This window comes from Nicotiana tabacum, chromosome 14 (assembly GCF_000715075.1).
Source record: "Nicotiana tabacum cultivar K326 chromosome 14, ASM71507v2, whole genome shotgun sequence".
Lineage (NCBI taxonomy): Eukaryota > Viridiplantae > Streptophyta > Magnoliopsida > Solanales > Solanaceae > Nicotiana > Nicotiana tabacum.
The window spans coordinates 13,889,011-13,961,099 of record NC_134093.1 but is presented as its reverse complement, the minus strand read 5'-3'; the positions used below and the strand labels follow the sequence as shown (position 1 = coordinate 13,961,099).

The following is a 72,089-nucleotide window of genomic DNA, read 5'->3' as shown; positions in this document are numbered from 1 at the left end:
ATTTGCTATTAACTGTGATTGCTGCTATTGAAATGGCTAGACATAGCTTCTGCTTTGGGTTCCATTTGTATTGCGTCAGGGTCTTTTGGAAACTTTTAACAGTAGAGGCAGTCTAACACACTAATTAGTTTTGCCGACCTTTAAAGTTAGAAGAGATCTAACTATATTTGCAAACCTCAAATTTGGAAGCAGCTGCATTGTCAACTGCATTTTCTGCATTGATGTGAGATGATGTTGTACCTAATATTGTGTAATGAGCGGCAAAGCTCGTCCATTTTGTCTAATTTGTGGGTAGTTGTCATACTGCACTTTTTGATGGTTAACAATTTTTTGTTTTTGTTTTTTTGAAATGGAACAATGATTTGAATATACTGATTAAAAAAATGACTTGGTTATTTACCTTCTGTAGTAAAATAGAGGTCGCATATCAGGAAGCTGTTGCTTTAAAGAGGCAAGAGGAGCTCATCCGTGAAGAGGAGGCTTCTTGGCTGGCTGAAACTGAGCTGAAAGCTAAAAAAGCGTCTGACAAGGAAAAGAAGTCAAAGAAAAAGCAGGTATTGTCCTTGCATATGTTTATGGTATTTGATTACACAGTTAAGATATCTGACATATTTTTTATTTACAATTTACTGGAACATCTGTTTAACTGAGGCTACAGATCATTGTTTTTAAAAAAAGCTCCTGCAGCGTTGGTATTAGAGTTTGAGTCTCTGCTATCAGCTATTTAACTTTAGGGGTCGAGGGGCAAAGTTAGCCTTTGCTTGAAATTCTTTTTATGCGCAAATTGTGGTTATAGCCTTGTAGGAATTAGGAAATGCTGAAGCAAGGAGCTTTATGTCAGCTCAATTGAAAACCATGTCCTGGTTTCAATTATTGGCATCACTAATGTAGTTTCTATGCTGTATATCAGATAATTGTATATTCTGCCATTGCACCACCTAAATTTTTTTTATTCAAGATATGCTCATTAAAGCTTGGCTGATAAAAGTTGCTTACACAAATGTGTAAAAAAGCATGTGATATAGTAGTAGAACTGAATGTTCTGGGATCCCCAACAGAGGAAAAAAAAGAAAAAGAAAAAGAGAAAAGAACGAAAGAGGGTTAATTTTATTTTGACTAGAATCTGTGTTGAGACAGTTTCAAAGTTGTAGACTTTGTCAACTAGTTGGTGTGCAAGCTCTTAACTGTCCGTTGAGGGTTAGTGAAAGTATTTATCCTTTTAACCTCCTGAAGAAAGTGCTTTTTTGGGGATATTGTGTAAATACATTTTATCATTCTTACCTTGTATTTCAGGGAAAACAGAAAAAGAATAATCGCAAAACAAAGGACAAGGGGAGGGATGAGAAAATTTGTATTACTGAGCAAGAGAAGGCTGAACGAGATGGGTGTATCGGTGATGGAAATGACTACGAGATTGAGGAGCCAGAGGCAGCATTGGGAAAAACAGATATACTGGAAGATGTTTCGGACATTTCTGATTCAGTCGATTGTGTCCCAGAAGCAAACCATCCTGATTTTGAGGACAGAGGCGCAAGTCCTGTCAACTGGGATACTGACACCTCTGAAATGCATCCTATAACAGAAACTAGCTGCAGTGGATTGAGTGGCCTTTCATCTGTACAGAATGGAATTTCAGGAAAAAGTCTTTCTGTTATGGATGATAGTTCATCAACGTGTTCTACTGACTCAGTCCCTTCAGCGGCTACGAATGCGCCTTACAGAGGGACTTCGAACCATAAAAACCAGAAATCACCTAGCAGGTGACCTTCTATAATTTATTTTTTTGGCATCCATTTGCTTATCTTTCATGATGTCTGTTGTTGTTCTAATTCCTGGTGCGTGACTTTTTAGAGTGGCTAACCACAGAAGCAAGTCAACCAGTAATGCAGCTGACTGCGCTAGTGAAACACATAGTCAGCCAGTAGATGCTCTTCCAGATGCAGGGCGGCTAAGTAATACACCTGTAAGTTGTGGAGCAACTAGATCGGAGTCTCAGGCTATTGCGCATTCGCACGAGCAAGAAGTGGTGAAGAAGGTTTGTCTTCTTCTCCCATTATGCATTATAGCCTGTTTGCCCAAGCTTCTCCAAGTTGAAAAGCACTTTTTATGTTTTTTTTTCAAAGTTGAAGTGTTTGGCCGAGCTTTTAGAAGAAAAAAAAGTGCTTTTGAGTAGAAGCAGAAAAAAGTAGCTTCTTCCTCGATGCACTTTTTTGAGAAGTGCTTTTGAGATAAATACACTTAGAAGCGCTTTTTAAAAGCTTGGCCAACCACTAATTGCTGCTTTGAAGTATTTTTCAAATTAATTAGCCAAACACAAACTGCTTCTCACCAAAAGTACTTTTAAAAAAAACACTTTTAAACAGGCTATTAATCTTTTACCCGTTGACTCGATTTCATCCTAGAAAAAAATCAAAAAATCTTTTACTGAGAATTGTGAGTCATAACACTCAAAAGCATATTTGTTTTTCCTTTTCGGGGTTTTAACTCCTTCACTCCCTTTTCAGCATTTCGTTCATGTTTATATAGTTAATAGAAAGGAGGTGAAAAAAAATCTTGCAAGCTGAGTGTCCTGTTCTTCTTTCTATTCGTGCAAAACACAATGTATTCCTGAAATATTGGTAAACTACCATGTTTTTTTTTTGGGTATCCTTGCTTGTTATTCGTTTGTTTTTTTGTTAAGCAAGTTCCTTTTTTTTGTTTTTTGAGGGCAATTTCTTTACTGTGGATGCCATGATTCTGTTTATGTTCTTGTCAGCGAGTTCCAACTTTCATTGCCATGTTTTCTTGTTGTATGCAGAAAATAGTAGTTTCACAGCAGAGAAAGCTGACAGAGGCTGATACAGAGAGACCTCCCTTGGAGAAGCCGCATGTCATGTCTCCTCCTAGAAGCCCTCCAAAAAGTGCAGCATCTGCCGTTCAGTCGAAGTCAGAACTTAAGGTCTCGGCCACAAGTGATCCAACTTCTGTTAAAAGATTGTCTTTGGAAAGTCCTAAGCTGACTCATAAATCGACAACGTTGGCTAATTCAGCTGAAACTGCTGTGTTGTCGAAGGCTGATCCTCATAAAGTTTTAGAACGACACGCGGCAGAGAAGCCCTCGGTGCATTCAGTATCTATTATACCTCAGAACTTCCAATCTCGTCAAGTGACTTCCTCTGCGACAACTGAAAAGCCCAAATCACAAGTTCCTGCCCTGTCCAGACCCTTGAGTGCTCCTGTAGTACCTGGGCCTAGGCCTGCTACCCCTGTTGTTTCCATGGTTCCGGCATCGCCAGTACTTGCCCGTTCAGTGAGTGCAGCTGGTCAACTGGGCTCTGACCCGTCACCAGCAACACACAGTTATGTTCCTCAGTCCTATCGAAATGCAATTGTGGGCAATCCTGTTTCTGGAAGTTCGGCTGGTTTTAGTCAACCCTATTCTCAAAGTCCAGTGGTTAACAGTTCACAGTCATATCCTCAATCACCTTCACTGATTTCTGGGCCGTCATTTTTACCACAAGGCTCAGAAAGAATAGAACCTAGTTGTATCAGACCAAGTTTTTCATATGGAATGATGAATCATGATACCCTGCAGAATGGACTGCAATGGGAGAGTTCCCAGAGGGACAGCAGGAGTATGTCCCGGGACCATGTTTCTATGATAAACGAGTTTCAAAACTTTGATTTGTTCAAGCCTGTAAACAGCAGAACCCATGATCATATCCCATCCGAGTTTCCAGCCTGCACGTCTGGACGCCAGTCTCAAAGTGCACTGGCCGATGAATTTCCACATCTTGATATCATCAACGACTTACTTGATGATGAGCATGGAATTGGAAGGACTTCGATGCCCAACACAGGCTTTCATCAAAGTTACAACAATGGGTCACACCATCTGAATCGGCATTTCTCTTTCCCTGGTGATATTGGGATGCCTGCCGCTGACCTAGGTCCCTCAACAAGTTCCTGTAGATTTGAGCGAACACGAAGTTATCATGATGAGATCCAGTATAATTTTTCTGGAGGCCCTTTTGATAGTGTTAGTAGGGATATGATTCGGCAGCCTAATCCACGGTTTATAAGTGGGCAGATTGATGGTTTAGTTCCTAACCAGTGGCAAATGATGGGTTCTGATCCATCATTTCTTGGAATGAGGAATGTGGAAAATGATCCTAGTTACCCATATCACGTTCCTGACTACTCGAACGTGGCTTGTGGAGTAAATGGCTATGGAGTATATAGGCCTCCAAATGGTCTTTGACTAGCTCAGCTCCATCGATGGGGCGGATAATAGGCCGTTAGTGTTTAGGCTGTATTCCTTATAATAATGTACTGGAGGAGAGTGTGGTCTTTGGAGTTGGGAAGGAGGTTATAACCCTCTAGTGGCAAGGAGACATTTTGTAAAGAGTGATTCTGCCTTTCTTGGTTTCCCTTTTTATTAGCTTTGAAAAATGTGTTTTTTTTATCACCCCAATTGGGGAGTTGATGTCTAAAAAGTTTGGCCTTCTCTTTTATGGAGTCTGATAATATGGTTATTCTTTTTTCTTTCTCAAATCTTGATTGGGAACTGTTAGTCGCTGAAAAAATTATAGCCGGAAAAATATATAAAATTTGTATATTTTTTGTACATATATATGTATGTTATATATAAAAATTATACAAATTTTATGCATTTTTTCGGCTATCAAATATAAATAGTATCTGACGGGCTAGAATTGATAATACCCCTAAATCCGACCCTTAGTTCAGAAAAGAAACTCAAAACTTTATCTCTTTGATTGTGTAAAATATGCATAAGAGCAGTATTCTAGGATCAGATGGAGGAGGCCTTTTTATTTTTTATTTTTTTTGGTGGCCAGAAATTCAAACCAGACCTAATCCTTTTCACTTTAATTTCCACGTATGCAGTACGGTAATCAAGCCTTATTATTTTCCAAAATCAGCAGATAATACCTACTTTAATACATTTTTCAACCTAACTTTCTTTAAGAGAGGCTGTTTTGTGCCCAAATATTTGCGTCTTTGGATTGGAAACAAAAAGGAATAACAATTCAACCTTATTACTAATTACTACGTACCACTGCCAAGTCAACACTTGATAACAAATTTTGCCAAATTAAAGTAATAAAATAGAATAATAGAAAAACAAAAGTAACTTATTAGTCATTGGAACACGTCCTGATATAGAATTACCGTGACTATATATACACTCAGTTACATCTCATTATGTTAATTCTCATAATCCCAACAACCTCAAAATCGGGAGAAGGGTAACCCCTCACACGAGGTAACAGTCATTGATGGACGTAATTATGTAAATAAAAATATTTTTTTTGATTAATTTAAGTTTTTAAATTAGATGATCACATAGCTAATTAAATAATAATGACCAAGTTCTATGATGGTTTACCAAAAATACAGTTTCTCGCAAAGTCATAAGACCGTGTAAAGGCACTGCTCAACTAATTGTATATTGTTGTAAATAAGGATATATAGATATATAGAGGGGCGGATCTAGCCATTTGCTACCGGGTTCAGCGGAATATAAATTTAGTATAAAATTATAATAAATATTAGATACGAACCCATAACCTTAAAAATATAATGACTTCAATGTTAAAAACCTTAAAGGTTGAAGCCATAAAGTTTAAATCCTTGATACGGCTCTGAATTTATATATTAAATGCATAATATTCATTTATTATTTCTCTAGGAATTAATCATGGTTAATTAATGCATATTTTTATTTTATTAAATCACGTAACCATGGTAATTTTGATTGGTTCGGCGTAACGACTGTGTGCAGGTAAGTATTTAGCGTATCTTGAAGAGACTTTTAAATTTAACAAGAAAAACATTATTTAAAAATACTAAATTTTTCCCTATTAAGGGTGTGTTTGGTATAACGAAAAATATTTTCCAAGAAAATATTTTTCGTGAAAAACAAGTAGTAATTTTATTCATTTTTCGGTGTTTGGTATGCAAATTAAGGAAAATAACTTCTCAAGAGTATTCATAAATAATTTAGATACAATAAACATGAAGTCATAAACTTTCGAAAAAACAGAAATTTGAAATTACAAAAAAAGTAAATTTTTTTTGCCGGGGGGGGGGGGGGGATAGGGGGTGACGGAAAAAAAAACTAAAATTTAAAAAAAGGAAGCCTTTTTGGAGAGAGGGGTGGGGTTAGTGGGTGAGTGTGGGGAAGGTTGAAAAAGAGTTTTGGAAAATGTTTTCCCTTCTCTTGATAAGGAAAACATTTTCCTCCAATTGGAGGAAAAAGAGTTCATAAGGAAAATGACTTCATAAGGAAAATGTTTTCCAAAATATTTAAGCCAACCAAACATGGAAAAATTGAAAAATATTTTCCTTCATACCAAACACACCCTAAATCTTGATTTTTTCGTTCTTTTTTTAAATTTGGCCTTGCCTTTTTATTCTTAGGTATCTTTGTGATGTTCAGTGTTCTCTCTCATCTCTTGCTTTGTATCTCTCATTTCCTCATCCCCAATTCTGTATCTGGTTTTCTCATCCCTTTTCTTCTTAGCTTTCTGTTAGAATATCTTTACTATAGTTAGTATTTGCTTTGTCATTTCAATTAGTATTGAGTTAATATAATTAGTTGATTTGATATACTATTTGGGTCGTTTCACCCCTCCCCTCTCTCTATCTCTCTTGTCTTTTATGTTATTCACATGACAATCTCTTAAACTATTGAGATTATATTGAGATTATTTTTTATATTTATGCACACTTGTATACTTATTGCTGAGTCAACAGAGCATTAGTCTGTTCTACTGAAGTTTCAGCTGTCAGCTTAATTAATTTAGTTATTACATTTTCGTTTATCCTTTCTTTGTTGCTTATGTGTATAAAGTGTACAGTACTCAGTAATAGATATTTTGAGTTTCACTTTTCCCAAATCAGAGACTCCTCATTGTTCATTTCTCTCTCTCTCTCTTCGAACTGCACATTTTAGAGAGTTCTGAATCCTCCATTGGAGGATGAGTATAGCTCATTCTGATCTTGCAATCTTCACATGATATCAGAGCGGAGGTTTTCTTCATCAATCACGCTGTTGAATCTCTTCTTTGTTCTTTCGTTTTCAATCAGAGAATAAGCTAGGGTTTTTCTTTTGCAAACAAATAATTTGGAGAAAACTTCAAATCGACATATCCACCAACGATTCGTTAGTGAATAGAAGTTTTTGAGCTTAATTCCGGCTACGCGAGCAATGATCTACCTGATTTGTCCCAAAATAATTGGTGACCAACAATATTCTCATGGCGGTTCTGGATCAAACTGATGAGGCGGCGACGGCGGCGATCACACAAACGATAATTGGTGCAACTAGCTCTTTTTATATTCATCCATATGATAGTCCGGGTTCTGCTTTAGTACCTGTCCCTTTTGATGATAGTCCAAGTTCTGCTTTAGTACCTGTCCCTTTTGATGGAGTTGGTTATCGTTCCTGGAGAAGAGGAGTGCTAAGGTCTCTCTCGGTGAAAAATAAGATAGGGTTTATCAACGAAGAGTGTGTAAGGCCCGATATGACATCTCCACAGTTTCTCAAGTGGGAGAGGTATGATGACATGGTCACTTCATGGATTCTGAATTCCTTGGCAAAGGATATTGCTGACAGTGTTGAATATTTGAATAATTCCGTCAAATTGTGGAAGGAATTGGAGGATCGATATGATCAGACGAATGGAGCTAAGTTGTACCAAATCCAGAAAGAGATTAACGATTTGAGTCAAGGAGTGCTTGACATCATAGGTTACTACACGAAAATGAAGAAACTCTAGGAAGAGTTGAATACACTAAGTGCTAAAACTCACTGTAGTTGTGTGTGCACTTGTGGAGCAAAGGAAAGCATACACAAGGCACAGCAGGATAGAAGACTCATACAGTTCCTAATGGGACTTAACGAGGTTTACACAGTTGTTCGAGGGAGCATTCTCATGATGAATCCATTGACTTCCATGGCACATGTATTTGCTTTATTGATACATGAGGAGAAGCAGAGAGAATTCAAGACCATAAACCAATTGACCTTTGATTCTATTACGTTGAATGTCAATGTAGGGGGAAGAACTTTTAAGACAAATTACTCACCTGGTGGGAATCAGATTTCAAACAACAGGCCTAGGCCATTTTGTGACCACTGCAAACGACCAGGACATATCAAAGACAGATTCTACAAGCTGCATGGATACCCTCAAGGTTTTGGACAGGGTTCACAGCAGCATAAACATAATTCACAGGGCTATAACAACAGTAACAACAACATAAGGTTCAATAAGGGAAAAAGCACTGTGGCAAACGCAGTGGCAAGTGTACAGGGAATATCATCAGACATATTGTCAACCAAAGCAGATGAATCAGAGCATCAGGGAGACAATCAGAACATGGGCCTTTCAAAGGAACAATATGGATAAATTCTCAGTCTGCTGCAATATTTTCAAGTTGGGAATGGAGGAGAAAACAATACAAGTGTTTCTGGTGGAGTTTCTGTGAATTTTGCAGGTATGATTGCCTGCACTTCTTCCATTGATTTTGATAATCAATCATGCAAATGTTTTAATGCAAAAGATGACTTGTGGATATTAGATTCATAACCTTCACATCATATGAATTTCGATAAAACTCACCTACAAAATATTATAAGTCTACCATATCCCTTGCTTGTTAAACTACCAAATGGTTACAAAGTTAAAGTAACCCAAATTGGAGATGTACATCTAGCCCCTAAAATCACCTTACATTGGGTTTTGTTTATATCACCCTTCAAATTTAACCTAGTTTCCATTAGTTCATTAGCAGTGCATCTCAAGTGTATTGCTTCCTTTTCCGACACTTCCTGTTTACTACAGGCCCCTTCAATGAAAAGGCCTCTGGAGATTGGTAAGTTGTATGATGGACTTTACTTTCTCTATTCTCAATGTCTAAAGAAAGATAGTCTCATTTTTGTTTCAAAGTGTGCACTTCCTTGTTTTTACGGTTATGCTAGTGATATGTATGCAGTACAATGTATATCCCATACCCACCACCCTACTGTAAATAATTTTATTTGCAATAATAAAGACAATGCTTCTACTCGACTTTCCTTTACCTCTCTCAGAGATAGTGTGGATCTACTATGGCATTATAGACTTAGTCATATACCCTTCAATAAGATAAGAGAAATTTCCACTATACATGCATCCTTCTCTCCCAAACAACTATTTATTTGTTCTATCTGTCCCATGGCTAGACAATCGAGACTCCCTTTTCCTCAGAAAACAACCAGCACCACAAATATCTTTGAAATTCTTCATGTTGACCTGTGGGGCCCTTATCATGTGGTAACACATAATAATTTCAAGTATTTCCTCACCTTAGTGGATGACTACAGTAGGTCAACCTGGACACACCTTCTAAGTTGTAAAAGCAATGCACTTCATATCATAAAAACCTTTATGAGCATGGTAGAAAATCAATTCCAAATCAATATCCAGTGTGTAAGGACTGATAATGGCCTAGAATTAACTAGCAATGAAGCTTCTTATTTCTTTCAATCAAAGAGTATAAATCACCAGAAAATATGTCCTTATACACCCCAACAAAATGGGGTGGTAGGAAAAAAACATAAATATCTTCTTGAAGTGGCCAGGCCACTCCTTTTTCAGTCCAAATTACCACTAAAATACTGGGGAGAATGTGTCCTTACATCAACCTTTATAATCAACAAACTACCAACAGTTCCCTTAAAGTAAAAATATCCTTTTGAACTGTTGTATGACAAGAAACTAACCTACTCTTACTTGAGAAGCTTTGGCTATTTATGTTATCCTACTGTGCCCAAACCTCTCAAAGACAAGTTTGAACTAAGGGCCACTCCACATATATTTGTAGGGTATCTCTTTGGGACAAAGGGTTACAAAGTGCTAAGTCTAGCCACTAAAAAATATCTATCTCCAGGGATGTCTTGTTTCATGAAACCATTTTCCCTTTTACTTTCACTTCAGACGTACAAAGCTTACCCCCATTATTTCCTACAGCTTCTTCTACAGATCATCTACCTGATTACACTAATGTTTCTCATACAACTCCTACAACTGATCAAGGGGACACAAATCAGTCCCTCACCTTCCTTCCTCTAGCACCGCAACTCCTCTTCCTGATATGTCACATATCTCTCCTTCTAACACACCCTCTTACCCTGAGTTACAAACTCATACTCAACACTTCCATATTCCCATATCACCTCTAACTACTCAACCTTATCCTTCTATCATAGAGCCTATCGGCCAGAGAAGATCTAGCAGGGGGATTAAACTCCTCTCTTATTTGAGTGATTATATATGCAATCTACCCAATTTGAAGTGTAATTCCATCTTTTCCCTCCATGCTTTATTTTCACAAAATAATCGCATTGCTCCTGATGACTTGCACCCTAGTAGTTAGTATGTTGTAAGAAATATTTGTCATGATAGAGAACCAACTTTATATGAAGAGGCAGTCATGTATCCTGGTTGGAAGAGTGCTATGACTCAAGAGTTTGAGGCCTTGTATACCAACGATACTTGAGACTTAATCCCTTTGCCAAAGGGGAAGCACACTATTGGTTGTAGGTGGGTGTACAAGGTAAAACGTAAAGCAGATGGTAGCGTAGAAAGGTACAACACCAAATTAGTTGTGAAAGGGTATACACAACAAGCTGGAATAGATTACACAGAGACGTTTTCTCCCGTGGTCAAGATGACCACTGTCAGGTCCCTAATTGCCATTGCAGCTAAGAAAAGATGGCAGATTTACCAATTAGATGCAAATAATGCATTTCTTCATGGAGATCTACATGAGGAAGTCTACATTAAAGCTCTACCAGGGCTTGAGCTGCAGTTACCAAACTTAGTCTGCAAGTTGAACAAGTCCCTCTTTGGGCTGAAACAAGCTAGCAGGCAATGGTATGATAAGTTGACTGAGGCCTTGTACATAGAGGGATACACACATTCCATGCATGATTATTCCCTGTTCTACAAGAAGCAGGGTTCCTCCACTATTTTTGTAGCAGTTTATGTTGATGATGTTCTACTCACAAGGACTGATTTAGAGAAAATTAGTTAGCTCAAAGCTTTCTTACATGACAAATTCAAAATAAAAGATTTGGGACAGCTACACTATTTCCTAGGACTAGAGGTCCTTTACAAGGAAGATGGTATCATTATCTCACAGAGAAAATTTGTTTTGGATCTTTTGAAAGAATATGACTTCCTGCACTCAACCAGCCTGACCTCTCCTCTTGATCCCATAATGAAACTGAAGGCTAAGGAGGGCTCTCCCTTATATGATCCTACTTTTAGAGGAGATTGGTTGGGAAGTTGAATTTCCTTACGAACACCAGATTAGATATAGCTTATGGGGTCCAACAGTTGTGCTAGTTTATGCAAGATCCCAGGGAACCCCATCTACATCCAGCTTATCATATGTTGAGGTACCTCAAGAAAGATCCTACTTTGGGTTTATACTTCAACAATGCATCAGATCTTTTCATCACTGCTTACTGTGATTCTGACTGGGCAGCTTGCCCTGATTCTAGGAGGTCTGTGTCTGGTTACATTGTTCTTCTAGGAGACAGCCCTGTGAGCTAGAAGTCTAAGAAACAGAAAATCATTTCCTTGTCCTCTGCAGAAGCAGAGTACATAACACTTAGGAAGGTGGTAGGTGAACTAGTCTGGCTACACAGGTTATTTGAAGAACTCACTGTTCCAGTCTCCTTGCCCATACCTGTACATTGTGACTAGGGCGGTTCAAAACCAAACCGAAACTGTTAACCGAACCGAACCAATGGCTTATTGGTATCGAATTATCGGGGTAATGGATGGTGAACGGATTGATATTTTATAATTAACGGCTTAACGCTTTGGGGGCGGATTACTCAATTTTTTTATCGGGTAAACCGTTAACCTGTTAAATTTTTTTATATTTATACTTTTATCCCTATGTATATAAAGTACTATTGAAAGTAATTTGTTGAATTGTCTGCTGGTTTTATCCGTAATAGCTGGATTGTCTGGTTTTATATCCTTTTTTTAAAAGTATGATTTTTAGAATTTTTGATTTTACAATCTAGATTTCTTGTGAAGATCGAATGTTACTGAAAGTTTGATTGATTCATACGTGTATGAGTAGTCTTGAATATGAACTAGGTTGAAAATTGGAAGAAGACTCTTCAATTTAAAAATACTATTAGATCTTAGATGGTATTAAAAATTTGGTATTGATTTGAAATCGTTTGGTATTGATTGAATGATTTTTCAATTTTTTTTTATTTGGTTTAGCCGATAAACTGCCCGATAATCGTTAATCCGATACCAATCAGCCCGTTGTCTTATTGGATGTCTAGCGGATTACTATATTTATAATCCAATAACTGATAAACAGAACTGTTAAGCATAATTATCCGCCCGATAAGCACCCCTAATTGTGACAGCTAGTCTGCTATACACATTGCCAGAAATTCTGTATTTCACGAGAGAACAAAACACATTGAAGTGGATTGCCACTTTGTGCGCACCAAGCTTTAGGAGGGCCTTATTTCCTTGCATCATATTGGCACTGGAAAACAACTAGCAGATGTTCTCACTAAAGTTCTCACTGGAGTGAAGCATTCCTCTGTTCTTCGCAAGTTGGTTGTGATTGCCTGACCTCCAACTTGAGGGGGTATTGAGATTATATATTATATTTATACACACTTGTATACATATTGCTGAGTCAGCAGAGCATTAGTCTGTTTTAGTCTGTTCTAGTGAAGTTCCAGCTGTCAGCTTAGTTAGTTTAGTTGTTACATTTTCGTTTACCCTTTCTTAGTTGCTTATGTGTATAAAGTGTACCCTACTCAGTAATAGATATTTTGAGTCACTTTTTTCAAATCAGAGACTCCTCATTGTTCATTTCTCTCTTTCTTCGAACTGCACATTCTAGAGAGTTCTGAATCCTCCATTGGAGGAGGAGCATAGCTCATTCAGATCTTGTAATCTTGACATCAACCTTAAAAAGAAAGAGAAATTACGAATGCAGTGATAATGTCAAGAAATTAATGGTGGCTTACCTTAGCGTTCAAAACTAATTAGCATTTGTATTGTAATCATTAAGACATCTTATAAAAATTAACTAACATTTCTTTCTGGTCGCGTCTTAAAATATGACCCGTCTAATTAAGCAAGCTCCTATATTTGCTAAAGTCAGTATATAATATTATTTTAAATACCTTTTTCAACATAATCCTCTTAAATTAAACAATGCTGTTTTGTGCACAAGAATCCATGTCTTTGGATAGGAAACAGTTGGAAAATCAACGGAAAAAGGGCCAAAAATGTCCTTGAACTATTTGAAATAGTTCAAAAATATCCTCAGTTTGTTTTTGATACCAAAAATATCCTTACCGTCTATGTTTTCGACCACAAATACTCTTAATCCGTTAGTCTTACCATTGAAGGTGACATGACAGTCCAACTAGGTTAAATTTGCTTACATGGCCATCCACCTAAACAATCCAGCATGACAAAATTATTTTTTCGGAAAAATTATTTTTCCGATTTTTTTTATTAAAATACAAAATCAACACTTATTCCGAAAATATAAAAACATTCCAGAAAAATTATTTATTTCGAAATTTTTATTAATATACAAAATCAACACTTATTCCGAAAAAAATAAAAAAAAATCCGGAAAAATTATTTATTTCGAATTATTTTTATTAAAATACAAAATCAACACTTATTACGAAAAAAGTAAAAAAAATTCGGAAAAATAACCCCCAAATATTTAATTCGAGGTTGCCTAAACAAGTTCGACGTGCAATAAATCCTCAACTTAAGCATTTAAAATAGTAGAACATAAATCCTCTATCTCACTCATCATAACTAAATAATTTATTTTGTATATTATATATAATATTTTAATAAATAAATAATTTTTCCAAATTTTTTTACTATTTTCGGAATAAGTGTTGATTTTATATTTTAATAAAAAATTCTGAAATAAATAATTTTTCCGGAATTTTTTTACGTTTTTCGAAATAAGTGTTAATTTTGTATTTTAATAAAAATTTTCGGAAAAATAATTTTTCTGAAAAAATAATTTTGCCATGCTGGATTGCTTAGGTGGATGGCCATGTAAGCAAATCTAATCCAGTTGGACTGCCATGTCACCTTCAATGGCAAGACTAACTGATTAAAGGCATTTGTGGTCCAAAACATAGACGTCAAGGATATTTTTGGTAGCAAAAACAAACGGAGGGCATTTTTGAGCTATTTCAAATAGTTCAAGGGCAATTTTGGCCCTTTTTCGGAAAATCAATTCGACCTTCTTACTACCATTGCCCAGTCAACATCTAAAAGAGAAAATGACATTGTATGGCCATTGTAAAATAATAGCTGAAGAAATGTATAAAATCTGTATATTTTTTGTATATTTATATATTCTGTATGTTATATATAAAAATAATACAAATTTTATATATTTTTTCGGCTACCAAATGTAAATAGTTTCTGGCGCGGGCTAAAAGTGATAATACCCTCATCTAAAAACACATTTTGACTTAAGTAAAAAGTAAAATTTTAAAAGAAAAAACTGCTCAATACTCTTTGAAGCAGAGGCGGAGCCACATTTTGAAGCTTATAGGTTCGTAATTTTAGTTCATTTAAGTTACCAAATTCTAAATTAACAATTTGTGAATATTTAATAGATTTCGTAAGACAAATACATAGTTTGAACCTAAGTTATTGAGTTCAACCAAACCCGTAACTCGTGTGCTAGCTCTGCCCCTGCTTTGAAACAAGTCCTATTTTACATTCTTTGTGCCTCTAGATAAATACACTAAGCTAGATCTCATTATGATTCTCATATATTTCAATTTCAATTTTGGTCTTTTAAAGATCACAAGTACGAGGAAAAACAGTTAATTGCAAGTTTATATCCATAAAAAAGCAGTCGATGGATAAAACATCTCGTGTTCATACAGAGTTCGGGGAAGGGCCGCACCACAAGGGTGTGATGTAGGCAGTCTACCGTGATACAAGCATCAATGACTGATTATACGGTTCGAACTCGTGACCGATAAGTCACACGGAGACAACTTTCCTGCTGCTTCCAAACTCCTCTTCCAAGTTTATATCCAAAAACATATATAATTCGTAGGATACAATATAAGTTTAAGGTAATCAAGAAGATATTAATTAGATGATCATTATGGAATTCTGAGTTGTCTTTATAATGATCCCACTTTTTTTAACCAGCCATTTGAACAAAACAAATTTCCTTGAATGAAATTTTACCTACGATAACCATTTTAATATATGCACGCAAAGGCGATATGTTATAGCAATTAATAATATTATAATTAATCCTTCAATCCGTTACTAAATATCCTTCTTATATATGGTCAAATTTAGTTGCTTAGTATTAAACTATTAATTAAAATTTCATTTTATCATCAACTCCTTTTATCTCTTTAGTCAATTTAGGCAGCTGCAAAAATCATAAACTTGGCAAATTTAAGATAAGTATGCATATTTGCTTAACATACTAATTATTGAGTAATTAAATGATCATTAGTTAATTACTGAGTTTAAAATTGTTGATGGGTGTTTAGCACTGATCACTAAAAATATAAAGATTTGACCAGACACCAATTTTGCATTGTTAACACAACCCAGCTTCGACTTTTCCTCGTATCCAATTTAAAGAATTTCTTTAATATCAATACGCAATATGTTTGTTTCTTATTTTTATTTATTTTCATGCAATTAAATACTATGTCCTTTGTGTTGCACGCTTAGTCATCTTCCACTTAAAAAGTTAAAAGAGAGTTTCTCCAAATTTACGACTGTCTAAAATGGTTTTCCAAAGAACGACAAAGAGTTTAATTAGTTAGGTAAAATAGCATATGGTTCTTAATATAAATTCTAAAATTTTCAAATACCTTCGTAACTTAGTTTTGAATTCAATGTTCAAACTACATAGTTGACGCTGACGCTGCTACTAGTATCTCATAATGTTAAGGGCAGGACAGTACGGTGTACAAAGCATTCCGCCTTCAAACAGTTTGGCGAAGGGCCACACCTCAAGGGCGTAATATAAATAGCCTAGTGACTACTTTCACGGTTCGAATCCGTGACCTATAGGTTACACGAAGACAACTTTACCGTTGCTCTAAAACTCGTCTACCTTGTTAGAAACACAAAAGAAGTATATATATATGCCTTCGGCATGGATTTATATATCTTTATTTACATCAGTCACTTGGATTTACCACTAATTTGTTCAATGGTTTCTCCAAGTTAAAGAAAAATTACAAAGTAAAATATTCATAAATTGAAGAATGAGAAGACTCAAAACTATCAAAGAATTAATTTTCTAAACATTTCATCCATATGTCCATGATCATCAAAACGAAGGTTTTTTTTCTCCTCAGCTTTCTTGGACGCCACGGAAGCTTTACAAAGATCATATCACCCACGAAAAGCCAATCATGCACCGTTGGAAAATTGCTATTGCATCGAGTCCACCCACAAGGGTACTAATTAGCCTGTTAACTAATTAGCTAGTCCTTCTCCTAAAACTCTAGTACTAGCCTATATAAGTACTACTATGGGTGTTGAAAAACGAGGGTTTTTTCAGACGACAAGAGATGACTAGGGTTAGATATATTCTCTGCATTCTTCGAAGGGAATTTTAGGCGGTGGAATTCATTGAAGTGATTTTTAGGCTGTGGAAATAAGAGATTTCATCCTGTCTTGTAAGGATTCTCAACGACCAGTAATTCAAGTCGTGGTTGCTACATACCATCCGCTTCCGTAAGAAGAAACCCGTAAATCTCCTTACTAGTACATGCATGGTGATAGACATGCCCGGCGATCGTATGAAAAGTTGATCATACACTGATTGAAGAACAAGAAGAAAGACATGACAATTGAATTTTGGACTCGTCCTGATTAGGCAGAGCAAAGATTTGAAGTTTATGGACACGAGCCGTTGCCACCTTGATCAGGAATGTTGGTGCAAGAAGAAGAACCAGATGATGGAACTTGACCTCTTGGCAACGATGTCAACAATTCAGACACACCCATAGGCCTAGATGCTTTTGCTAATAATAAGGTATTTTGAGTGAAAATAATGGAGACAATAATAAGAAATAATGAAATGAATCTTCTAACTGAATCCATTATTTTTGGAGGCAGATAATATTTGGAGGTTGTTGTGATAATGAGAATCATAACGAAATGTAACAGGGTATATTTATAGGCACGGAAATTCTATGAAACAGTACTTGATTCAAACAAGAACGAGTTAAGTTTTTATTATTAATCCTATTAATTTTGACTTTGACAAAATGTGTTTCTAACTGTTGACTTGGCAATGGTAGCAAGAAGTAAGAAGGTTGAATTGATTTTCCTTTAGTTTCCTATCCAAAGACATGGATTCCTTGGGCACAAAACAACATTAGTTTAGGAGGGTTAGGTTGAGAAATGTACTAAAATAATAAGTATTATCTACTGACTTTGGCAAATATAGGAGACTGCGTGATTACCGTACTGCATACGTACTGGAAACGAAAGCGTATTTGGTTGAATTCCAGACCACCCAAAAAATTAAAAAGAAGGTTATAATCCTCTTGCTCTTGATCGATTTGAATAATATTTTACAATATTTAACTTAAACTTTAAGTCTTATGGGTAGCAGGCAAGTTCCCTTGTTAACAAAAGAAAAAAAACACAAACACGTCCAACCTGTGTTCCTGCTGACCAATTCGGCCGTCTACACCATCTTTTGACAATGTTTCACGTTCATTAAGGGTGTGTTTGGAAAGTCACAAGGTAATTAAAATTGAAGTAGTCACTAGGGTAATAATTATACTGCCTAGTAATTGCACTGTATTGTAATTACAACGACCACTTTGTTTGTCATAATGTAATTACAAGTGTACTATTTTATTGAACAAGTGTGACTACACATTTAAGATTAAATTTTAAATATAAAGTTAATTATCAAAAATTAAAAGTTAAAATTTAATAAATATATGCCTTTATAAATAATATTAAATTTGATATTTAAGATAGATATTGTTTCTTGAAACTATATTAATTACTAATCATATATTTGTAACTAATATTATAAAAATAATTAATATATATATATTTCAAATTAATAATATTTAACTTTAATCAATTATAAAAACTAAGAGTACATATTTGTAAGAATATCATGGACGGCATGCTTGATAAAATAATTAATATTTTTAAATATAATGCCATAACATTACTCAAATATTTTACTAAAAAATAATGCATCAATTTTAACTGAAAAATAAATGAAATGCAATCTGAATTAATAAGAGAATACTACTAAAGCAAATAAAATTCATGGAAGCGAAAATATAACATAAATTCAAAATCCAAAAAAAATTAACATAATACTCTTAACATTACAACATAACATGAAATAAGTTTCAATATAATTTAAGTAACTATAATTCAAAAGGAAAGAAAAACATAAGTCTATAACCTCATTCAACAATGAGATTCTACTTTAATGATATCACTCATTATGCTAAGTTTATTAATGATTCATTATTTCTAATTAGGAGGAGTAGTTTCAAAACTAGAATATTAGCACAATTATGCTAAATGAAGAGAAAAAAAATGAGCAACTATATCGAATCACAAAAATAAAGCTTGAAAAATAAAAATATTTTTTAAATATTAAAAAGTAATCTCTCATTTTGACATAGTTGTCACGATCCGATTTCTAACCAAGTCGTAACCGGCACTCGGTGCCTTAACTTGACCGAGCAAACCATATAGGCTTTTCTATTCTGTTCTATTTCTATTGTGCAATGCACCTTGACACAATTTAACATAATCTAAAATAAATTTTTTTCTGTATCTTTAAATAAAATAATATTATAAAAATAAATTCATGTTGTTATCTTAAATACATTGAAAAACAAATGTAATGCAAGTAGACACCCATGACTCTGTTCCGACTCTGTCTATGAAGCCCCTAAGAAATACTGAATTTTAATACAAAATTTTGGAATCAACGAACTCCATGAACAAAAATGGAGCTCACCAAGTCTACTGATAATGGGTGAAGGATATCCTGGCTCGTAGCCTACTTACCTGCAAAATATGTGCTTACATTGACATATAGGTTCTCATGAAGAGAACGTCAGTACACCACGACGGTACTCAGTAAGTAAAGCAATCCTCTCACTAAAGCTGGAACGAGACTCTCAAAAGAAGTATGTATGCATGATAAAAGAAATATTCTAAAAGCTTCTGATGAAGAGTTGAAACAAACAACTCTTATATCTATTATAAAATTTTTCTTGATGTCATTCATGAAAATTCTCTTTCTTTTCTTTTCTATTCTTTTCTGAAAAAATATAAAATTCAAATAGATAAATATATAAACTTTCTCGAAACAATCCTTGTAAATTTTCTAAGCATTTTCTTTTCTTTTCTTTCCTTTTCTTTTATTTGATGGGGAGTTCCATTGATTCTGATTCTGATTCTGAAAATATCACCATATGATCAGTATGGTTGACGATCCCAGCCCGATCGCCTGGACCCCATTCCTGTGGTGCCTCACAGTTCAAGGTTCTAGTATGCTCGCGTTTGTATTGATGAAAGAAAGGCATGAACGTGGACCAACAGGGAGGTGACAAGTGGCACTTATAAATGGGTCAATAAAGAAAGACAGAAAGGCGCGTATAAAATACCCACAATGTTTTATCAGAGAAGGTACCAGATCTGACAGCTGAAAAAGAGGAAATAGGCACGAGATGCATGAAGACCATAAAAGGGGAAGATTCATGAATCGGTTGTAAATATGAAAAGAAAATCAGCATTAGCTTTGATTATGCGCGATCCTCTATTATTATCATAACAGTTACATGCGAATTTAGTAATGGGTAATTAAGGCAGTTAATGCCAATAATGAGTAAGAATTAAGTCAGGAAATCGTTACAGTTGTGTATCCTTATATAAGGACTCTTACCTCATTTTGTACGGTCATCCGAATATCTCTAAATATATGCAATCAGCATTTTATTTAACTTGATTCAAGATTTCAATCCGCAATTCTGGGAGAAATTAGCAATCAACAATAAACTTTCTTTCTTTTACTTATTATTACAATTATTTATTTTATTTATGTATTTCTAAGAAAGTGAAGTAAATTTGGTTATCAGTAACCCGCTTTTCTTTAATATTAGCTTTGACCATAAAAAACTATTTTTGGGTTAAACAAATTAGTTTCGTTACCGGGAATCTGATAATCTGTTCACTTTCTAAATTTTATTTCTTAGCAACAAAATATGTCTACTGCTAATGAAATTGATCAGGTGGGTGAGAGAGGTCAACAAGGCGGAACTCCACCATATCACACACCTACATCTACTCCACAACATTCACGAGAAAGTTCGCCTGAAAGGTCTGCTACTCGTACTGATGGGCAACAAGTAGGCGAACAGGCTAACGAGAAATATACTTTGAAGCAGTTGATTGCACAACACGTGAATGAAGCACTGCAGGATTTTGCGAGTGGATTGCCCAATATTGTGCAGACTCCTCCACTAGTAAATACCGCCCTGGAAAATCCGCGTTCAGGACTCGACAATTCAAGAAGTGGATAAATACCAAATGAATTCATAGATGGAGGATCAGGTACTCCGAATAATTTTAATTTACAAAGTTTAGTACTAACTTTGCAAAAACAACTCAAGGAGAAAAATGGGCAGATAGAGCAAATACCTGGTGTGCCACCAATAATCAAGGGTGTGGATATTGATAAATATTCACAACAGCCCTAGAAGCCAAGTGCAACACCTTTACCAATTCCCAAAAAGTTTAAAATATCCCTAAGTATGATGGGACATCCGGCCCACGAGATCATGATACTGCATTCACTACGGGGGTCAAAGGCAACAGTTTAACCAAGCAGGAAATTGAATCGGTCTAGGTCAAAAAGTTTGGCGAAACTCTCACGAAAGGGGTGTTAACATGGTATTCACTCTTACTTGAAAACTCTATTGACTCTTTTGCTGAGCTTGCAAATTCCTTTATAAAAGCACATCCGGGAGCCCAAAAAGTAGAGAAAAGGATGGAAGATATCTTCAAAGTAAAACAGAAAAGCACGGATTTGCTCAGAGAATTCGTGGATAGGTTCTAACGAGAAAGGATGATGTTGCCACGAGTACTTGATGATTGGACGGCTATGGCATTTACAAGTAATTTGAATGAAAAGAGTTCAGAAGCCATGAGAAGGTTGAAAGAGAGTTTGCGGGAGTTTCCTGCAACTACTTGGATTGATGTCTACAATAGATACAATATGAAGATGCGAATAGAAGAAGACACGGTTACCCAGCCAAGGGCAGAAGAGAGGTCAGGATCTAGGCATTCGAAAATGAAAAAGAGGTCCGGTAAGAACAAGTACGAACCTTACATGGGACATGCGAGACGAGATTCCCGAACTAAATAAGAATATGCTAGGTTTGATTCAAGATCAAGGCAAAAGGATACAAGTTCCTTTTCCTGATTCAAAAGGAGCGAGACACAACCAAAAGTAATGATTCAAACTCTCAAGCCAGAATAGGAGATTACAGTTTCAATGTCTATACATTAGAGTTAGTAGCCGTTCTAAGAGGAATAGGTGACAAGGTACGGTGGCCGAAATAGATGAGGCCAGATCGTAACAAAAGGGGTCATGAATTTTGGTGCGAGTTTTACAATGATCATGACCATAGAGCAGCAGATTGTAGGCTCTTACAGGGAGAAGTTGAATATTTATTAAAGCAAGGCTATCTCACTGATTTGTTTAGTGAAAAAGGAAAACAATCTTACATGAAAAACATGCAAGAACCACCGAAGTCCTCGTCGCCAAAGAGAACGGTAAACGTTATAATTGGGGGAGAAGAATGTAACGGGGCAACATATATGACTGCAAGAACGACATCCAAGGTTACCGTTACCAATGGGAAACGGGTTTGCCAAGTTTTGGAAGGTGACATCATAGTGTTGGATGATGAAGACGTGGATGGCCTGATAATTTCTCATAGTGATGCACTGGTAATATCTCTGCTTGTACATTATACTAATGTTAAACGAGTATTCATTGACCCATGTATCTCAGTAAATATCATCCTACTGAGGGTGGGGAACGAGATGCAAGCGAATGATCGAATCATACCAAAAGCACGGTCACTGTCCGGGTTCGACAATTCAAGTGTCATCACAAAAGGATAAGTTGTATTAGCTACGTTTGCAGAAGGTGTAATCAAAGACACTAAATTCCAGTAGATGCGGACATGGCCTATAACATAATTTTGGGAAGGTCGTTGATTCAACGTCCCCGTCAACATTGTATCAAGTCATTAAGTTTCCATCATAATGAGGAATTCGAAAAATCCAGGGAGATCAATAGGCATCACGAGATGTCAATTCAGTGGTGATCACAAATGCAATATCCGAGGACGGAGGTGTGAAATAGCAATTAAAGAACTCAGTTGAGGATAATTTAACGCACACCTCAACTGGAAGCTCGAGAGGTCAAGCTGATTATAGATCTGAGAGCTGATATGATTCAAGAACCAGAGGAAAATGAGAATATCAAAGCAACCACGGAGGAGCTTGAAGTTGTCATATTATTCGTTCACTGGCTTGACATAAAAGTTTACATCGGAGCAAACCTGAGCCCGGAAATGAAAGGTAAGTTGATTGGATTTTTACGTGCTAATGCAGATTGCTTTGCTTGGTCGCATTCAGACATGACGGGTATACCATCAGAGGTAATGACTCACAATTTGAATAAGGACCCATTGCACCCAACCGTCAAACAGAAGAAAAGGAAGCAAGGGGTATTTAAAAATCAAGTAATCCAGGATGAGGTACAAAAACTTCTGAAAATTGGTTTAATACGAGAGGTATTTAGCTAATACTATTGTAGTTCCAAAGAAAAATAGAAAGTGGCGAGTTTGTGTGGATTGTACTGATTTAAATAAAGCTTGATCTAAAGGTTTATCTCCTTTACCGCATATAGATCAGTTAATTAATTTTACCGCACGTCATGAACTTTTAAGTTTTTGAGATGCCTATTCTGGTTATAATCCGATAAAGATGGATCCTCTAGATGAGGAAATTTTTTTGTTTATTACAGATAGGGAGACTTGTTGCTACAAAGTCCTGAAGTTTGGCTTGAAAAACGCTGGAGCAACATACCAGAGATTGGTGACCAAAATATTTCAAGAACACTTGGGAAAACCATAGAGGTCTACATAGACGATATGTTGGTCAAGTCAGCAGAAGAAGGGGACCATTTTCAACACTTGACAGAAACCTTCAAAATTCTCCGCAATAATAACATGAAGTTAAACCCGAAAAATGCGCCTTTGGCGTTTCTTTAAGTAAATTCATGGGATTTCTTGTCTCTAACATGGGTATTGAAGTGAATCGCGTGCAGATCAAAGCAATTGAGAAAATACCTGATGCGCTCACGAGCAAAAAAGAGGTACAATGATTAATAGGTAGGGTAGCAGCTTTGAGAAGGTTTATATCCAAATCATCAGAAAAATATATTAAATTCTTTTCAATATTGTAAAAGCAAAATCAATTTGAATGGACTAACGAATGCCATCAAGCTCTGAAGGATTTAAAGTCATGCTTATCAAAACCGTCCCTGTTAGCAAAGCCAAGAGACGGGGAGAGATTGCTCATTTACATGACTGTGTCAAAAGTGGCGGTAAGCGCGGTACTGGTACATGAAGACAAAGGTAAACAGTCTTCGATCTATTATGTTAGTAAATCCTTATTAGATGCCGAGACACAGTACCCACATTTACAGAAACTTGCATTAGAATTAATTATGGCATCAAGAAAGTTACGAACTTATTTTTAATGTCATCTCATTTATGTAATAACTGCTTTTTCACTAAGCAATATATTGCACAAACAAGAATTGTCAGGAAGATTGGCTAATGGGCTATAGAGCTTAGCGAATATGATATTATATATCATCCTAGAATTTCCATAAAGTCTTAGGTACTATCAGAGTTTGTAGCAGATTTCAGCTCACACCTACTTCCTGAAGCAGAAAAAGAGCTACGAGTGTTCACCAGATCTAATCTGGGGACTTAGACCTTGTTTACTGACGGTTCCTCAAATGTTAAAGGAGAAGATTTGGGAATTGTTTTAATTCCACATTCAGGAGAAGTCATAAGACAAGCAATAAAGTGTTATCCAATTACTAATAATAAGACACAGTATGAAGCTGTGATTGCAGGTTTAGAGATCGCGAGAGAACTTGGTATTGAACAAATCATAATCAAAAGCTACTCGCAATTGGTAGTAAACCAAATGCAAGGAAATTACGTGGCAAGAGAGACACGAATGCAGCAATACCTAGAAAAAGTATGAGAGTTACTGAGACAGTTCCAGACTTGAAAAGCTGTACAAATACCCAAGGAAGAAAACACAAAAGATGATGCATTGGCAAATCTGGCATCCGTGGCTGATGAGTCGAATGCAGAAAATGCAGTTGTGGTACACTTGTTTCATTCAGCCCTTGACCAAACCAAGAATGAGGTAAATTTCAATAATTTAACTTGGGATTAGAAAAATGAGTTTGTGAACTTTTTGCAGCATGGAATTTTTCCCGAGGATAAAAAAAATCCCATTGCTACGATTGAAAGCTGCTCAATATTGCCTAATAGGGGAAAATTTATATCACAAAATATTTGGAGGACTTTTAGCACGGTGCCCTGGACCTTCACAAACTGAATATGTAATGAGAGAAGTACATGAAGGGCATTGTGGTAATGATGCCGGGGGAAGATCGTTAGTAAAAACACTAATAAAAGCATGATATTATTGGTCGAAAATGGAAGATGAAGCAGAAAATTTTGTAGCAAGGTGCGACAAGTGCCAATGATACGCAAATAATATACATCGACCAACAGAATTGCTACATTCAATCATATCACCGCGGTCGTTCATGAAATGGGGGATGGATATCGTAGGTCCTCTTCCTCAAGCCAAAGGAAAAATACGATTTTTGTTAATTCTAACGGATTATTTTCCAAAATGGCTGGAAGCAGGTACCTTTAAATAGGTACGAGAAAAGGAAGTTATGGACTTCATTTGGAAAAATATAATATGTCGATTTGTAGTCCCAACAGAAATCGTTTGCGATAATGGCCCGCAATTCGTAGGCGCGAAGGTTACTGATTTTTTAAAAATGTTGAAAATTTAAATGAATTACTTCAGCACCTTATCATCCCGTAGCTAACGGTCAAACTGAGTTGACAAATAAGGTCATCATCAACAACGTGAAGAAGCGATCGAAAGAATCAAAAGTCAAGTGGCCAGAAGTACTACCGGGGGTATTGTGGGCTTACCGAACCACAAATTTGGACCACTAGCGATATAACGCACGATTCTGTCGAGGTCCTTCGGCCCGATCCAGAATAATATGTACATTGCCAAGGGTCATGCGGCATGAACAATAGAGATGCATCTATATACTGTCGAGGCGTTCGGCCCGCTCCACAAGAAAAGGAAGGAAGTCACCGAATTACGAGACACGTGTTTATAATATAGCATATGAGCATAAAATGAATATAATTTTTGTCATTTCTCAATAACTCGCCCACAACTCAAAGTGTTAAGGCTTGGCCTAGTGTACATATATTTATTTCTAAATAAATTTGAATTATAACTTCAATTAATTAAGTCAGTAGAATGAGTTCAAATAATTCAATTATTACATGATGCAATCCTAAGTGTACCCGGACATAAACATGCTTTAGTTACGTACGGACTCTCATCACCTCGTGCATATGTAGAACCCACAACTAGTTGCACATAACCACAAATATCACCTAGGGGTAGTTTCCCCTCACAAGGTTAGACATGAGACTTACCTCGCTCCGAAGTTTCATAACCGACTCTCACGCCTCTCTAACACCTCAAACCAAAGCCCATCGATCCGAAACTAGTCAAACAACGTGCAAACCAATCAAAATATACTCTAATACCCATAATTAATCAATTTAAACAATTCTCAACTCTGCTCGAAAAGTCGATAAAGTCAACCCTCGGGTCCACGTGCCCGGATTCCAAATTATTTTGAAGATAAACCTTACCCATAATACCACGAACTCAAATATATAATTTATTCTCAATTCCATATCCAATTTTGTGGTCAAAATCCAAAAATATCAAAATCCTAAATTACTACTAATTTCCATGTCTAAATCCATATATAAACCATGTATTTAACTTGTAATAGGTGGGAATCACTTACCTTGTGTTGCTTGATAAAAATCTCCCCTTGAAGCTCTCCAAAATCGCCCCAACCAAGTGAAAATGAGAGAAAATGGGCCAAATTCCGCTTTTAAAAGAACCTCAGTGCCCATACGACCTTTTGCATATGCGATCAAATAGCCGCTTCTGCGGCTCCGCACCCGCGGAAACCATCACAGGTGTGGCTCCATAGCAAGCTAGCAACCTCCGCTTTTGCGTCCCAAATAGCGCTTTTGTGCTTCCGCTTCTGCGCTCAAGCACCTGCGGCCCCAGGTCTTCTTGGCCAACTCCGCTTTTGCGGTCCACCTTCCCGCTTTTGAGACCCCAGCCTCAGTCATGCTTGGCCGCTTCTGCGAAGCCCATCTCGCTTCTGCAACTAGGCTTCCGCAGAAGCGATCTCACCACTAGCATAAATTTTCCAACTTTTCCTTAAGTCCAAAAATTGATCCATTAATCATCCGGAATCGACCCTTGGCCCTCGGTACCTTAACCAAATATACCAACACGTCCCAAAATACAATACGAACTTGGTCGAAGCCTTAAACCACGTCAAACAACATCAAAATCATGAATCGCGCCTCGAATCAAACTTATAAATTTTCGAATTTCAAAATTCTATAACTCGCGCGGAAACATATCAAATTAATCCGGAATGACTTTAAATTTTGCACACGAGTCATAAATGACATAACGAAACTATTTCAAGGCTCGGAACCCCAAACGGACATCGATAACATCAAAATCCACTTCAAACCAAAACTTATGAAATTCTTAAACCTTTAAAATGCCAACCTTCTATAATAAGCGTCGAAATACTTCCGGGTGATCCGACACTTAACCTCAACATACGCCCAAGTCCAAAATCATCATACGAACCTATTGGAACCTTCAACTCTCGATTCTGAGGTCGTTTACTCAAAAAGTCAAACTTAGCCAATTCTTCCAACTTAAACCTTCCGAAATTAGAATTTCCTTTCCAAATCAACTCCGAACTTCTCGAAGTTCAGTTCCGACCACACGTACAAGTCATAATACCCGAAGCGAAGCTACTCAAGGCCTCAAACCGTCGAACGACGCGCTAGAGCTCAAAACGACTGATCGGATCGTTACATTATATATTGATAGATATGCTAATTGAAACTTAGGTCATGTGCGGCTAAGGTCATTTTCATCCCTAAAACAACTCCAATATATTTCAATTTACTTCTCTCCTCTTATTACCATCAATTCAACCTTCTAAACATAAGATTTATGTATTTTATACCTTCATAACTTTTCACACACCTTTGTGTCTAACTTAGAGTTTGAGTGAGAACATAATAATTAGCAAAGGTTTTTTTTTCGGGGTTTTACAATTGTTAAGTTTGCATATAACCTCATCCAATAACAAAAATTAACTTTAATGACATCTCATTATAAGTCAAGTTTGTGGATGACTTATTCCTTCTAAGATTATATGGTATAATTTTTTAGAAAAATTAGAATAATAACATAGCTAATTGTAATAAAAAAATAATTAAGAAAGAAACAAAGTATGAGAAATTATGTAGAAACACGTGAAGTAAAGGTTGATAAATGAGAAATAAGAAAATAAAAAATAAATAATGTAAAAAAAAAATATTTTAAAAAAAGAATTTAAAAAGTTAAAAAAACAAATTAAAAATAAAAAAGAATAGAAATAAAAAATAAATTAAAAAGAAAAGAAAAGAGATTAAAAATTGGTAATTACACCATGTAATTACCAGCTATTCTTAGCTCCCCATTGAGAATTGAGAGTGTAATTACACACCTCTTAATTACACCCATTTACGTGCTGACCATGTAATTACTTGGTCATACAAACATGCCAAAACTGTATAATTACACCTAATTATACCCAAATCCAATTACATGGCGACTTTCCAAACAAGTCCTAAATATTGCTACTGTTATTTTCGAGACCCTGATATATTTCTTTTGATTGCTCAATTTTGTTTTCACTATTCTTACTCTCTAATTGCTTAACATATACGTTTTAAAAGCTTGACCAAATATCAATTGCTATTTAAAAATGTATTTTAAATTAATTAGCCAAAGACAAATTGCTTCTAAGCAAAAATATTTTTTTTAAAAAATACTTTTCAAAATAAACTAATTTTAAAAGTTTGGCCAAACATGCTATTACACTCGTTGAATAACACGAGTATCGAAACTAGATAATGCAATAACATGTAGATCAAAATTGCTATTTTCCCCTTTAAAATTGTATTTGAAAATGAAGTCATTCTAAAATAAACAAAATTTCAAAATTAATCAAACGAGTCCATATTTTAAAAAACGGCAAAGGGTCAAATATACCTTTATACTTTCGAAAATGGTCTAAGAATACCCCTCGCTATACTATTAGGCTATATATACCCTTCCCGTCATACTTTGGAACAAATATACCCTTATTTTGGATGGAGTGCCACGTGGTAGCGCAAGATGAAAACGACCCATTTCTTTTTTTTACCCGATCCGTTTTAATAAACCCATCACCCGACCCGTTTTAAAATTCAATTTTTTTAAAGTATATATTTTGTAAAAACTGGAATTGTTTTGTAAAAACTGAAAAAAATAAAAAGAAATTTGTAAAATATATATTTTTAAGTCTTTTCAGCTTTTTTAAAGTATGTTTTTTGTAAAAACTGGAAAAAAAGACTCTCCTAAGGCAGTGAACTACATATGCATTAGTTTAAAAAAAATAAAACTATTTTGCAAAGTCTTTTTTTTTTCCTTCAGTTTTTACAAAAAAAATACTTTAAAAAACTTAAAAAACTAAAAAATATATATTTTGAAAATTCCTTTTTTTTTTTTTCAGTTTTACAAAAAAATAATTTTTTTAAAAAATGCTTTAAAAACAGAAAAATATATATTTTGTAAAAACTGAAAAAAGAAATTTGCAAAATATATTTTTGAGTTTTTTCAGTTTTTTAAAGTATTTGTTTTTGTAAAAATTGAAAAAAGATTTTGAAAAATATTTTTATTTTTTTAAAAACTAATGCATCTGTAGTCCACTGCTTTAGTAGAGTCTTTTTTTCCAGTTTTTATAAAAATATATTTTCTTTTTCAGTTTTTCCAAAAAATATATTTTAAAAAAATTGAAAAGACTTAAAAATATATATTTTACAAATTCTTTTTTTATTCCAGTTTTTTTTTTAAAAATTCCATTTTTTACAAAATATATGCTTTAAAAAAACTGAAAAAATTAAATTTTAAAACGGGTTGGGTGGTGGGTTTTTTAAAATGGATCGGGTAAAAAAAAAAAAGGTCGTTTTCATGTGGTGCTGCCACGTGGCACTCCATTCAAAAGAAGGGTATATTTGTTCCAAAGTATGACGGGAAGGGTATATATAGCCCAATAATATAACGAGGGATATTCTTAGACCATTTTCAAAAATACATGAGTATATTTCGCCCTTGCCGTTTAAAAAATAAGTTGAGAATTCATGATTCTCTTTTTCCTTTTCCTTTATATAGAAGCTGCTTTAATTAACTTAACCCGCTCATTTTTTTAATTCTACGTACTCACTTGTCTAATTTTTAAAAAAAGAATATTCATTAAATATATATATATATTAACTCTTATTAACATTTTGTTTTACGCTTCCGACAAAGTTGGTTCGCCCCTGTGTACAACTTACATGGGATGTCCAGCAGTAATCTTTTCAAAAGAGTATTGAGATGCAGCCGCCGCCATATGTAGACTTACAATGGTTGGAAAGTTCTTTAAAAGAAAGCCAAAAATGACAGCAATCCGAGCTAGTTTCAGTGCAAAATACCCTTTGAAAGGCCAAGTGAAGGTTGTGTCTTACGATTCTCTACATGTATTTCTTGATTTTACTAATGAAGATGATTATGTTGCTGTTTTGTTCAAAGAAAGGATTATTGTTGCTGGTGCTCAAATGGAGGTTTTCCGGTAGACCCCAGAATTTCATGGTCTATTTGTGAGTACTCTATAGTGTTTGATTACATAGTTATTACTCTCTCAATCTCAATAATATTTGTGTCGCTATAAAAGATTAGTGAAATAGTTTAATTATTTCCATACTTAGAAAAGAGTTTTTTTCTTTTGTAAAAATGGTACCTGTTGCCTCCCATCAACATAAGTACCAAATAACTCTGTCCACCAAGGTTAAGGTCTATAAAAAGAAATCACCTCCTCCGCTAAGATTTAAACCCGAGAACTCATGGTTCTCCTCCCACTTAATTGACCATCAGATCACATCCTTAGGTGCAATTATTAGAACATTTGTTTTAAGCAAGGAAGGTAAAAGTACAATGGAGGCAAAAAATACTAGGTGATATTTCCCGATCTGTGTAAGCAGGGGCAGAGTTATCCGATACTTGTGCTGGCGGGAGCTAGAAGGTACCCGATTATATAGTCGAGGCGCGTGCAAGCTGGGGCCAGACACCGCCTTCACAAAAAAAAAGGAAGGGTATAGTATAGCTGTCTCCAATTAAGGGTTAATGAGGAGGGTCGGGTAAGTTGACACCACGTGCAAAAAAAATATTTACGAATGAATCCTGATATATATAGTTTACACCGGCTAATTTGCACGAAACCTGGTTGATTGCCTGAGTGATTTTATTTTAAGGAACTCTATGTGAGTTTCACAATATATAGTCCGTCTCAAGTTTGGATAAACGAGGGGGTTTGGGAAGAGGGTTGGCGTAGGACGATGGCGCCGGTAACAATAGTTTTATGATCAAGCGATCCTTGAAAGTGATCAAGGATTGAGTAGTCTGTTTAAGTGACTAAGACATTGTTTAGCAGGATGCTTTGTCAAGAAAGTTAATTCCTATATATATATATATATATATATATATATATATATATATATATATATATATATCCTTACTTTGTATCTGTTACCTATTACACGTTGATAAGTTTTCGTATAGACTGTCAATTTACTTTTTTAGAAGGAGGAGTGTTGGGGTTGTTATCAACATTTAAAATTTCGAAGATGAAGAGCAATTATAGGGGTATCAAGTTACTAAGTCACACTATGAAAGTTTGGGAAATGGTGGTGGAAATGAGGGTGAGGAGGACGGTATCTATATCCGACAACCAATTCGGGTTCATGCCGGGTCGTTCGACCACGGAAGCTATCCATCTTATTAGAAGGTTGGTGGAATTATACATGGATAGGAAGAAGGATCTGCACATGGTGTTTATTGACCTGGAGAAAGCGTATGACAAGGTCCCTAGGGAGGTTCTCTGGAGATGCCTGGAGGTAAAAGGTGTGCCAGTAGCTTACATTCGAGCGATCAAAGACATGCAGACATGTATGACGGAGTTAAGACTCGGGTTAGGACAGTGGGAGGCGACTCAAAGCATTTTCCAGTTGTTATGGGGTTACATCAAGGATCTGCGCTCAGCCCGTTCTTATTTGCCGTAGTGATGGACGCACTGACACGACATATTCAAGGGGAGGTTCCATGGTGTATGTTATTCGCTGATGACATAGTTCTGATTGATGAGACGCGAGACGATGTTAACGAGAGGTTGGAGGTTTGGATACAAGCTCTTGAGTCTATGGGTTTCAAGTTGAGCAGGACAAAGACAAAATACTTGGAGTGCAAGTTCAACGCCGAATCGAGGGAAGCGAGCATGGACGTCAGGCTTGGATCACAGGTTATCCCCAAGAGAGGCAATTTCAAGTACCTGTGGTCGGTTATCCAGGAGGACGGGGAGATCGATGAGGACGTCACACAACGTATATGGGTGGGTTGGATGAATAGAGGTTAGCATCTGGAGTCCTGTGTGACAAGAAAGTGCCATTGATATTCAAAGGTAAGTTTTATACAACGGTGGTTAGACCGGCCATGTTGTATGGGCTAGAGTGTTGGCCGGTTAAAAACTCACATATACAGAATATGAAAGTAGCAGAGATGAGGATGTTGAGGTGGATGTGTGGGCACACTAGGATGGATAAGATTAGGAATGAAGATATTCGGGAGAAGGTGGGCATGGCTCCTATAGATGACAAGATGCGGGAAGTGAGACTCAGATGGTTTGGGCATGTGCGGAGGAGAAGCCCTGATTGCCCCGGTAAGAAGGTGTGAGCGGTTGGCTTTGGCGGGAACGAGAAGTGGTAGAGGGCAGTCTAAGAAGTATTGGGAGAGGTGATCAGACAGGACATGGCGTGACTTCAAATTTTCGAGGACATGACCCTTGATAGGAAGGTTTGGAGATCGAGCATTGGGGTTGTAGGTTAGGAGGTAGTTGAACATTTTTCTACTTCGTTCCGGGTGTGAGGATAGACTGATAGGGTTTGTCTTAGATTTTTAGTAGTTTATGTTGTGTTCTCACTATTCTCCCGTTTTTCTTTACTGGTTATTGTATTGCGTTTCAACTATTTTTTGGTTTATAATGCTTTATTATTTCTATGGTTTCTGTTGATGGTACTGATATATTGTCTCTTTCGTCTTTTTCGTTTTCTTGAGTCGAGGGTCTATCGGAAACAGTCTCTCTACTCCATGTGGGTAGAGGTAAGGTCTGTGTACACACTACCCTCCCCAGACCCCTTACTTCTAGGATTTTACTGGGTTGTTGTTGTTGAAAAGCAATTATAGCCTTTGCTTGGAAATGTTAAATTGCAATTTTAGGAGATGCTGGACCAAGGAACTCTTTGTCTGAGACTTAGTATTTACCATTGTTGCACTATCTTTGGATTGAAAATTGGGGTCTTGGATTTTAGTTATTGGCATCATTAGTGTAGTTTCTGTGCTGTATTAGATGAATGGATATACTGCTATTGTACTGCCTAGCTTTTGCTTTCTTTTGTGATCTCGTCACTGAGCTTGACTAATAAAAAGTTCCTTATGCAGAAAGACGGTAATCATTGAGAAAATATGTAGTGGTAATGCAATGTAGAAATTTGTCAATAATAATAATAATAATAATGCTGTATAGAAGCAGAAACAAATGTTGTCAAATTGTTTTAAAGTTGATTTAAAGAGAAAACTGATTGTGCTAGGAGTAATTTTAAAGTTGTAGTCTTTGTCAAATAGTGTGCGGGGAAGCTCTTAGTTGACAATTTTCTTTTGAGTTCCAAGAAGGTAAGTGAAAATTCTTATCCTTTTTGCCTCCTGAAGAAAGTGCTTGTTTTGGAATAGTGTTTTGATGTAGTTTTTCATGGTTACCTTGTAATGCAGACAAAGATGAAACCGGATAATCACACAGCTAAAGAAGAAGGCAGGGATGAAACACTTGGCATTATGGAGCTAGATAAGAAAGAGCATATTGGTGGCCAAAATGAGTACGGGAGTAAAAGTCAGAAGCAGCACCTAAAAACACACACATTGAAGATGGTTTGTATATTTCTGATTCAGTAGATTGTGTCCCAGAAGCAACTCATTCTGATTCCGAGGAAAGAGTCGCAAGTCCTGTCAATTGCAGTACTGAAACCTCTGAAATACATGCTTCTGCGGAAACTAGTTGCAGTGGGTCAATTGGCCTTTCATTTGCTTCCGACGGGATTGCAGAAAGAATTCCATCTGATATGGATGATAGTTCATCGATGTGTTCCACAGAGTCAGTGTCTTTCAGAGAGACTTATTCAAACCATAACAGCCAAAAGTCGTATGGCAGGTAACATTTTTCTGCCACTTATTTTCGGCATTTATTTGGATATCTTTTGAGAATGTCTGTGATAGTTTTAATTCCCGGTGCTTCAACTTTTTAGAGGGTGGAAATATGGAAGCAAGTCAACTAGTACTGCAGCTGATTTGGCATGTGCAACACTTAATCAGCCATTAGATGCTCTTACAATAGGAGAATGCCACGAGGATCGAAAATCAAAACCTCTGATCCAAGTGCAATATTCAACCTATAGGGGACGCCAGGCAATAACCTTTCCAGAAACTACTGTGAAAGCTTTGTCCCCGATTGTAAGCTCTCTTTGATAGGGAATTTCTTCCAAAGGAAGCCACGAATCAAAGAAATTCGAGCTGATTTCATTGCAAAGAACCCTCTGAAAGGCCAAGTGAAAATTACACATTACACTTCTCAACAAGTATCTCTTGATTTCACCAATGAAGCGGATTATGACACTGTTTTGTCCAAGAAAACGCTCATTGTTGCTGGCGCTGTCATGCAGATTTCCTGGTGGTCGCGAGATATCCACCATGAAGTAGTGAGTGCTTTAAATCCAGTTTTGGTACCTCTACGTAATTTATCATGGCACCTCTTCTAATAGGAAGCACTGTAACAACTGTATATCCCACCGTAAAAGCTTTAGCCTTTATCTTTTGCTTATGTCTATGGTTTTTGATTTTGCATAGATAAGATATCAAAATAATTTTTATTTACAGTTTATCCATTAAGATACTGAGACAGTGTTTTGCAGGAGGTTTTGTCAAGTGGATGACTTACTACATCTTTATGTTGCCTCTGTCATCTGTTATCCATTGCTGAATTTTCACATTAACTATGTGCTACTTTTTTCCACTGAAGTGCTGAAGTTAAATTTGTGCATGCCTCAAGCACAATGAATAGTTAAATATTAAAATTGAGTCTGTTTTATCAGCTATTTATCGTTTGGGTAAAGAGAGCAATATTTAGCCTTGCTTGGAATTCTTTTTGTGTGAAGCGCACTTACGGGAAATGCTACACTAAGGAGCTCTTCATGTCTGAGTTCTAGTATTTACTTTTGGTGTAATATCTTTGGTTTGAAAATTTTGCTTAGCTTTAATTGTTGGCATCAGTGTAATTTTTATGTGTTGTTCGACAATTGCGTATGCTGTTGTCCTACTTCCTAGCTATAATTTTTTTATATTTTTCATTATGAGCTCGATAAAAACACAATATTGCAATAATAAAAGCAGAATTGAAAGTTAAATCATTTCATTCATTCTTTGGGTAACTGCACCTCCCTCAAAGAAATAGAAGAAAAAAAGAAGAAAGCCTTTAGATTAAGAAATCAAATGAAAGAGGGTAAAGAGAAAATTGTGACGTATCGGTGCTGGGATAGATTAAAAGTTATAGCCTTAGTGAACTAGTTAATGCAGAAGCTCTTATTTTGTCAGTTTTTTTTCACTAAGAGGGTTAGTGAAAATGTTTATCCTTTTCGCTTCGTGGAAAAGTACTCGGTTCAGAATTTTTATTGAAAGCCTTTTGTCATTCTTACCTTTTAATCCAGGGTAAACAGGAGCAGAAAGCAATGGATAAGGAGAGGGGTGTTATGGAGCTACAGAAGACTGAACGAGATGAGCTTATTGGTGGTGAAAATGAGTACAAGACTGAGGCGGCAGAAGCAGTACTTGAAAAGCCAGACATACTTGAAGAGGTTTCAGATGTTTCTAATTCGCTACATGTCGTTCCAGAAGTAGCTCATCCTGATTTCGGAGACAGTGATGCAAGTCCTGTTAATTGTGATACAGGCACCTCTAAAATGCATCCTTCTATAGGAACTACTTGCTGCAGGTTAAGTGGCCTTTCAGCTCCACAGAATATGATTGATGGAACAAGTCCTTATGTTATGAACGTTAATTCATCAACGTGCTCCACATACACGATTCCTCCGGTTGTTACAACTGGACTATCTTCGAACCATAAAGATCAAAGCAAGTCAACTAGTGATGTAGCTGATTCCGCTAGCAAAGCACATAGTCAGCTGTTAGATGATCTTCCAGATGCTCGGCAGCAAGTGTTGAAGAAGGTTGTTATCTTCTCTTTTTACCCATCATCAATTTACCTTCTATGGATCCACTAAAATTCTTCCCAGAAATAGTTGTGGCACCTAAAACATTTGTTTTATTAAAAAGCTTTTACTCTGTTCCTTTCTTTTCGCTATTTCCTTTATGTTGGTGTATAGATTGGATAAAAAGGAAATGTAAGAAAAGATAGAATCTGTGGCAAGCTTAGTCTCCTGTTCATCTTTATATTCATGTGAGGAATACTATATCCTGATATATTAGAGAGCGACCATGTATTTTGCTGGCATGCATGCTTGTTCTTCCTTAGTTTATGTGTACATTAAGCCTTCGCCATTTACAAAGTTAGAGGAAAAAAGTTCTTTTCTGTGGACGCAATGATTATGTGTATGTCATTTTTCAATGACTTCCAATTTTTATATGGCATTTCTTATATGGCATTTCTTTTTTATTGTAAGCAGGAAGTAGCAATTTCGCATCGGAGCGAGCTGACTGAGGCTGATAGAGAAAAACCTTCCTTGGAGATGCCAAGTGTAAGTTCTCCTAGAAACCCTCCAAGAAGTATAGGCTCGGCCATTCAGTCGATGTCCAAGTTGAAGGTCTCAGTTAAAAATGACCTTATCTCAGTTAAGAGATCGATCTCAGATAACTTCAACCTGACTCAGAAATCAGTTCCCTTGTTTAATTCAGCTGAAACTGCTGTGTTATTGAATGCTGATCCTCATAAAGCCTTAGAGCCAAAAGACATGGAGAATCCCTTAGTGCAGTCAGTTGCAATTACATCTGAGAATTTCCTGTCTCATCAAGTGACTGCCCCTGCTACAGCTGAAAAGCCCATGGCCGTGGAAGCACCTTTCCCAGCCCTAGCCAAGCGTTGGATCAGCACACCCTTGCTCAGCAGCATAACCAGCTCAATTCGTATAAAGTAGACAGGGATATGCACTTGGATCGAGAACCAAATATGACTCTCGGGCCAACACAACTACAACCACCATCGACGACCTCAGTAAGGGACACTACTAGCTCAATCCGATACGGGGAATGTCTCAAGAATCATGCTGCAAGTATGGGAGGGCATGCTGTCGATGGATGTGGAGAATTCATGCCTAGTGAAGGACAAGGGACCCCAGGAGCCCTGAAATGTGCAGCTTGTAATTGCCACAGAAATTTTCACAAGAAAGAAATCGTCAACCACCGACAGATGGCCGGCGTTGGGTCACATATTGAACCGAGAAATAATAGCAGTAGCGGCTATATACACAACCAAGCCCCGATTTCTCAGCAGTACCAGCATAATTCAGTGTTTACTCTTCAGATTCATATCCTCAACTACCTTTACCGATCTCTGGCCCGGTATGTTTTCCACAGGGCTTGGAAAGAATAGAACCTAGTCTAATTAGACCAAGCTATTCATATGAAATGGTGAATCATGATACCATGCAGAATGGACAGCAATGGGAGTATTCCTGGAGGGACAGAAGCAGGAATACATCGATAGATCATGCTTCTATACGAAATGAGAATAGGAATTTTGATATGTTCAAGCCTTTAAACTACAGAACCCCTGATCACATTCCCTCTGAGTACCAGAGTGTATTTGCCAATGAATTTCCACATCTTGATATCATTGACAACTTGCTACATGATGAGCATGGAACGCGAAGGACTTTGACGCCCAACTCAGGCTTTCAGAGTTTGAGCAATGGATCACACCATTTGAAGACAAAAAGTTCCTACAAGCGTGAGCGTAATTCCTTTGGTCTTTAGGTTTAGAGTGCTTCTGCCTTTTCTCATTAGTCGTTTCATTCCTTATTGTTGTAGAGATGTGGCTTTGCCATCTCCCCTGAACTGGGATTTTGATGTTTTAAGAATTTTGGCATTTTCGCGGTGTTATATGATGGCAGCAGTGTTTTCTCATCGTTAGTATTTTCTTTCATTTTGATTGGGAAGTGGTTGTCACACTGGTAATGGTAATATTGTTATGGAATAAGGCTATATTCTGGTTGAAGTAGTTTCAAGACTACGGAATCAAGACAGAAATTGAGTGCGATTGGACTGTTCTTGATGCTAGTTTATGCATTTTATAACAAAAGTTTGACTTACATTCACAGGAGATTTGAAGGTTAAATCTGCAATTCTACATTGAGATTGTTTACCAGTTCGCGTTGCTAAGAAAATGAGATTGTTTAGTACGTTCATATGAGCATGGTCACAGTACTAGGCGTCACAAATTTTGCAGATTTCTTTCAAAGTTTGCAAATTCAACAGTTACCATAATTGCGAGTAGTACCAATTTTCGAGTATGGTTTCTCCTAAAATTGCAGTAATTGTGGGCAGTAGATACAATATGTTCTAATTGTTTATATTACAAGGTTAAATTATGTGACCATATCTCGTTTAAGAACTTAAGTGGTTAGTGATGTGACACTTTTATTTACTTAATTAAAATAAGATTAATTTTTTTAGGGATTTTCTCCTTCCTATACAATATTAGAAACTTATTTACTAAAATTGTCCTAATTTTGTATATTACCCGTCATAAACAAGGATTACTTATAAATTATATACATTCCACCTTAAAAGGCTCGCAATCCATTATTAATGCCTTAAATTAGGGGATTCTTTGCTTGGAAAAAGGTATAACTTAAGGGAACAATGGTGTTAACTATGTTTGAGTATCTGATAGTAGCAATAGCAGCTCCCGACATCGGAAAAGTGTAGGCCCGAAGTATACAATCCTAGATCGTGCTGAGTTGTTGGAATAGCTTGAGTGATTGACAAGATTGGCTTGAACATCAAGTGGGTTATGAGCCTCGAAACGATAAACTTTGGCTACAAAATACCTGAACCAGTCACAAATTAAATTTGGTATTGAACTCTTTAAAGGTGATTGGCTTTTCTATTGAATAGCTCTGTTGAAGCATTGTACTACTGTCCAAAGTTGGATGAAATGAGTTGGATGAAAATCCTCCTCGACGATGAGCAGTAAAGAGTTTTTAGTATTCATGTGTTTGACTCTCCACCATTGACAGCCATTAAAAAGTTTTGAAGCTTTGAATTCGAATTTGGATTTTCAAAAACCATTATTTGTTTTGATTGGGTGTTGTTGCAAATAATTGAGAATATTGTTTGGAGTTTATATCTCAATTTTGAAGGTGTTTGGTGAAGATTAGACTTGATTTTGGCTGAATTTAAGATTGAAACTCGTCGAAGAAGAAGAAGAACACATGACATACAATATACTTACGAAATTGTAGTAAAGTTGTAGTATAATTGTATGTAAATTGTATTCTATTGTAGTTATATATATTTTTTATTTGAATGTTGTATGAAACTTGAAAAATAGTTGTATAATGTATGAATCTGTCACGACCCAATTTAGGATCATGACTGGCACTTAGGAGCAAGTGCCCCCAAGTAAGCCTCATCGGTATTTTACAGAAAATCGGACAGAGTTTCCCCTATTTTTGGACTATCCCAAAAAAATTTTCTGTCTCAAATCAACAATCAAATATCCTAATATCAATCCAAACAACAATAGCTTTATCAATTAACCCAAACCAATATCTACCATTAATAGTCCACCCACTAACAATTAAAAATATAAATTTATCTCCAACTTTGATAATAAGAGCGATACTCAATATAAATCTATAATAACAAAAGAATACTCATGACACTAAAAGAATGACTATGGAGCGACTCTAAGAGTCCAAAGAAAAGGCCATAACAATAAATAAAATCTCCGCCCACGCGAACAAGTGTGAGGCTCACCAAGAACTATCAACATGTGCGCTCTAATTAACGAAATTCTCGCCCGCGTCAACTATTTTCTCTGTAAAAAAAAATAGCAGGGAATGAGTCACTAGCTCAGTGAATAATAACACTTAACCACAACCGTTTTTATTGGGGACAAGTCAGAAAATATGCTAGTATATATATTAAACAGAAAATATCATAAGAATGCCCTTTTAGAAACAATAAACAATAATCAGTATCATCATATTTTTAATGTAATATAAATCAATTGACAATTCGGTAATAAGCTCGGTAAATACTGTGTAATATCAATATTCATGTTTGGGAGATTTTAATGAATGGATCATGTAATCGGTATAACTATGGACTTCTTCACAAGAAGTCAAATATAATGGTAGTCCCTACTCGAGAAAAATCGGTAACGGTATGCTAGTTCTACCTTACCACTAGTGAGGGCTATAATAGTAATCGGTAATTACAAGGTGCACCAGGTCTAACGAACCCGCCATTAGCTACTGGATCCTTCAAAGTTTACTCCCATTTATACTTGTCTCTGTAATCCATATATACTCGTAGGAAAATATTTTAAAATAATGTAGGGCATATCGGTTCTTATCAAATCATGAAATTTCGTTTCGATAACAGTAAATTCGAGTAACGGTAAAACATATCTAGTGACAACTGAAATATTTAAAACAACGGTAATCATCTCAAATAACTATTTCAGTATCATATCGAGTAAAAGATTTGTCCCACATGCAACTCAAAATAATTTGTAATATATTCATATTAAAAATCATGTGTAAATCATGCAAGTTATGAAAACACAAATTGCGGCAAGATTACTATTCACAGTACTTCGTGCGAAATACCAAACTCGTCACCTCAAACGATCTGTACGATTTTCTTCAATCAGTCTATAATCACATTAATGTTGATCTCATGTTAATTTCCTTGTTTTAGCTAATTCATAGCTAATTTAGAATACCCAACCCTTGGGTTCATGTTTGACTCTTAATTCGTCAATTTATACTTACTCACGCTACTGGTAGTTTAGAATATTTCAAAATCTATTAAATACAACTTATTCATATGCTATACAGAGTTAATTCACGGAAAAGTCTCATGAGTTTCTCCCAATTTCCTCAACTTTATCTTTCAAATTCTTAATCCAAATTCCAAAATTATATCTACTCAGCCCTATAAGAATCATGTATATAAAATTTCATTGTCTGTACTAGATTAAAAGTAACTTGAATTTTGTTATTTCTTCCCTTAGTTAACGAAGTAATAGCTAATAGTGTGCTAAGTATTAAGTAGAAGAATCAGATTACCATGGAAAAGGTTTAGAATTCAATTACCTAATTTGTTCCCCTTCTCTGTAAATCCCTTTGCTAGAACAGAGTAAACCCACTTTGTGGTTGCTTTTGATCGCCTCTGTCCGTTTTGCTTCTGCCGAGTAAAGTTGCTTGCCCCTTTATTCTTTTGTTTCTGTTAGCGTAGGGTTTTGCCCCTATTTCATCTTATATTGTATTTTTTTTATTAGTTAATTTTTTTTCCGGATAAATTACTTAATTACCCTTTTTTGTAATGAGAAGTATTACATTCTCCCTACCTTATAATTCGGTCCCCGAATTTAGCTCAGGTACGTACCTGTAGACTGAAATAAATGAGGATAATTGACTCGTATAGCATCTTCTATTTCCCATGTAGCTTCTTCAACAATATGATTTCTCCATAAGACGTTCACGAACACAATGTTTTTTGACAGTAGTTTTCTTATTTGTCTAACAACAATAGCCATCGGCTCCTCCTCATAAGACAACTTCTCATCGAGCGGTATAGTCGGTGCTTCAAGCACCTGAGATGAGTCTGATATACATTTTCTTAGCATTGAGACATGAAACACTGGATGAATAAAAGACAACTCAAGAGGAAGTGCCAAATGATAATCCACAACTCCCATTCGGTCTAGTATCTCATACGGTCCTATAAACCCGGGGTTCAACTTTCCTCTTTTCCCAAACCGCATCACGCCTTTCATAGGGGAGACTCGTAGGAACACTTTGTCTCTAATTGCGAACACTAAGTCTCTTCTTCTCTTATCCGCATAAGATTTTTGTCTGCTTTGAGCTGTAAGCAATCTCTGTCTAATTAACTGGACCTTGTCCATAGCTTCTTGTACTAAGTCGGATCCCAATAAGTTAGTCTCACCAACTTCAAACTATCCGATAGGAGAACGACATCTTCTACCATATAATGCTTCGTACGGTGCCATTTGGATACTGGACTGGAAGCTATTGTTGTAAGCAAATTCAGCTAAAGGTAGATAGGAGTCCTAACTACCTCCAAACTCAAGAATATAGGCTCTCAACATATCCTCCAAGATTTGTATAGTACGTTCTGACTGCCCGTCTGTCTGTGGATGAAATGCAGTACTAAGATGTACTCGTGCACCCAATGCTTCTTGAAAAGATTTCCAAAAGTGTGAAGTAACTTGTGATTCTCTATCAGAGATGATGGATATTGGAACTCCGTGAAGTCGGACAATTTCGTTCATAAATATCTGTGCATACCTCACTCCACTATATGTAGTCTTCACTAGCAAAAAGTATGCTGATTTTGTTAATCGATCTACAATTACCCACACAGAATCATAACCTCTAAGAGTACGGGGTAGGCCAGTCACAAAATCCATCGTAATTCTTTCCCATTTCCACTCTGGAATCTCAATTTGTTGTAGTAGACCTGCAGGTCGCTGATGCTTAGCCTTGAACTGCTGGCAAGTCAAACAGCTAGAAACAAGGTTAGCAACATCTTTCTTCATACCTTCCCACCAATAAAATTGCTTTAGGTCATGATACATTTTTGTGGATCCAGGATGTATAGTGTATCTAGAGTTGTGAGCTTCTTCAAGAATAGACTGTCTCAACCCATCTACGTTTGCTACACATAGCCTGTCACCCATTCAAAGAACACCGTCACTTTCAATAATCTTATCCTTGCTTTTACCAGTTAAGGCCTCATCTTTGTATTTGCATAATCGCTCATCCTCATATTAGATGGCCTTAATGCGCTCAACTAATGAAGACTTAGCCTGAGCACAAGCCAAAAATGCCTCTGAATTTGCGACACTAAATCTGATACCTATATCTTCTAGTCTTTGAATATCTTTGGCCAAAAGTCTCTTTGCAGGAGCTATTTGTGCCAAACTCCCCATAGGTTTTCTGCTCAATGCATCAGCCACCACATTGGCTTTTCCAGGATGATACAAAATAGAACAATCATAGTCTTTGAGTAGTTCCATCCATTGACGATGCTGAAGATTCAGATCTCTCTGCTAAAAGATATATTTCAGACTTTTATGGTTAGTATAAATCTCACAAGTTTCGCCGTATAGGTAATGCCTCCAAAGTTTTAGAGCAAATACCGCTGCAGCCATCTCCAAATCATGTGTATGATATTTTTGCTCGTGCTTTTTCAATTGTCTCAAAGCATAAGCTATAACGCGACCATTTTGCATGAGAACACATCCTAATCCCACCCTTGAGGCGTCACAGAATATTGTAAATCCTTCAGAACCTGATGGTAAGGTTAATATTGGTGCAGTTGTCAAACATGTTTTGAGTTTCTGAAAGCTCTGCTCACATTCCTGCGTCCACTGAAACTTTGTATTTTTCTGTGTTAGCTTGGTCAGTGGCGCTGCTTTTATGGAGAAATCCTGCACAAAACGCCTGTATTAGCCCGCCAAGTCTAAAAAGCTACGAATTGATGTAGGAGAAGTATGTCTGGCCCATTTCTGCACAGCTTCTGTCTTCATATGATCTACCATAATTCCATCTTTGGATTCCACATGCCCCAAAAATGATACTGAGTCCAGCCAAAATTCACACTTTGAGAACTTAGCATAAAGCCAATATTCTCGCAATGTCCGCAACACAGTCCTCAAATGATTCTCGTGTTCACCTTGGCTAGGTGAATATATAAGGATATCATCAATAAATACTATTACAAATCTATCTAGAAACGGCTTGAACACCATATTCATTAAATCCATGAATGCAACTGGAGCATTAGTCAGTCTAAAAGGCATCACAAGAAACCCATAGTGCCCGTATCGAGTTCCAAAAGCAGTCTTAGAAATATCTTCATCTTTGATTCTAAGTTGATGATAACCAGATCGGAGGTCAATCTTTGAAAAGTGGGCAGCTCCTTGTAACTGATCAAACATGTCATTTATACGAGGCAAAGGATATTTATTGCGTATTGTAATCTTGTTCAACTGCCTGTAGTCAATGCACATTCTCAGGGACTCGTCTTTCTTCTTTACGAACAGTACTGGTGCACCCTATGGTGATACACTAAGTCTGATAAAACCCTTATCTAGCAAATCCTGCAACTGTTACTTTAGCTCCCTCAACTTTTCTGGTGCCATCCGATATGGGGGTATCGATATGGGTTATGTGTCAGGTAGCAAATCAATACCAAAGTCTATTTCTCGTACTGGAGGCAATCCTGGTAAATCCTCAGGAAATACATCAGAAAATTCTCTCACTACTGGTACATTTTCTATACTAATTGTTTCCTTTATCGTGTAATTTACAATAGCTAAGAGACCCAAGCAACCTTTCTTCAGAAGTCGTTGAGCCTTCATAAAAGATACAACTTTGCAAGTCTCTGGAACCTGACCCCCTTTTAGAACAAAACTAGGTTTGTTTGGTATCTCAAACTTAACTATCTTTGCATGACAATCGACGATAGCATAGCAAGAAGATAACCAATCCATTCCCATCAGCATGTCAAAGTCAATCATATCAAGTACAATAAGGTCAACTAGAGTATCTCTACCCTCAACCCGAATCTGACAAGCACGATACACGTATTCCGCTAATAAAGACTCTCCAACAAGAGTAGCAACTAGAAAAGGATCATTCAATAGCTCAGGTTGTCTACTAAACCTCAAAGCAAAGTACGAGGAGACATAGGAGTGAGTAGATCCCGGATCAATCAACGCAAGTGCATCAAATGAACAGACAGAAAGAATACTTGTAACCACTGCATTCGAGGCCTGAGCATCCTGTCTAGTAAATGCAAAAACTCTCGCCTGACCTCTACCAGCATTCCCTTGTCCTTGATTCACAGTAGCACGATCTCCAGCACATCGACCTCTATTTCCTATATCTGTAGCACCTAAGGTATTACGAGTAGTATGAGTAGGTGCAGTTGACTGAGTAGAAGCCTGGTTAAAATTCCTCGGAGGCTGAGGGCAATCCCTCAAGTGATGTCCCAACTGGCCACATCGAAAGCACTCTCCAATTAGAACACGACACTGGCCCAAATGTGATCTACCACAGGTCTGGCAGACTGGAGCAATGGCATATATTTGCCTAGAATTACGATGTCTAGATAATGATGATGGTCCCCTAGTACCCTGTCTGTAATGTGGTCTGTATGCGGACTGTGAAGACAAATGTGTCCCTGTCTGAGAACCTTGTTGTTGTTGTTGTCTCTGATTTCCTGCTCTGCGATTTTCACTAAAACTGCCACTGAAAGATCCTCCTGTCTTGGCCTTCTTACGTAATTCACTAGTTGCGCGCTCATCACGTACCTTATTTTCAATCTTTCTAGCGAGATCAACTGCATTAGTGTAGGACAAAGTCTTCATATGTGGGGCTACTGCAGTGTATAGACGACCAACCAACCTATCAACAAGCCTCCGAACTCGAGCTTCATGGGTAGGCACTAAGTAAGGAGCATAACTCGCCAGATTACAAAACTTCGTGTTGTAGGTTGACATATCCATATCTGGAGTTTGAACCAATCTCTCAAAGTCTCTAACATATTTTTGCTTCAGGCTATCTGGAAGAAAATGATCCATAAACAACTTACTGAACTCGTCCCATGTCAGTGGGGCTGCTCCTCTGGCCTTCCTAGCAATATAGTTTCATACCATGTATTAGCCATATCCTTTAGTTTGTATGTTGCGAGCTCCACGACCCTCTCACTAGAACATCCTAGAGCACGCAATGCCTTGAGTGTCCCATCTATGAAACTTTGAGGATCTGCTATTATTAGAACCTGTGAATTTTGGTGATTTCAATTTGAGGAACTCTTGTAGGGATACTTCCTTATTCCCGAAAATCTGAGTCTATGCAGGTGCTTGTGTCTGTAAAGTATCATGAGGAGTTGAACTTCCACCCTGAGTAGGCACCAATGCCTCTAACATATTCAATAACCTTATCACTGCGCCAGCAGGTAAGGTAATAGTAGGTACAACAGTTGGCATTGGCGATGGAGCATCCTGAACCCCATGTTCTTGCACTAGATCTGGCATAGTAGCTTGGGGTTGACTCATGTTCTCAACTTCAGGTTGAGGAGCGACCTGTCTTCTAGTATGATGAGTCCCAACTTGTCCGCCACCTCGGGTAGTACCACGTCTAACACCGCATCCAGTAGATGAGGGTGTGCGTGTCCTAGCAATCTGCGAAAGAAATACTCCAAAGTCAATCTCAACGCACAATCAAAGAATAAAAGAAGAAAAAATATTCCTAGATGTTCAGTAGCCTCAATATCATAAGTATGGGCGCCTACATACCCATGAACAAAACTCTACTAAACATTGCTCCATGACTCGAGACTTAAAGCCTAAGCTTTGATACCAACTTTGTCACGACCCAATTTAGGATCATGACTAGCACTTAGGAGCAAGTGCCTCAAGTAAGCCTCATCGGTATTTTATAGAAAATCGGACAGAGTTTCCCCTGTTTTTGGACTATCCCAAAAACTTTTCCTGTCTCAAATCAACAACCAAACATCCTAATATCAATCCAAACAATAATAACTTTATCAATTAACCCAAACCAATATCTATCATTAATAGTCCACCTACTAACAGTTAGAAATACTAATTTATCTCCAACTTTGATAATAAGAGCGATACTCAACATAAGTCTATAATAACAAAAGATTACTCATGACACTAAAAGAATGACTATGGAGTGACTCTAAGAGTTCAAAGAAAAGACCATAACAATAAATAAAATCTCTGCCCAGGCGAACAAGTGCGAGGCTCACCAAGAACTATCAACCTGCGCGCTCTAATTAACGAAATCCTCGCCCGCGTCAACTGTTGTCTCTGTAAAAAATATTAGCGGGGAATGATTCGCTAGCTCAGTGAGTAATAACACTTAACCACAACCGTTTTTATTGGGGACAAGTCAGAAAATATGCTAGTATATTTATTAAACAGAAAATATCATAAGAATGCCCTTTCAGAAACAATAAACAATAATCAGTATCATCATATTTTTAATGTAATATAAATCAATTGACAATTCGGTAATAAGCTCGGTAAATACTGTGTAATATCAATATTCATGTTTGGGAGATTTTAATGAATGGATCATGTAATCGGTATAACTGTGAACTTCTTTGCAAGAAGTCAAATATAATGGTAGTTCCTACTCGAGGAAAATCGATAACGGTATGCTAGTTCTACCTTACCACTAGTGAGGGGCTATAATGGTAATCGGTAATTACAAGGTGCACCAGGTCTAACGAACCCGCCGTTAGCTACTGGATCCTTCAAAGTCTACTCCCATTTATACTTGTCTCTGTAATCCATATATACTCGTAGGAAAATATTTTAAAATAATGTAGGGCATATCAGTTCTTATCAAATCATGAAATTTTATTTCGATAAGAGTAAATTCGAGTAACGGTAAAACATATCTAGTGACAACAAAATATTTAAAACAACAGTAATCATCTCAATTAACTATTTCGGTATCATATCGAGTAAAAGACTTGTCCCATATGCAACTCAAAATAATCGGTAACATATTCATATTAAAAATCATGTGTAAATCATGCAAGTTATGAAAACTTAAATTACGGTAAGATTACTACTCATAGTACTTCGTGCGAAATACCAAACTCGTCACCTCGAATGATCTATATGATTTTCTTCAATCAATCTATAATCACATCAATATCGATCTCGTGTTAATTTCCTTGTTTTAGCTAATTCATAGCTAATTTAGAATACCCAACCCTTGAGTTCATGTTTGACTCTTAATTGGTCAATTTATACGTACTTACGCTACTGGTAGTTTAGAATACTTCAAAATCTATTAAATACAACTTATTCATATGCTATACCGAGTTAATTCATGGAAAAGTCTCATGAGTTTCTCCCAATTTCCTTAACTTTATCTTTCAAATTCTTAATCAAAACTCTAAAATTATATCTACTCAGCCCTATAAGAATCATGTATATAAAATTTCATTGTCTGTACTAGATTAAAAGTAACTTGAGTTTTGTTGTTTCTTCCCTTAGTTAACGAAGTAATAGCTAATAGTGTGCTAAGTATTAAGTAAAGGAATCAGATTACCATGAAAAAGTTTTAGAATTCAGTTACCTAACTTGTTCCCCTTCTTTGTTTTCCCTTTGCGAGAACAGAGTAAACCCACTTTGTGGTTGCTTTTGATCGCCTCTGCCCGTTTTGCTTTTGCCGAATAAAGTTGCTTGCCCCCTTATTCTTTTGTTTCTGTTAGAGTAGGGCTTTGCCCCTATTTCATCTTATATTGTATTTGTTTTATTAGTTAATTTATTTTGGATAAATTACTTAATTACCCTTTTTATTAGTTGAAATATAGTTGTATAATGTATGAATCGTTGTATAAAATTTGTATTTAAGTTATCAATACTATTTTTTTGCATAAAGTTGTTGATATGTACCAAAATTTATCCAAAGATTTTACGAAGTTAATAACTATCGTGCGTGGCTAGTAAAGTATTCTGCTTCACTTGATTGGTTAACTTATCCAATACACTAATCTATCACAAATTAACAAAACTTATTTAAATCAGTACTAAAATGGATACATCTTACTTACAATTAATATTATACAATTTGATGATACAACAACATACAAATTTAAAACAAATTTCGTACAAATTTAATACAAATTGATATATCTACAATAACATACATACTAAAAATATATTTCATACAACTAATTATATAGTATACACTTATTTTTAACTTATCTACAACTTTCATACATTATTTTTACCAGTTAAAATATATCTACAACATCATACAACTTAAATACAATTTTCAGACAAATTTTATACAATATGTCTTTTTGTATATTTTGTATCTGATTTGTATATATTTTGTATGTGGTGTGTGTTTCTTCCTCTCTAAAATTATAATAAAAACTTTCTCTCTTAATACAATTTTGATACATATCAATAACTTTATGTAAAAAGATTATATTGATAACTTAAATACAAATTTTATACAACGATTCATACATTATACAGCTATTTTTTAACTTTCATACAACATTCAAATAAAAAATAATATATAACTACAACAGAATACAATTTACATACAATTAAACTACAACTCTACTACAATTTCGTACAGCCAAAATCAAGTCTAATCTTTACCAAACACCCTCAAAATTGATATATAAACTCCAAACAATATTCCCAATTGTTTGCAACAACACCCAATCCAAACAAATAATGGTTTTTGAAAACTCAAATTCGAATTCAAAGCTTTCAATGGCTGTCAATGGTGGAGAGTCAAACGCCTTCAAAATTTATTGATTGACAATTTCAATTTGAACATCAATTGTGCAATATGAAAGGAAACTGCTAAGTTAAAACTCTATAGTAAAACGATTGAAATCCATTGATGAATTCCATTAAAAATATATACAACATGAAAGGATAAAAATAGAGGACATCAAAGGAAGAAAAATTGGGGAAAGAACAGAGAATGAGATATTAAGAGAGAGAGAGAGTGACAGAGAGAGAGAGAGAGCGCATGAGAGAGAGAGAGCGCAGGAGGGAGAGAGAATAAGGATTGAAAATAATTAATTCCTTATTCAATTCCTAATATAAAGGGATACTCATTTAATTCATAATGTGTATATAATTGTTAAATTGTATATGCATGTGTAATTAAATTGTAACTTGAGTAGCAAGGGTAATAAAGTTTCAAATAGTGTATAAGATGGTAAAAATCCTTTTTTTTTTATGTGTGAAATGATATTGAACTCATGACATTTTCCAATTGATATCATGTTTAATTATGTAAATATCTTATCTAAATATTTAAGTTGTACTAAAGACAGAGACATTTTTATATAATAAATTATACCTACAACAGGCTCCCTCACGTGCATCGTGACTCTTTTCCTCGAGTCAAGCATGGTACCATATTTCCGTGGATGGGTAGTAGTGTTGAGAGATTTGAACTTAGGACGACATCTGCCCGGCACATGCTATGATACATCGAATTATATTATCATTTCGTTTAAAAACTTAAATGGTTAAGAAAGACTGCGCATTTTATTTATTTAATAATGTCTTCAACCTTCCCTAACAACCGAAAGAAAAGCAAAATTGGAAAAGATAACGTACAACATATATAAAAGAGAATGAAGCAAGATAATTATAATATACAACACAAATTAAATAAGCCACACTTATTTTATTTATTATATCGAAATAGTAGAGTACATGAAGAGTACACTATACAACACCAGTACTCTATTTATTAATTCTTGGGGCAGCTTATTCTAAATCTTCCATAATGGTCCCATAAAACTACTAATTAATTAACCCATCCTGGGAGTAATTTGAACAATGAGATTCCAGTTAACAACCACAAAAACTCGACCACAAACATAATTAGCTGGCCTAACCATACCAGGGAACAAAAACTGAACTTTGGCTATGGGATTTTCCTTCTCAATTATTTTCTTAGCAGTCTCCGCTGGCTTTCCCACAAGTTCAGGCCATGATTGCTTTCCTATAATTAAAAATATAATGAGGCAAAAGAGAAAAGAATACTATAATAATACTTAGAAAAAAAATTATTACACATAAATTATAAGTCGGTAAACATCATGGAACTTTAAGATCTGTGTGGAATAACACAAAGGCCTTTAACATTATTTTAGATTCTCCCACCCCCACAAAAATAACATAAAACCTTTTCCCTAGCTCGTTTTTAATTTTAAAATATTATTAAAGAGTTTAAGTTGCCCTAACGGCCGTGTAAAAATATTTAAACAAGCAATCCACTTGTAAGATAATTACAAGTAATTCTCTATAATAAACATTAATTATTGATAACCTATTAAAAATAGTAACTAACTTGCTATCACATGTTAAAACTATATTAATACGAAATTCTTTATGTATAACTTTGAAAAAATAAAATAACTTTGAAACTAGGGGATGATATTGTTTGTGTTTGCATAATATTGAAATGAGATGAACTTAAATAGTTTAATATGAACAATATTATATAACCGACACCAGATTATTTTGGACCGAAAAATAGTTATTGTTGTTATTAGAAACTATAAGAAGAAGAAATAGTAGAGAGCAAACCTGGGCAAAAAAAGGGTTTAGAGACATCATCAAGTGTTTTCACTTGGTTTTCTTTTGCCATTGGAAATCGCAAGACATCTATTTCATCACTCACTTCGAATACCAGATCTCGTGCCGTAAGAGGTTGAAAAACTGTAATTAAAATCAACAATCCCAAAATAAATTATTCTGTTTTGAGTATTTGTAATAAATGTTTAAATAAAAATAAGTAGAAATGTGCATGAGAAAAGGCTAAGTTACGTGATGCAAGGAGCAAGAAAGCAACCACATGAGATAACTTGATCATAGTCTTCCCTTCCATTGCCTTTGCTTTGAAAAATACAAAGAAAGAAAATCCAAATTGTATTGTGTTAAGACTCATTGATTCCACAGGATATTTATAGTGAGTTAGTACCTCATTTACGTGAGTTATTTATTCTTTCAACAACCACGGTATAGGGCGGAGTCATAAACCGGGCTACGAGTACGGATAGACTCAGTAGCTTTTATTCAAATAATGTGTTTGGTATTTATTAAACATGTATCAATATTTAATGTAGAACCCAGTTATTGTTAACAGTTGAAGTCTAAGTAGGTATTTGAACATAAAAATTATAATTTTTGAAAGAAAATAGTATTTGTAGTTAAGCTGAAAAATAGCATTAGGAATTTAAAATTATGTTTGGACATGCATTTAACTTGAAACAATGTTGCAATTTTGTGAGTCGGGAAAAAAAATTCTGAAAATTTTGAAAAAGTGGACAAAACCACTTTTTAATTTTTAAAAAACTCATTTTCAAAAAATCTTCAAAAACTTACAAAATTTCATGGACAAACATGTTTTTGAAAAAATAATTCTGAAAAAAAGAAAAAAAATATCTATAGACAAACCGCAAATGGATCATAAAATTCAGAACCTATAAGGCTGAAATCCTAGTTTCGCTTCTGTACCCTTTTTAATTGTTTGTAAATACACGTTTTTATCAACAGCCACCGTACACTTTTGTTTTGTTGGTTGGTAAATACATGTTTTTATCACTATTTAAAGGTTTTGGCCACCACACATTATTGTACCATATAGATATATACATTGCATTAGAAAATAAAGAAAAAGACATAAGGAAAAATAATACTTACTTAGTATAATAGAAAAATAAAAAAGGGATACTATCAAAAGTAAAAGAGCTATGGTCCCCTATAAAATGTTTTTATTCATCAATTATTTTGTCTTTATAAAGAACACATTACAAATGTGGTTTATTATACTTGATAGTGATAGCTCCTTATATGCCCTTCAATTATTGAGTTGCGTTTGTATTCAACTATATTTTTGATAATATAGGACATTTTATTAGTGATATCTTACATGAGAAGTGTAAAAACTGACTGATAATGTCACGACCCAAATCCTAACATATCGTGATGGCGCCTAACGTGGCACTAGGCAAACCGACATTTCAAACTATTTCCAACACTTTTAACAGAAAATGAGTTAAAGCAGTTTAAATAATAAAAAGTTCTCATAAACAGGATAGAAACCCAAAACTCAACGCGAAAGTTCCCAAAAATCGGGGTGTCACAGAGTACATGAGCATCTATACATCACAAATCTGAAAAATACTGTCTATGATAGTCTGAAACTAAATAGAATAAGCGAAAAGATAGGGAAGGTGAGACAATAAGGTCTGCGAACACCGAAAAACTACCTTGGAATCTCCAACGATAGAGTTGCGCAAAGAAAATCAACACCCACCGTGTCCGAAAATACCTGGATCTGCACACGAAATGCAGGGTGTAGCGTGAGTACAACCAACTCAGAAAGTAACAAGACTAAATAAAGGACTGAAAATAGTGACAGGCTTCACAGTTATAGTTCAATTACAGTAATTTCAACATAGGAAGGTAGGCATGGTTTCAAGTTCGACAATTAAGGCCAAAACAATTAATTCATGTCAAGTTCAAGTGAAACAGAATATAACATCCCTCAGAAATTACAAGACGGTGATATATGATAGCTGAAGTGCAACAGTAATGAAGTCAAATGCATCCTCTCAGAGCAACAGTCACTCAGTCCTTCCATTCACTCCAACCTCAGAGTCACTCATTCCTCACAATCACTCATTCCTCTCAGTCGCTCGACACTCGCACTCAGTAGGTACATATGCTCACTGGGGGTGTGTACAGACTCCGGAAGGGCTCCTTCAGCCCAAGCTCTATAACAAGCCAATCATGGCATAAATCAATGAAATATGATGCGACGTGCAACCCGATCTCATAAATATCCTCACAATCAGGCCCTCGACCACACTCAGTCATCAACCTCTGCAGTCTCTCGGGCTCTCAATAATCATAATAATCAGCCCAAACAGAAATAATATAATGTATCAACAAAGAACAAATAGAGACTGAGATATAATATGCAAGAAAAAACTATGACTAAGTACAAAACAACAACTTAGCAGATAATCAACATGTACACGACCTCTTTGGGTCCCTACAGTGCCAACACATAGTATAAACATGATTTCTAATTGTGATGACCCGGCCGGTCATCTCGAGAGTTGTAGTCCCGTTTTCCCATTTTCTGCTTCTTTTGTGCTCTACAACTGTATTATAATTTATCGGGTTAGTTGGTTCGGGTTCGGAGTGATTTCAGAAAGAATTGAGATACTTAGTCTCTTATTTGAAAGCTTAAGTTGGAAAAGTTGACTGGATGTTGACTTATGTGCAAACAACATCGGATTTGAATTTTTATGGTTCCATTAGCACCGTTAGGTAATTTTGGACTTAGGAGCGCGTCCGGATTGTGATTTGGAGGTCCATAATAGAATTAGGCTTGAAATGCCCAAAGTTAGAATTTTAGAAAGTTTGACCGGGAGTAAAATTTTTTATATCGGGGTCGTATTGGATTTCTAGAGGTTAGAGTAGGTTCGTGGTGTCATTTATGACTTGTGAGAAAATTTTGATGTCAATCGGACGTGATTTGATAAGTTTTGACGTCGTTTGTAGAATTTAGAAATTTCAAAGTTCATTAGGCTTGAATCCGTGTGTAATTCATATTTTCGATGTTGTTTGAGGTGATTAGAGCATTTGACTAAGTTCTTATCGGGTTATAAGACTTGTTGGTATGTTTGGTTGAGGTCCCGGGGGCATCGGATTGATTTCGGATAATTAACGGGTCAAGATTTGAAGTTGTAAGGGTGCTAAAGTTTGGACTCAGCTGGTGTAATCGCACCTGTGGAAGTATCATCGCAGGTGCATGCCCGCAGAAGTGGGAGGTAAGCCGCAGAAGCAGCCAAGTGAGTGATGCAGCTGAAGGTCACAGGTACGATGATGTTCCCGCATCTGCGCGACTGCATAAGCGGATTTGGCATTGAAGCTTGACTCCGCAGAAGCGAGTGCGCTGGTGCGGAAATATAGGATGCAGGTGCAGAGTTTGGCGCAGAAGCGGGCTTTGTGGGCATGCCTGTGAGACCGCAGAAGTGGCTAAGTTGTCGCAGGTGCGGAAAGCCTGGGCAGAATGTTTAAAAACAAGAGTTCGCGATTTTAGTCTTATTTCAACATTTTGGACTCGGACTTAAGCGATTTTGGAGAGGATTTTCGAGGGGATTATTGAGGTAAGCTTCTTGTACTCATTTTTTTTAATCATAAATCATGTTTCCCCATTACTTCCCCCCACTAGATTGTGTGGTGTTGAGGTAAAATTTAGGGGCTTGAGGCTAGGGATTTGGAAAGTGAGTTTTAGGGATTTGAATGGCCATTTGATATCGGATTTTGATAAATTTGGTATGGTTAGACTCCTGAGTGAATGGGCTTTCGGATTTTGCGACTTTTTCGGATTTCGAGACGTGGGCCCGGGGCCCGGGTTTGAATCGATTTCGGAGTTTTGGCTATGATTTAGTACATTTCTTGTGGAATTGATCCCTTTAACCTATATTGATTGTATTGTACTACTTGTGGATAGATTCGGGACGTTTGGAGACCGATTTGAGAGGCAAAGGCATTTTGAAGTAGAGATTTGCTCGGTTTGAGGTAAGTAATGCTTTCAAACTTGGTTCTAAGGGTTCGAAACCCCGAATTATGTGTTATGTGATTGGTATTGAGGTGACGCACATGCCAAGTGATGGGCGTGCGGGCGTGTACCGTGAAAATTGTGGCCTGGTTGATTCCATGGCATTTTATAGTGACTCTATCTTATTGATATCTTTATTTTCATCATGTGATAAAGTAATTGAGCTGTCAGTCATGCTAGATATCATATTTAGGCTTTATGTCGGTACTATTGGGACCCCCAGTGGTCGTTTCTTGCGGTCATCTCACTAATTTCATTGATATTATGTACTCATTCATGTTCATGCATTTCATATCATATCTCAGTCTTAGTTGTTATTTATTGATACATCATATCATTGTTTCGAGCTGGTTTTCATGATATTGTGAGCCCGTGAGTGAGACTGAAGAGATTGATGACTGAGTGAGGTTGAGAGCCTGATTATGAGTGAAAGTTATGGGATCGGGCTACACGCCACAACCGTTATACTGATTTTATGATAGCGCCTGGGCTATAGGAGCCCCTCCGGAGTCTGTACACACCCACAGTGAGCGCGGTTGATATTATTGACGGATGGATCTTACCTGTACATGGATCTTGTTCGAAGTACTTGATACTTGGAGATGGATCTTCTCTACAAGGCTGGATTGGCCTTCCTCGGTACTGGGTGACTTATAGTCAGTGATGTATTTGTTCCGGGATGGATCTTCCCTGGGCCGTATGGACCATTTACAGTACCAAGTGGTTGAGCATTCGAGAGTGTGAGCACATGAGGCTGACAGCATGGTGAATCACATACAACATGTGCATTGGCATGTAGAGATAGCAGAGTTATATTCTTTACATTGTTCGGATCTGTTGTACTTTACTGTTTTGAGTTGCCTATTTAATTTGAAAGCATGCCTATGTTTCTGCATAGTTATATTTATTTTTTCTGTACCGGTTGAGTTTGTCACTACCTTTCAGTCCAAAGTTTGGACTTGTTACTTTCTGAGTTGGATGTACTTACGTTACTCTCTGCACCTCGTGTGCAGATCCAGGCATTTCTGGTCACGTCGGCGGTTGCTTATCTAGGCTTCAGAGTTCAGAGATTACCAAGGTAGTTGCACGGCGTTCGCAGGCCTTGACTCTCCTTCTTTATCACTAGTTGTATTTTCAGTTTATTTCTCTTGACACTGTAGTAGACTGTATTCTGATTTAGATGCTCATGTACTCTGTGACACCCCGGTTTTGGGATGGATTGTATTTTGGATATTTCTATTTTCGAAAAGGCTTTCCTTAATTATTAAATTGCTTTCGTCTTTATGTTCAAAGATTTTAATGTGTTGAGATGTTGAGTTGTGGCTTGCCTAATTTCACGATAGGCGCCATCATGACGGTTAGATTTTGGGTTATGACAAGTTGGTATCAGAGCCTAGGTTACATAGGTCTCACGAGTCATGAGCAGGTTTAGCAGAGTCTTGCAAATTGATACAGAGACGTATGTACTTATCTTCGAGAGGCTGCCGAACCCTTAGGAAACTTCACATTCTTGAATTCTTGTCGTGCGAATCTGTTGATTTTGATAACTAAACTTTTGTTGTTCTATTCTCTAATAGATGGTAAGGACACGTATTACTGGGCAGGGTGGACAACCACCAGTACCACCAGTCAGGGCCGCGAGAGGCCAAGGTCGCGGTAGGGGCAGAGGTGCAGCTTGCACAGCAGTTAGGGCAACACCTGCAGATCCACCAGTTGCCACAGTTCAGGAGCAGGCTCCAGTTGTGGATGAGCCTATGGGACCAACTCAGGCACCACTTGTGCCTATTGTGATTCCGGGACTTTAGGAGGCCTTAGCTCAGATTCTGACCATGTGCACTAGTCTTTCTCAGGCGGTCTTTGTTCCGGCCGCATCAGCCACTTCTCATGCCAGAGGAGGTGCTCAAACTCCTGCCGCCCGCACACTCGAGCAGGTGATGCAGGGACTCCAGACACCGGGGGCACTACCAGCCCAGTCGGTGACAGCTGCTCAGGCCCATGTGATTCCTGCTATGACTGATGATGAGCAGCGGAGACCAGAGAGGTTTGACAGACTTCAGCGGGGCAGAGACGGAGGATGCCCAGGGTTTCTTGGACAGATGTTAGAGGATCCTCCGTACAACAGGTATTCTGGAGACCAGTGGGGTCTCGTTAACTACTTTTCAGTTTACTGAAGCTGCTTTTACCTGGTGGGAGGCTTATGAGAGGCGTAGGCCAGTTGGTGCAGCGCCACTTACGTGGCAGGAGTTCTCCGTTCTCTTCTTGGATAAGTATGTACCGTAGTCTCGCAGAGAGGAGTTGCGCAGACAATTCAAGAGGTTGCGTTAGGATGATATGACTGTGATGCAGTACGAGATGAGGTTTTCTGAGTTGGCCCATCATGCGGTTTGGCTAGTTCCCACTGATAGGGAGAGGATCAGGAGGTTCATTGATGGCCTCATATTTCAGCTGCGGGTGCTCATGACTAGAGAGGGGGTGTCTGGTGCTATTTTTGATGAGGTTGTCGACATTACTCGGGAGATAGAGTCGGTCCACAGCCAGGAGCGGGTTGAGAGGGAGGCCAAGAGGTCTCGTGGATCAGGTAGTTTTGGTGGTGTTCCTTCTGGAGGTCAGTTTCACCATGACATAGGTCGTCCTTACAGGCATGCCCAGACGGCTCGCCCAGTTCACCGTGGTGCATCATCTGGCCATGGTTCTTTTAGTTCTCATCAGGGTCACTCATCTCTCAGTACCCTTCCAGCTTAGAGTTCGTCTCATGCACCATCAACTCAGGATTCATCTATGTCGGGGCCTTCTAGCAGTTATCCCGGTGCTCGGGGCTCCCTTCAGTCCCCACCACCATTTGCAGAGAGAGGTTGCTTTGAGTGCGGAGATTTGGGTCATATCAAGAGGCATTGTCCCCGCCTTTCAGAAGGTTCATCTCATCAGAGGAGTCAGCTTTCGACTTCGGCACCAGTTACTTCACCACCCGCCCAGCCAACTCGGGGTAGAGCTCAGTCAGCTAGGGGTCGCCCTAGAGGGGGAGGCCGATCAGGTGGTGGTCAGGCCCGTTTCTATGCACTACCTAACAGACCTGATGCTATTGCTTCAGACACAGTGATCACACGTACTGTCTCAGTATGTCACCGAGATGCTTCTATATTATTTGACCTTGGTTCCACCTATTCATATGTATCATCGTATTTTGCTCATTATTTGGATATTCCCCGTGAGTCTTTAGTTTTATCTGTTTATGTATCTACGCCGGTGGGTGATACTATTATTGTGGACCATGTGTATCGGTCGTGTGTAGTGACTATTGGGGGATTAGAGACTAGATTTGATCTCTTGCTGCTTAGTATAGTTGATTTCGATGTGATATTAGGTATGGATTGGTTGTCTCCATGTCATGACATTTTGGATTGTCACGCTAAGACTATGACGTTGGCGATGCTGGGGTTGCCACGGATCGAGTGGTGATGTTCTTTAGACTATGCTCCCAGTAGAGTGATTTCATACTTGAAGGCCCAGCGGATGGTTAGGAAGGTTTGTTTATCTTATCTGGCCTTTGTGAGGGATGATAGTGCTGAGACCCCTACTATTGATTCTGTTCCGGTGGTGCGAGAATTTCTGGATGTGTTTCCTGTAGACCTGCCGGGCATGCCGCCCGACAGGGATATCGACTTTGCAGGAGCTCCTTGAGAAGGGGTTTATTAGACCTAGTGTGTCATCTTGGGGTGCACCGGTTCTATTTATGAAGAAAAAGGATGGCTCAATGAGGATGTGCATTGATTATAGGCAGTTGAACAAGGTCACGATCAAGAACAAGTATCATTTGCCGCGCATTGATGACCTATTTGACCATCTTTAGGGAGCAAGGGTGTTCTCGAAGATTGATTTGAGGTCAGGGTATCACCAGTTGAAGATTCTGGATTTGGATATTCTTAAGATAGATTTCAGGACCCGTTATGGTCATTATGAGTTCCTTGTGATGTCTTTTGGGCTGACCAACGCCCCAACAATGTTTATGCATCTGATGAACAACGTGTTTCAGCCTTATCTCGACTCGTTTGTTATTGTATTTATTGATGATATCCTGGTGTACTCTCGTAGCCAGGAGGAGCATGCCCAGTATTTGCGGGTTATGTTACAGCGGTTGAGGGAAGAGAAGCTTTATGCCAAGTTCTCCAAGTGCAAGTTTTGGCTCAGCTCAGTGGCATTCTTGGGGAACGTGGTATCCAGCGAGGGTATTCAAGTGGATCCAAAGAATATAGGGGCAGTTCAGAGTTGGCCCAGGCCATCCTCAGCTACGGAGATTCGGAGCTTTCTTGTCTTGGTCGGTTATTATCGTCGCTTTGTGGAGGGTTTCTCGTCTATTGCATCAACCTTGACCAAATTGACTCAAAATGATGCTCCTTTCCGGTGGTCGAATGAGTGTGAGGAGAGCTTTCAGAAGCTCAAGACTACCTTGACCACAACTCAAGTTCTAGTTCTACCATCAGCTTCTGGTTCTTACACTGTGTATTGTGATGCCTCGCGGATCAGTATTAGGTGTATTCTGATAGAGGAGGGTAGAGTGATTTCTTATGCTTCGTGCTAGTTGAAGCCCCATGAGAAGAACTATCCTGTCCATGACCTTGTGTTAGCAGCTATTTTTCATGCCTTGAAGATTTGGCGGCACTATTTGTACGGGGTCCATTGTGAGATTTACACTGATCATCGAAGTTTGCAGTATCTATTCAAATAGAAGGATCTTAACTTGTGTTAGCGGAGGTGGTTAGAGCTTCTTAAAGACTATGATATCGCCATTTTGTACCATCCCGGAAAGGCCAATGTGGTGGCCGATGCCTTGAGTAGCCGGGCGGAGAGTTTGGGGAGCTTAGCATATCTTCCAGCAGTAGAGAGTCCATTGGCATTGGATGTTCAGGCCTTATCTAGCCAGTTTGTTAGATTAGATATTTCTGGGCCGAGTCGAGTATTGGCTTGTGTTGTCTCTCGGTCTTCTCTTTATGATCGTATCAGGGCGCGTCAGTATGATGAACCCCATCTGCTTGTCCTAAAGGACACGGTCCAGCACGGTGATGCTAAGAAGGTCACTATTAGGGATGATGGTGCATTGAGGATGCAGGGCAGGCTATGTGTGCCCAATATCGATGGTTTGCATGAGTTGATTCTCCAGGTGGCTCACAATTTGCGGTATTCTAGTCACCCAGGTGCCACGAAGATGTATCAGGACTTGAGACAGCATTACTGGTGGAGGAGAATGAAGAAGGATAGTGGAGTATGTGGCTCGGTGTCTAAATTACCAGTAGGTGAAGTATGAGCATCAACGATCAGGTGGGTTGCTTTAAAAATTAGAGATTCCGGAGTGGAAATGGGAGCAGATCACTATGGATTTTGTTGTTGGGCTTCCACGGACTCAGCAGAAGTTTGATGCAGTTTGGGTGATTGTGGATAGGCTGACCAAGTCAGCTCATTTCATTCCTGTGATGACTACCTATTCTTCCGAGCAGCTGGCTCGAGTGTATATCGGCGAGATTGTCAAGCTTCATGGCGTACCGGTATCTATCATCTCTGACCGGGGTGCGCAGTTTATATCACGATTTTGGAGGGCCGTGCAGCATGAGTTGGGTACTCGAGTGGAGTTGAGCACAACATTTCACCCTCAGACGGACGGGCAGTCCGAGCGCACTATTCAGATATTAGAGGATATGCCTCGAGCGTGTGTGATGGAGTTTGGGGGTTCATGGGATTAGTTCTTGCCTGTTGCAGAGTTTGCTTACAACAACAGTTATCAGTCGAGCATCCAGATGGCACCGTATGAGGCTTTATATGGTAGGCGGTGTAGGTCTCCAGTGGGTTGGTTCGAGCCGAGCAAGGCTAGATTATTGGGTACAGACTTGGTTCAGGATGCTCTGGAGAAGGTTAGGGTGATTCAGAATAGACTACGCACAACCCAGTCCAAACAGAAGAGTTATGCGGATCGGAAGGGTCGTGATGTTGCATTCATGGTTGGAGAGCGAGTCTTGCTCCGGGTGTCACCCATGAAGGGTGTTATGAGGTTCGGAAAGAAGGGCAAGCTGAGCCCGAGGTTTATCGGCCCATTTGAGGTGTTGCAACGTGTTGGGGAGGTTGCTTATGAGCTTTCCTTGCCTCCCAGTCTAGCAGGAATTTATCTAGTATTCCATGTTTCTATGCTCCGGAAGTATCACGGCGATCCGTCTCACGTGTTGGATTTCAGCTCAGTCCAGTTGGATGCGGATTTATCTTATGTTGAAGAGTTGGTGGCGATCTTGGATAGGCAGGTTCGAAAGCTGAGGTCGAAGAATATTGCTTCTGTGAAGGTTCAGTGGAGGGGTCAGCCGGTCGAGGAAGCGACTTGGGAGACAGAGCATGATATGCTCAGCAGTTATCCTCATCTTTTCACCACTTCAGGTATGTCTCTATACTCGTTCGAGGACGAACGTTTTTTTAAGGGGGGGGGGATGTGACGACCCGGCCGGTCGTCTCGAACGTTGTAGTCCCGTTTCCCTATTTTTTGCTTCTTTTGTGTTCTACAACTGTATTATGATTTATCGGGTTAGTTGGTTCGGGTCCAGAGTGATTTCAGAATGAATTGAGACACTTAGTCTCTCATTTGAAAGCTTAAGTTGGAAAAATTGACTGTATGTTGACTTATGTACAAACGACCTCGGATTTGAATTTTGATGGTTCCGTTAGCTCCGTTAGGTGATTTTGAATTTAGGAGCGCGTCCTGATTATGATTTGGAGGTCCATAGTAGAATTAGGCTTGAAATGCCTAAAGTTGGAATTTTGGAAAGTTTGACCGGGAGTGGAATTTTTTATATCGGGGTCGGATTGGATTTTCGGAAGTTGGAGTAGGTTCGTGGTGTCATTTATGACTTGTGTGCAAAATTTGAGGTCAATCGGACGTGATTTGATAGGTTTTGACGTCGTTTGTAGAATTTGGAAATTTCAAAATTCATTAGGCTTGAATCCGTGTGTAATTCGTGTTTTCGATGTTGTTTGAGGTGATTAGAGGATTTGACTAAGTTAGTATTGAGTTATAAAACTTGTTGGTATTTTTGGTTGAGGTCCCGGGGGTCTCGGGTTGATTTCGGGTGATTAATAGGTCAAGATTTGAAGTTGTAAGGCTGCTAAAGTTTGGACTCAGCTCGTGTAATCGCACCTGCGGAAGTCTCATTACAGATATGTGCCCGCAGAAGCGGGAGGTAAGCCGCAGAAGCGTCCAAGTGAGTGATGCAGCTGAAGGTCGCAGGTGCGATGATGTTCCCGCATTTGCGCGACCGCAGATACGGCATAAGGGGCGAAGAAGCGGATTTGGCCTTGAAGCTTGACTCCGCAGAAGCAGAGGTTTGTCTCGCAGAAGCTAGTGCACTGGTGCGGACAAATTGGCCGCATGTGCGGAGTTTGGCGCAGAAGCGGACTTTGTGGGCACGTCTGCGAGATCGTAGAAGCGGCTAAGTTGCCGCAGGTGTGGAAAGCCTGGACAGAATGTTTAAAAACAAGGGTTCGCGATTGTAGTCTTATTTCAACTTTTTGGACTCGGACTTAAAGCGATTTCGGAGAGTATTTTCGAGGGGATTATTGAGGTAAGCTTCTTGTACTCGTTTTTTTAATCATAAATCTTGTTTCCCCATTATTTCCCCCCCAGATTGTGTGGTGTTGAGGTGAAATTTAGGTGTTTGAGGCTAGGGATTTGGAAAGTGAGTTTTGGGGATTTGAATGGCCATTTGATATCGGATTTTGATAAATTTGGTATGGTTAGACTCGTGAGTAAATGGACTTTCCGATTTTATGACTTTTGTTGGATTTCAAGATGTGGGCTCGAGGGCCAGGTTTGAGTCGATTTTGGATTTGTGGCTATGATTTAGTACTTTTCTTGTGGAATTGATCCCTTTAGCCTATATTGATTGTATTGTACTACTTGTGGCTAGATTCGGGACGTTTGGAGACCGATTTGAGAGGCAAAGGCATTTCGAAGAAGATATTTGCTCGGTTTGAGGTAAGTAACACTTTCAAACTTGGTTCTGAGGGTTCGAAACCCCGAATTATGTGTTATGTGATTGGTATTGAGGTTACGCACATGCCAAGTGACGGGCATACGGGTGTGCACCGTGAAAATTGTGGCCTGGTTGATTCCATGGCACTGTATAGTGACTCTATCTTGTTGATATCTGTGTTCTCATCATGTGATAAAGTAATTGAGCTGTCAATCATGCTGGATATCATATGTAGGCTTTATGCCGGTACTATTGGGAACCCTAGTGGTCGTTTCTTGATGTCATCTCACTAATTTCATTGATATTATGTACTCATTCATGTTCATACATTTCATATCATATCTTAGTCTCAATTGTTATTTATTGATACATCATATCATTGTTTCGGGCTGGTTTTCATGATATTGTGAGCCCGTGAGTGAGACTGGAGAGATTGATGACTGAGTGAGGTTGGGAGCCTGATTATGAGTGACAATTATGGGATCGGGCTGCACGCCGCAGCGGTTATGCGGATTTTATGATAGCGTTTGGGCTGTAGGAGCCCCTCCGGAGTCTGTACACACCCCTAGTGAGCGTGGTTGATATTATTGAGGGATGAATCTTCCCTGGACATGGATCTTGTCCGAAGTACTTGATACTTAGAGATGGATCTTCTCTATAGGGCTGGATTGGCCTTCCTCGGTACTGGGTGACTTATAGCCAGTGATGTATATGTTCTGGGATGGATCTTCCCTTGGCTGTATGGGCCATATACAGTACCGAGTGGTTGAGAATTCGAAAGTGTGAGCACATGAGGCTGACAGCATGGTGCATCACATACAACATGTGCATTGGCATGTGGATATAGCAGAGTTATATTCTTTACCTTGTTCGGATTTTCTGTACTTTACTGTTTTGAGTTGCCTATTTAATTTGAAAGCATGCCTACGTTTCTGCACATTTATTTCTATTTTATCTGTACCAGTTGAGTTCGTCACTACCTTTTTGTCTAAAGTTTGGACTTGTTACTTACTGAGTTGGATGTACTCATGTTACTCCCTGTACCTCGTGTGTAGATCCAGGCATTTCTGGTCACGGCGGCTGTTGCTGATTTAGGCTTCAGAGTTCGGAGACTACAAAGGTAGCTACACGGTGTTCGCAGGCCTTGACTCTCCTTCTTTATCACTAGTTGTATTTTTAGTTTATTTCTCTAAACACTGTAGTGGACTATATTCTGATTTAGACGCTCATATACTCTGTGACACCCTGGTTTTGGGATGGATTGTATCGTATTTTGGATATTTTTGTTTTCGAAAAGGCTTTCCTTAATTATTAAATTGCTTCCGTCTTTATGTTCAAAGATTTTACTGTGTTGAGATGTTGAGTTGTGGCTTGCCTAGTTCCACGATAGGCACTATCACGACAGTTAGATTTTGGGTCGTGACACTAACATGATTTGCAGTTCAATTTCTATAACACATGGAGAATGTATGGATATCAACAGATTCTTCAACTATATAGTTCCATGGAATTTGACCAAGTCACAATCCCTACGGTGCATGCCCACACGCCCGTCACCTAGCATGTGCGTCACCTCAAAACCAATCATAAGGCACATAATAGGAGGTTTCATACCCTCAAAACCAAATTTAGATATGTTACTTACCTCAAACCGCGCAAATCTCTACTCCAACACACCCTTGCCTCTCGAATCGGCCTCCAAATGTCCCGAATCTAGCCACAAATAGTACGATACAATCAACACGGGCTAAAGAAAATAATTCCAATAGAAAATACTAAGTTATAAATCAAAAGTCAAAAATCGGCTCACAAGCTGGCCGATCGGCCCACGTCTCGTAATCCGATAAAAGTCGCAAAACCCGAAAGCCCATTCAACCACGATTCCAACCATACCAAATTTATCAAAATTCAACACCAAATCGCCACCCAAATCCCCAAATCAAACTCTCCAAATTCCTAGCCTCAAACTCCCAAATTTCACCTTAAATGCACACAAACTAGGTGGAAAATTCCATGGGAAAACAAGATTATTCATTAAAAATGAGTACAAGAGACTTACCTCAAGAAACCCCTCGAAAATCCTCTCAAAAATCGCTAATTCCCGAGCTTAAAATTTTCAAAATGAAGAAAAATGTGGAACCTTCATTTTTAAAACACTGCCCAGGCCTTCTCGCACTTACGGCCACTTACCCGCTTCTGCGGTGTCGTAGGAGCGACCCATCGCCCGATTCTGCAGTTTCCTCTGCACCTGCGTCCCACGCTTTCGCTCCTGCGCACTCGCTTCTACGAGCCACAAAGTTGCTTCTGCGGACCCAGCTCCCATCTCCATTTCTGCTTCTACGCTTCCATCGCCGCATCTGCGGCCACGCAGGTGTGGGAATTCCCTCGCACATGCGACCACTGCACACTCCCCTTCAAAATTGCATTTGCGCAACACAACCCACACATGCGAGCTCCACATGCGATCAAAGTTCCGCAGGTGCGATTACACTAGCAGACTCCCAGCTTCAGCAATGCACTAAGTCTAAATTTCAATCCGTTAACCATCCGAAATCAACCCGTGGCCCCGCCCCCCAGGACATCAATCAAACACACCAACAAGTCCTAAAACACATTACGAACTTAGTCGAGCCCTCAAATCACATCAAAAAATATCAAAAACTCGAATCGCACCTCAATTCAAGCCTAATGAAACTAAGGAAATTCAACTTCTACCAATGATGTCGAAACCTATCAAATCACGTCCAATTGACCTCAAATTTTGCACACAAGTCACAAATGACACCACAGACCTACTCCAACTCTCGGAACCCCGATCCGCGCTCGGTAACCACCAAGTCCACTCTCGGTCAAACTTCTAAATTTCCAACTTTCGCTATTTCAAGCCTAATTCAACTACGAACCTCCAAATCACTATCCGAACACGCTCCTAAGTCCATAATCACCCAACGGAGCCATCAAAACTCCATTCTGAAGTCGTTTACACATAAGTCAACATCCGGTCAACCATTCCAACTTAAACTTTCAACCTTGAGACTAAGTGTCTCAATTCCTTCCGAAATCCCTCCGGACCAGAACCGACTACCCCGACAAGTCACATAACAACTATAAGACACAAAATGAAATGTAAATAGGAGAACATGGCTACAACTCTCAAAATGACCGGCCGATTCGTTACATATAATTTCAAGCTTTATTTTTTTGTTGCTAAACTAGAGAACATTTATAATTGGCACAAAGTTATAAGCTAGTTTGGTTGAAAGAAAAAAAAGTGTGGTTGTATATACTAGCTTGTATTTTTTTTCCTTTTGTTTGCGTATAATAGGCTTCAATATTTCCTTTTGCTAGTGGGTATATATACTAGCCCCGAATGTAATTGGTAGTGAAGCTAGAAATTCATATTACAATAGCATTCAGAAAAATACTGGAGCGTCACACGTTGGATTTGAACTTATTATCCAAGGTAATTTTTGAATCACCTTTATCACTAAATTAATAATTTTTTTTCTCGTGTTAAGGGAATTTAACAGTTCACATATAACTAAAAATTTATTTTTACTTTACTTGCATAATACAATTTTTCGGGAAAGGAAATTTCCCGTATCATGATATGATACTCGACTTGTTCTAGTTACATTATCTTTTTAGCCTATGGATTGAACTTGTATTTGTTTTGAATTTGATTTTGTAAAAGATGCTCTAATATATATGCACAATTAACTACAGACCTGCTTAGCTTTCTATATAATTTTGAGCATAAAATTCAATAAATTAGACAGTAGTCTTTAAGGACAAGACTCAAACAAAACCAGAAAAGAGAAATTTATAAGCAGAAAGTTTTTCATATACACATTTATCACTTAACTATAATGTTTACACCAAACTAAATGCAAGACACATGTTTTTTATACAAGTATTTATCACTTAATTACTTCAAATGATATGTATTCTCGCTTTATTTTTTAGCTGCTAAGTAAGGTAGTTTTTATGGTTTGATGTAAACATTTGATGCGGGTAATTATTATCTACCATAGGCTGAATTTGATTCTTTTGAATTATAAACATGCATCAAATCTGTTAATTACACTAACTCACGTAAAGGAGATTTGAGATTTTTGCTCTCTTTCACTCTAATTATATCTTTTCGCAGAAGTTTGGTCTAATATCGTCCTTCGTTTTGTTCTTTTCTTTTTGTTTATGCTTTATATTAAGACAATACTGCCACCTCTTGATAGTACTTTAACACCAAAAAAAGAAAAGAAAAAAATTCCTTTGATTTGATCACAATGTTACACTAGGACTTTTTGCTAGTATGTATTATAAACTAGGTAGGATTCCTCAATGTGTAAGACGAGTTTCCAATATGAAACAACTTGAGGCAGAAACTAAAACTTGAGAAGATCAAGAGCTTCATCATATCTTGGTTAGAAGATTTGAAAAACCGACAAACATAATCTATTAAAATATTCTTATGGAAAAACATTTTTAGTAACATATGATAACTTGAGAAGATCAAGAGCTTCATCATATCTTGGTTAGAAGATTTGAAAAACCGACAAATATAATCTATTAAAATATTCTTATGGAAAAATATTTTTAGTAACATATGATAGATATTTTTTTCGTCTAATAATAATTTTTTGTTGATGTACGATTTTAAGGTAATCAAATTTAATAATTAAACATAAAAATTAATATTATTGTCCTATTTAATTTTAAATTATCAAAATACCATTTTAAATTCAAAAAGATATAAGAATTTAATAGTTCTTGATATATGAATATGGACGAACAAAGAGATTGACACATTTTAACAATACTTATAAAGAAAAGTGATAATACAATCCATTATGTAAAGTACAAAAAAATGAATAGACTTCATAGTTCTATTAAATATTACATCCAATGAGAGGATTACAAATATTTTTAGATATTTTTTTAAAAGAAAATTCTATATAAAGTGTTAAAAGTATATATAAAAATTATATATTTATATGTCGGTTTGGTTCGAATTTTTTTACTCAATACCAAATCAAATCAAATTAAACTTGAGCAGGTCCGATTCGATTTGAACACCCTAACCAGAACCATCGTGTCATCTATTCTTAAACCCTATCCCAAACACGGGTTGTTGTAAAGCATTAATTAAACTTCCTATTTGCATTACAACAAAAGAAGAATAAGAAGAAAAAAAATCAGTTCAATTAGAATCTAGGGAAAAATTATTTTCGTCATATAATACGTTGAATGAATATTGATCATAAATAATACAAACTCAAAATCCGACGCATAATAATGACGTGTGATGAACAACTAAAAATTAATATAAACTACTTTAAAATAAGTATATCTGATTGTTTAATTCAGCAAGATTATTGGACATGCAATTAATGCCTTGCATCGAAAAGACAATAAAGAACAAATTGGCCGTAGAGAAGTTGAAAGCTACTGTCACGACCCGAAATTTTCACCTTCGAAATCGTGATGGCGCCTAATATTTCACTTACTAGGCAAGCCAACGTTAGAATAATATTAGCCATTTTAAAACTATTTTAAATTAATTAATAACAATGAAACAAATGCGAAAATAAAGTATAAAATCAAGTGAATAATCCATAATAATAGCGATATTTAAATACCATCCCAGAACTGATGTCACAAGTGCACGAGCTACTAGAATAATACAAATAAAGGTCTAAATGAAAATAAAGTTGTCTGAAAGAAATACACAGCTATGATAAAGTGGAAGGGGACTTCAGAACTGCAAACGCCATACAGATATACCTCAAGTCTCCTACGAATAGCTGAATCCGAGCAAATCTACTATACGCCGTTGAGACCAACTCCGATATCTGCACAAGAAGTGCAGAGTGTAGTATAAGTACAACAAACCTCATGTACCCAGTAAGTGCCGGGACTAACCTCGACGAAGTAGTGACGAGGCTAAGGCAGGTCACTTACATTAACATGTACGCAATAACAACAATAACAACAATAATATAAATAAAACAGGTATCCTTTTTCAACAATTGAAGCCAACTTGGCAGTCATTATCAATTATTATTTCAATCAGTTTTCGTTGCAGTGTGCAACCCGATCCCACAATATATTCATATTCAATTATGTTGCGGCGTACAACCCGATCCCAATATATCTGTTCAATCAATTATGTTGCGGCGTGCAACCCGTTCTTCCAATAATATATCTGTTCAATCAATTCTGTTGTGGCATGCAACCCGTTCTTTCAATATATTCATTCCAATCAATTCTGCACGCATTCTTCCAATATATTCATTCCAATCAATTCTGTTGCGGCGTGCAACCCGCTCCTCCAATATATTCATTTCAATCAATTCTGTTGTGGCATGCAACCTGCTCCTCCAATATATTCACTTTCATTTCCATTGGGGCGTGCAACCTGCTCCTCCAATATATTCATTTACCAATTCTTATAAAAGAAATTACTCCAATAAATGCAACAATTAATATGAAATTATAAGACAACAAACATACAATAATTATGATTTATTAGAAATAAGTGATGACAAGTAGCAATTAATTATAGAAATTAAGGATGCAATAGGCATTTTAATAATTAGTATACTAAACGTCAAGTGGCAATTATGTCACACAAATCAAATAAGCATGTAGTAATTATAGCATGGATTCAAGGCATGATATTGAGCAAAGAACACGAGAGAAACAATTAATATAATAATTAATTCATGATTTAAAACGATTTATGATTTTTCAAGTAATTATACAAACAATTAATTTGACGACGTATAGACACTCGTCACCTCGCCTATACGTCGTTCACATGCATTTCATATAACAAATAATTTAAGGGTTCTATTACCTCAAGTCAAGGTTAACCACGACACTTACCTCGCTTTCCAAGCAAATTCAAGAATCCAATAAACCCTTGCCTCGTAAATTCGTGTTCGAAATCCTCAAATCTAGTCATAAACAATTCAATATACTCAATACAAATCGTAAGAATTAATTCAATATGAATTTACTAATTTTTCCAGATTAAAATCCGAAATTCATCTAAAAATTCATCAATGGGGCCCACATCTCGAATCTCAAAACAACTTACGAAATCCGAACACCTGTTCCGAGACGAGTTCAACCATACAAAAATTATCAAATTCCGATGTCAAATGAACCTTCAAATCTTAAATTAAAGTCTTTGAAGATTTCTACCATTTTCATCTCAATCTTTACCCATTTGAACTCAAAAATCTTCCCACAAACCTTATTGGTATAAGCATATATAAATAACACTCTTAGGCTCAAGAATCATAGTCCTAATCAACCATCTTATTCCCAAATCCGAAATTGAAAAAACTAGAGTATGAACCTTACCTCTTAGATGAAGAACTTGAGAGATTTCTTGTTGGATTTCAAGGCTTGAGCAAGATTTGATGAATAAGACACTTGAACTTCTTCCTCTCTTTAGAACACTCTCACTTCTCTCTAAAAATATCAGGTTTTAGTTCAAAAATAACTTAGCCCCTCTCCCTACCCGGCCTTGGGGGTATTAAATGAGCTTCTACGTGCGCGGCCGCGCAATTGGGCAAGTGATCGCGCATCTGGGCGCGCATATGACACGGGTCCAGTAAAATGGACATAACTTTCTGTATACATATCCAAATAATGAACGATTTGAAATGTTAGAAATAGACTCGAAGATCTTTCATTTGATAGGTTGTCCATCACATAACTCCATATATATATATATATATATATATATATATATATATATATATATATATATATATATATATATATATATATATGCTCTCAAAAATTTGGTCTTGTGCGTACTCATTTGGAACTTTAGTCTATTATGAAATTTTCCAACTTGGCTTAGACTTAGGACTTTCCTTAGACTCCATATCACTTATAATATGTCTCGTACACTTATTATCATATCCAATAGGTGTCCATCATGTTAATAGTCCTCGAATGAGAAATAGAGTCCGCCCCCAAACACATAACATAACTTATCTCTTCTTTCGCACATTTCAATTTCCCGTATTTTACTAACTCCCAAAATTTTCAAATATTTTGCCAAAGTTTCCTTTGTAACTGGGCCTATCCACCTGCCAGAGAATCCTAGAAACCAATCTTAATAACACATACATAATCCAATCAACGTAACATAACATGAAAACAAAACAATACTAACAGTGGCCTCATAAGCAATATATTTCTAGAAAATGAACGACATTAACATCAACTATTCAGGTGATACGTAACTCATAGCAGGTAAGCTCCCAACATCTTCATAAAACACAGAAATGAATATTTAAATTAAAGATGACATTTTTTGATCATCACAGCTACTACTATATATCTAATTCAATATCAACGACTGGAAACTGTCTTTTCATGGATAATTACCTTATTTAGCTTAACTATGTTAGATACTCGATCGGGTGGCCTAATGCATGATGTACTACAAAACAAATTGTGTTGATATATACTAGACGAGTGGCGCGTACACCGCACGGGCGCTTGCCCGACACATTATTTGTTTAATTTGCACAGCTATAGGTTACTCAAAATCAACATGCAGAACATATTTTCGAGCAAGAAGTCACATACTTGTAAAAATAGCCAGGCTAAATCCCAATTAATAATACAATGGAGTGACATAGGAGATAATATGCAAAAAAAAACTTCCTCTTTCCCAACCCATTATGCAGAACACAATGGCCAATTACTACTTCACTTACAAAAAAATGTACTAAATCAAGTAGAAAATCATTGACCTCAAAGAGTTTTCGCCGTCAGCCAGAAAAAAGAATTCAATTCCCAAGCTGCATCATAGGAGAGAGCAACTCCTG

The 72,089-nt window shown here is 37.2% G+C and overlaps 6 protein-coding genes across 9 annotated transcripts in view; 4 read left to right on the top strand and 2 right to left on the bottom strand.

Annotated features, from left to right (window-relative positions):
• LOC107813933 (TNF receptor-associated factor homolog 1a) overlaps positions 1-4,491 on the top strand; it is a 10,990-nt gene extending 6,499 nt beyond the window's left edge. For both annotated transcript variants that reach the window (XM_016639262.2, XM_075229352.1), the window contains 4 exons: positions 410-554; positions 1,294-1,760; positions 1,852-2,035; positions 2,798-4,491. In XM_016639262.2, the coding sequence (XP_016494748.2) occupies positions 410-554; positions 1,294-1,760; positions 1,852-2,035; positions 2,798-4,240 (2,239 nt within the window). In that variant the 3' untranslated portion in view covers positions 4,241-4,491. The remainder of the gene's footprint in view (positions 1-409; positions 555-1,293; positions 1,761-1,851; positions 2,036-2,797) is intronic.
• A 2,771-nt stretch (positions 4,492-7,262) lies between these two features.
• Positions 7,263-7,784, top strand: LOC107813920 (uncharacterized). Its single transcript, XM_016639244.1, has one exon. It carries the CDS (start codon positions 7,263-7,265, stop codon positions 7,782-7,784), a length of 522 nt encoding a protein of 173 aa, XP_016494730.1.
• Positions 7,785-21,701: 13,917 nt separating this feature from the next.
• Positions 21,702-22,268, top strand: LOC142168820 (uncharacterized). Its single transcript, XM_075229978.1, has one exon. The coding sequence runs from the start codon at positions 21,702-21,704 to the stop codon at positions 22,266-22,268; it is 567 nt and encodes a 188-aa protein (XP_075086079.1).
• A 7,673-nt stretch (positions 22,269-29,941) lies between these two features.
• On the top strand, positions 29,942-37,919 carry LOC107796341 (uncharacterized). Of its 3 annotated transcripts, none has more exons than XM_075229353.1 (5): positions 29,942-30,286; positions 33,504-33,939; positions 34,034-34,483; positions 35,489-36,007; positions 36,464-37,919. In XM_075229353.1, exons 3-5 carry the CDS (start codon positions 34,442-34,444, stop codon positions 36,929-36,931), a joined length of 1,029 nt encoding a protein of 342 aa, XP_075085454.1. In that variant the 5' UTR covers positions 29,942-30,286; positions 33,504-33,939; positions 34,034-34,441; the 3' UTR covers positions 36,932-37,919. The 3 variants fall into 3 exon arrangements, with proteins under 3 accessions (XP_075085454.1, XP_075085455.1, XP_075085456.1); XM_075229354.1 differs by having other exon boundaries at positions 29,945-30,142; XM_075229355.1 differs by lacking the exon at positions 34,034-34,483 and having other exon boundaries at positions 29,957-30,286.
• Positions 37,920-39,799: 1,880 nt separating this feature from the next.
• LOC142168819 (uncharacterized) lies at positions 39,800-46,116 on the bottom strand. Its single transcript, XM_075229977.1, has 7 exons — positions 45,998-46,116; positions 44,584-45,691; positions 44,266-44,499; positions 43,192-43,482; positions 42,211-42,537; positions 41,415-41,985; positions 39,800-39,837 (listed from the first exon to the last, which is right to left on the bottom strand). The coding sequence occupies exons 1-7, from the start codon at positions 46,114-46,116 to the stop codon at positions 39,800-39,802; spliced, it is 2,688 nt and encodes an 895-aa protein (XP_075086078.1).
• A 4,136-nt stretch (positions 46,117-50,252) lies between these two features.
• LOC107796351 (proteinase inhibitor I-B-like) lies at positions 50,253-51,578 on the bottom strand. The gene is made up of 3 exons (XM_016619110.2): positions 51,421-51,578; positions 51,181-51,312; positions 50,253-50,593 (listed from the first exon to the last, which is right to left on the bottom strand). The coding sequence occupies exons 1-3, from the start codon at positions 51,539-51,541 to the stop codon at positions 50,400-50,402; spliced, it is 447 nt and encodes a 148-aa protein (XP_016474596.2). The 5' UTR covers positions 51,542-51,578; the 3' UTR covers positions 50,253-50,399.
• Positions 51,579-72,089: the final 20,511 nt, after the last annotated feature.

Coding starts and splice junctions, on each gene's coding strand:
- LOC107813920 (XM_016639244.1), top strand. CDS start 7,263: ATGGCGGTTCTGGATCAAACTGATGAGGCGGCGACGGCGGCGATCACA.
- LOC142168820 (XM_075229978.1), top strand. CDS start 21,702: ATGAGGCCAGATCGTAACAAAAGGGGTCATGAATTTTGGTGCGAGTTT.
- LOC107796341 (XM_075229353.1), top strand. CDS start 34,442: ATGCAGATTTCCTGGTGGTCGCGAGATATCCACCATGAAGTA. Junction 34,484..35,488: donor GAGATATCCACCATGAAGTA/GTGAGTGCTTTA, acceptor CTTTTAATCCAG/GGTAAACAGGAGCAGAAAGC. Junction 36,008..36,463: donor GGCAGCAAGTGTTGAAGAAG/GTTGTTATCTTC, acceptor TATTGTAAGCAG/GAAGTAGCAATTTCGCATCG.
- LOC142168819 (XM_075229977.1), bottom strand. CDS start 46,116: ATGAGTCAACCCCAAGCTACTATGCCAGATCTAGTGCAAGAACATGGG. Junction 41,986..42,210: donor AAGAAGCATTGGGTGCACGA/GTACATCTTAGT, acceptor CCTATCGGATAG/TTTGAAGTTGGTGAGACTAA. Junction 39,838..41,414: donor TCATTTATTTCAGTCTACAG/GTACGTACCTGA, acceptor TTTTTTTTACAG/AGAAAATAGTTGACGCGGGC.
- LOC107796351 (XM_016619110.2), bottom strand. CDS start 51,541: ATGAGTCTTAACACAATACAATTTGGATTTTCTTTCTTTGTATTTTTC. Junction 51,313..51,420: donor TTTCTTGCTCCTTGCATCAC/GTAACTTAGCCT, acceptor TTTTAATTACAG/TTTTTCAACCTCTTACGGCA. Junction 50,594..51,180: donor TAAACCCTTTTTTTGCCCAG/GTTTGCTCTCTA, acceptor TTTTAATTATAG/GAAAGCAATCATGGCCTGAA.